The 72,089-nt window shown below is 37.6% G+C and overlaps 1 protein-coding gene across 1 annotated transcript; it reads right to left on the bottom strand.

Annotated features, from left to right (window-relative positions):
• Window positions 1-36,885: 36,885 nt before the first annotated feature.
• On the bottom strand, window positions 36,886-41,980 carry LOC129779222 (uncharacterized). The gene is made up of 6 exons (XM_055786574.1): window positions 41,701-41,980; window positions 41,440-41,640; window positions 41,041-41,369; window positions 37,658-37,807; window positions 37,329-37,592; window positions 36,886-37,272 (listed from the first exon to the last, which is right to left on the bottom strand). Exons 1-6 carry the CDS (start codon window positions 41,773-41,775, stop codon window positions 37,170-37,172), a joined length of 1,122 nt encoding a protein of 373 aa, XP_055642549.1. The 5' UTR covers window positions 41,776-41,980; the 3' UTR covers window positions 36,886-37,169.
• Window positions 41,981-72,089: the final 30,109 nt, after the last annotated feature.

Here is a 72,089-nt window from a genome sequence, read left to right as displayed (position 1 = left end):
ATAGGGGCTTCAGCTTCTGGATCGGTCAGCTAATTTACTAAATCAAAACCCTATCAGGAGTGATCGGATGAATAGTAGATGCAGCTTACAAACAGTATGAGTGATTTGAAGCGATTAAACGAGCAGTATCCTCTGCGTAGGACGAGACACACACTAGAACATGGTGCAGCTTGGTCGAAACCACCCCGAATGTGTTATTTGAACTGATTAGAAACTTTTCGTAATTCATGTTAAATTTACGTTAATTTTGTTAAGGAGTGAGAGTTTTTCCATCTGGTTCTATAGTTATGAAACACTGGGATTTTTAGTTTTTTGAGTGTTTCGCGCCTAAACAGAACAATAAAGTTCAAATGGCCAGCCTTATGAATGAATATAGTTATTGTATTCTACACTATATACTTCAATTCAACCGACTTATTACATATCTCCGGAAACTCAGAAAAAATGAGTGGTTCTATAGTTGTGAAACGCAGTGTATAACCATCGACGAATTGAATTTTGAAATTTAACCACTCAAAATGCTTAATTTCGAAGCCGCAAAAATTACATCCGCACGCGGAATCATGTGACATTTTCGGTTTTTGTGTCCTTTCTGCACCTTTGATCAGTATTCATTGTCGTAGGGTGGTTGAAATATCATAGAATAGCATGTAGAAGGGGTTCCCATCAACGGAAATTTGAAATTCATTATGTAACAATACAAATCAACCGCCTTTATATTTAAGAATTCGGCTCCTTTAAACTTAAGTAACTGAGCCTGTAAAAATAAACGAATTAATAAAAAAAAATCAACCGCCTGTCCATCTTATTCCCACTGTTCGTCTTACCCGCGCCTCCCCTACAGGTTATGCAGCACGCAAACAAAGCCATATATCAATGGTTTGAAGCAACTAAATATTTACACACTTATCTCCGCTTTGCGCTCTTCTCAACAGAAGTCCTTTCTATTAATATTTCCGGTCTCTATTAGCTTGGCTTTCATACTTAGTGGAGATAGTTTTGCTACTGTCATGCGAAATTGAAAGCCTTCAGCTTTCAAGCTTGAAGCTTCAAAATGAGGTACATCTCTTTTTCATGCGTTTATTTTTCACGAAGTTACAGCATTGCAAACATCACTCAAAAATTTCGACTCTGCAATTATTTTTGTCGAGTGTACTTTCTTTTCATATAATTAATATCTTTGGTAGCGAGAACCGACACTGATATTGTGAAAATGCTCTTAAAAGGTGTTCAATTCAAAATCTTTGCAATAGTATGCAAGAAATATTGAAATTCAAACATTAATGTTCATCTACTACGGACATTCAATTCTAATACATCATTATTCAGAGCCAATCTGAATCATTTATCAGTCGGTGCCTAACATAACTAGTTCTTTGAAGAAATAGTTGCTCCGTTCTTCCCTAGTCCATAGTTTCATGCATCCATACACGAGAGCTAATGTAATTAAATTGTAATACATCGACACGAGCGCACATCCTTCGTGCGAACCACATCTTCTGCCGGAATATATGCAAATCGTTTAATTCACATGCATCAGATAACAAGTCAAGTGCAGCCACAAGCTATTACTCACAGGCCCTTCTTGCTGTAATGGAGGAACCCATGTACATACACGAATGTCGGCATTGCTGTGTATCGTATGACTAATCGGCTCCGGAAACTGTTAATTAAACACCTACGCATCATTTGAAAGGTAGTTGCACGTAGATCGGCGCTCGAACACGCACATGACGCGTTTTGGATGGGAACGACGCGACCGTAATGAAGCGGGGCGAATAATTTCCTTCGAGCTGTTTGATTCTAATTTATGACCGTTTCCCGACGCTCTTAATTACAGTTAATATTCTCTCACACATACCCGGGAAAATGTGCCGCACGTACACGGGAAAATGTGCCGCACGTACACGGGAAAATGTGCCGCATGTGATCATCGGATAGCATTCCTCAAATGCTTCGCAACTCACATTTCTCGTGCGAAGCTCATACTACAACGCGCAACGGACATACTTTCCGCGTTCAGGCTCCCGCCAGTAGATCCTGCCAGGAAACAAGATTTATTTCCGCCGCGCCGCTTGGTTTCCTTGGTTTGTGCGTTGCTAAGCTGAAGGCCTTCAGACGACTCCGGACCGCTTCGGTCGGACAATAAGTTAATGAAAATATATTGTATTCAGTTCCGAAGGGCGAGTTATTGATTTCGGCTCCACCGCCACCATTTACGGAGTGGTTCGTTCTTGTTACACACATCCACCGGAAGGAAGGCACTCCATCTCGTGGTTGGGCCTAATAATAATGAACTAAGCGGATTTGGTTTCGCTACCGTTTCCAATCGATCTATGGACTCGTGGGTTTACAGCGCGCTTGAACCAGGGGGCTTACTGGAAAATTGGGCAATCGAGCGAATTTAATAGCATTATTATGATAATAATTTCCCGCGAGCTCAAGGATTGCACCAATAGTCGCGGTTGCTACTGTATAGGCGGCGTAGCTGATGTATGATAGGGAGCTTAGATTCTCCCTACTGCATACCAAACAGACCATACAGTTATGCCCGGAATATCAAACAAGTAGCATATTACTCTTACTGATTGACTGGTGTTATCATGCTTTTTCGCAGTAATTGCGTGTTCTCAATGGATTTTTATTTGGCTCCTCGGAAATTCAGGAGAACTTTCGAGGTGAATTTCTTGTTTTTGAACAGGTACTCAAGTAATCATGGGTATTAAATATATCCCTATCATGGCACTAATTCAACCTCGCTAATACCAAAATGCGCTAATACCAAGACTGATGATATGTCACTAAGGCATATTTCGAGAAAGAATTTATGCCTTAGGTATCAGTCCTCTAATTAAAACTTGTTATCAAGTCTTTGTTTTCATTCTCTAACGAAAAATCAAATTTACTGATACAAGAAACCTAAATTTGAAGTTGATTATAATTAATAAAACGGGTGATTTTTCAAGCGTTTGGTTTTTAATTAACACAAATTGAAAATCACCGCACAATACCGATCAACATTGTCAGCAACATTGTTCTCATCTTCATCTTTAAAGAAGTACGGGCCAACGATTCCTCCGGACCACACACCGCATCAAACAATACATTTTTCGGGATGCATTGGCAGTTAATAATTTGTTCAATTAAAAATGTGATTCATTGCTGAAGCACTTTTAACAGAGCATTGATTTGGATAACAAAATTCAATTATTTATAAGTTTAATAATGAAATGTCAATGAACACTTGCAACTTTAGTTTTGACACATGGCACGTATTAGGTGTGATCTGTCAAAACAGTTTGCTGGTAAACTAAAAAATCACGAACAACAAATCACTTTATCACTTCCAATGTACATCAATGATTCACATCGTCTAGGTTAATTAAATGTCTACGGAATCTTGAAATCTCTAGTAACTACTCGCTTTCCGAAACATCGTCTTAAAAATTTGCAGATACTGCTAGCATGTATCTTACTTGACATACGACTACTTATTTGGCGATTTTGATCGCTCTTGTGATTCTCAATGAAAACGAGCAAAATTACCAGCATGTTATCCTCATAAGTTCGAAAAGTGATTTACAAACTCTTGAATGCGGCATTTTTTTTTGCTTTCCCTACAAAACCTGAACTCCTCCTGACATGGTTGGAGCATTGTCGAAAATTGAGAACGACACTTCATGAAAACTGAACCGTCACTCCATTTAAGAGAGTATGTGTTTTTTTATCCCATTTATTTATTTATTAGGCCCATTAGCATTTTAGCTGTTACAGAGCCGGGTTTTAATCATGTACATGTACATATGTTTATGTTTCTATAAACTGTAAATTACACAGTAGTTAGTAGTAGCCATTTAGGCGTTAAGTTTTCTGTTCCATTACATTATGGTAAATTACACAGTAGTAGCCATTTCGGCGTAAGGGTATTCTTTCTGTTCTTCCATTGTTCAGCAGACCGGACAGCGGAGACAGTTGATATTGATCATTGTTGGGTTATTTATAGAACAGCAGCCCGATGTGTCTTGCAGAGCAGAGCAGTTGTATGGATGAATCGATCTAATTTCGACCGTGGATCGATCTCCATCGCTGATGATGTTTGCGTGGACGTAGTTATTCTATAACAACACAAAGATGGTCAATTGAGGGTCCTGAGTTTGAACTCACGACCGATCGCTTAGTAAGCGAACGCGTAACCAAGTGGCTACGAAGACCCCCTGAGAGAGTATGTGTTGTAGTATATAAATTTGAAAAAAAACACGATTTTTTTCCTTCATATTCCTGAAGTTCAAACATTCGAGAATACACCCAGAAAAGACTTTTTGTAAATTCCATCATTCACTAAGTTATAGTTTTTCACTTATCCGTGGCTTATACGATTGCGGCATTTGTACCGATCTGTTCGATTTTTTTCGTTTCAGATAATCAGAAGGGCTGGAATCATTTACGCCATGTCGCAACTTTTGTAAGCCCTCTCACTTCACCAGCTTGTAACTATTTTAATTTCGAATATTTTTACCGTTTATTTCTTGTTGTATTGTTAAAACATAAAGAAACTAGTCATGAAGTTATGGATAGCGAAAATATTCCTTGTTTCATTTGTTTAGAGCTCGAAAAAATGTCCGATATTCATGCCTCTACACTACAATACCTCTTTAATGAGGGGTGTCGTTACTCAAATCAGTAACCTTTTTCCATCCAAAACAAAAAACCTCAATAAAGATTCTTTACATGAACATTTCCATGGTGAAATTGTTCACTAAATAATGTCATCACAGAATTGACTCGAATGAATCACAAAGAAGACGGGTAATGAATCACAAAGAAGACGGGTAACGTTCATTCTAAAGTTTAAAAGATTTTTTGACGTAGGACTACGTCTTACATTAAGGGTGTCAAATCAGAAAGCAGGTCACGTTTTTATGAAATAAAGTTAATGTTAATAACTATTTTTGATGCGAACGGATTTTAACGATTTGCATACCAATCGAATCGGAAACTTTCTAAGATTTGTTTGATATGCTATATATTACAATTCCATAGTCTGTATATGATTTAAATTGATGAAAATTGGAAGTTTTCCCATTTCCCCATACATTTGTTCTGTCCATTTGTGTGCTTTCCCGAACAGAGCTGTCAATAACGAGCAACTTATGCAGCCGCTAGAATAGAAACAGTCGGAGACGAATGAATCGTTGGATTTAAAGTCTCCGTAAGGAAAAGAAGAAGAATAGAAATAACGGATGGGATTAGCGTAAAGAGAATATATGCGAAGTAAGTAAGCTGTCGCTAGCGTATAAGTATTGCATCTCCTCTGAGTGAAATTCTCAGTGCCCAAAACAACAAACGATGCTTATTCTGCCCGTTTTGTGTTTTATGTTTCTCCTCGAGCTGTGAACGCTAGCGAATATTCACTTGAAGTTTATCGCTGCAACTTTGTGCATCTGTTAGACGCGTGTTTGATGCTTGTTGTATATCGATGCACGGAAGATGCCTCTCGTTAAACACTCAGTGCAATGCGTGAATTGATATAAAAAAACAAATTGCGACATATGACTAATTAGTGTATTGTTCTCGCAAAGGTAAGAAAGAATCGTTGCTCTTCGAAATGATTCAACAAAACCACGCAAGCCTTTTCATTAAACCCTTTCAAAATCCCCGGAACTTATTACTAAAGAGTGATTTATGAAATTTCGACGTATTCACAAATGATATCCGAAATGATAAACCAACAAATTAAAAAAAAAAAAAGATTGCGTAGTCCTACGTCCCAAGCGGTCGTGTCTTGGATACAACCACTCGATTTTTTTTCGAAACAAATATAATTATAACGGTCGTGGGTGTCACCCCCACGCCCTCCCCTACACTACGCATCTGCATAGGAAATGTAATCACCAACACCATTGGTATTGGAAAAACGCATTTTTGTTGTTTTTTTGCCTACAAGCGTAACCATGCAATTTTCCAATGAAAAAATCTGTCCAGTTGAAGAATATTATCGGCAAAAAGAGGGCCTAGGCGATTTTACGGATTAAAACATAGTTTTTCCATTTGGAATACGCTTGGGTCTATTTATGTGGACAATCAATCATTTCAATGAACATTTGCTCGCATAGCTAGACGTAATCACCAGATTGCTCTGTCTGTAGCGTTAGTATTTACATGTCCGATAATAGTCAAAACGTCTTCGTCGATAGTTTCAGTTGTTATCGGATAAAATCAAAAAGGTTTAGAAGAAATTTAGTGAAATATCTGGAAAAGGTGCTCTGGATTTGTTGCGAGTTCGTGATAGTATTTGTTTTTCCTGAATACTCTGGGATATGATAAGAACAGCAAGTTCGTGTTTTCCAATTAATTGAATTTGTAAAGGAAATTTAAAATGTTGGTAATTTTAGCAATATCTAACTAACGTTCCCAGTGAAACTTTTCGAAAACATTTTTTTCAGAATTAATCAAATGTTTTCGAACTAAAAATTTTGGTTTGCATGTTGAGCAAACGTATTACATTGCGTAGAATGCATAACGGTGAAAAATTCGATTTTGTTCATTTTGGGCAGTTTAGGCCGCGCCATGGGGGAAATTGACCCGTAAATCCAACCTGTTTGGAAAACTCCACATCGGTCTTATTTGGGTCAGGGTTGAGCGGAAGAATCTTCACTGTCTTTTTTCTATTCCAATTCAGTCAGAACTGTCCGAACAATGTTGTTTTTTTCAGCATTCGGTCAGAGCTGATTGTGGAGAGAAACAGAGAAAAGGAAAAACAAACGAACTGGCCACTTATTCATGTGAGCTTAGTTCTGCTGAGCTCTGGTCATCTCCGACTTTGTGTATATTATGAATAAACATAATAATTTAGGATTATCTGTGGGGTTGCCGATATTCAATGCGAAGTACCCTTCTCGATTGACGGAGGCCTTTGGAAAATTTCCGGAAACTGAAAACTGACCAGAACAGCTTGGTTTTAATAGATTAAATTATTGGATAGTAATTGAAACAATGCCATAGCCACGATTGCTTTCCTCCTGTCCGAAGAAGGAAACAGTTGTGGCAGTTCGTAAACTTTATAACATAATTAAAACTCCCCTTGTTAAAGCTGCCATGCACAATTTATGATCCCAAGCTCAGTGTATTCAACTTCACATATCATAACTTTTAATCAACCGTATACACATTCTCGCAGCGAGACTCGTTAAAATGCCACAAAGCGTTCTTTTCACAGTTCCTTCGCGTCTCTGGGTGTTCATCACCAATATCCCTCTCGCATATGTTACGGTATTTAAGTTGAAAGCAACCGTTTTCCCCAGCCGTACGCATTCCAGGGGTGCTTCGGGGCCCTCTGTCATCGCAATCATCATCCATCATTTGAACGCGTTTACCCTATGTCTAGAACTGTCGTATGGCTGAGGCATTCCAGTTCACCGTCCTATTTTCCGCCTAACAAACAGCCGAGTATTGTTCACATTTAGATAAATCTAATATAATATAAATATAGGATTTCCCCTCCGTGTCAGTGCGGTGCCCAAGACTCTGTTTACCTGCTGGGAAATGGAAAATAAATCTCAGTCGGTGCAAATCATCACACGTCTTGGTTTTCCTCGAATCCCAAATGGGCGTGTATCCTCCATTCAAGCTACTCAGGTTTTCCGTTCTTCGAAATATGACACGGTGACGAAGATGAGTTGGGGATAAAACATTGACAGCCATATTCTGGCAGGCATTGCTGTAATTTTACGCCGTTTACTATTGATTTGAGGATTGGAATTCCACGAGAACTCCACATATAAGTGATTTGAGTTTAATTCAATTATGAACGTTCACTAATCTTGTTTATTCATTAATTATACCAGTTGAAAGTTGTGACAACCAACACCAAATCTCAGAAACTGATTAGGCATACGAAGAAAACCATTCAAGCGATTGACAAAACATAAAGCCATGGTAAGACACATTTTCTCTCGTTGAAAACTAAAATTACTACCCATACAATTGAAAAACAAATTTCTGCATAACTTATGAAATAATTAAGCAAAAGTACCAAATTTGGCATGTGTTAATAATAAAAAGAATACAGATAATGTACTAAAAGTGAACATATAATTGGGTAAGTAGCAGTAAACAGTTATCATTACCCTTCCTTCGTCAATCTAGGGCATTGATGAGACTAAAATAAAATCGCCACTTTGAACCCGAAAACAATGCACTTCGCGGAAATTGAGTGATCGATCGGAAAGTCACCAACCATCAATAAACCCAAAAACATTCCTTAATTCACACAACACTCCCCCGACAAACAATATTTTTTTAAATCAATTAGCTTTTCATAATTCGTATATTTCCATGCATCCCTGGTAGGCCGACGGTATTCTCTCTTTTATTTTTACGGAGCTCAAAAAACATCAGAAATTCGTGGCTCTACACTAGAATACCCCCTCAAGAAGAAGTCGAGTCATTATTTTAATCCCTTTTTTACAATTTATTTCTTGCTTGCTATTCTGAAGGATAGGGTGACACTGCACCTTTGAAGTCTCGAATTCCTCTCAAAATCCGGACGTTCCGAAGAGTGCATGAAGATATACACGCACGACAACACACGCTTCGAATCGATTTTTCCGCGTTTTCAAAAATGTATACACTTTCGAGCAGTGAATTATGTGTGATAATGCCTACCAAGGCTCCTTTAATTTTACTACCGTCACTCGAAGTTACCTTAAAATTAAAGGAGTGCAAAAACAGTACTAAAACAAACTGCAAACAATACAACCCATCTATATATATATATATATATATATATATATATATATATATATATATATATATATATATATATATATATATATATATATATATATATATATATATATATATATATATATATATATATATATATATATATATATATATATATATATATATATATATATATATATATATATATATATATATATATATATATATATATATATATATATATATATATATATATATATATATATATATATATATATATATATATATATATATATATATATATATATATATATATATATATATAACTTAACTTCCCATGTGAGGAAGTGGAGTTTTTAAAAAAAGACTAACTAAACTAAGCTAAAGCTAGAACGGAAAACGCGACTGTTCTCGTCGGCTTACTAATTTAATCTGAATCTTTATTCAATTTCTTTTTGGTACAATACGAGTTGGAAATCATTATTACTTGGAGAGATGTTGAATCGGCATAATTTGATGCCTCCGCGGTTGGTCTCTGCTGCGATCCGGTTCCGTTGTTTACAGTCACAGCACGTCTTATGCCGTGGGTATGGTTGCTGGTTTGATTATATGGGCCTGGCGATAACTTGTGGACCTGGCGATAACTTCTCCCTTTGGTAAGAATGAGACGTCCCGGCTCACTAAGGATGATTTAGCTTCTTCGGATGCTGTTATGGGATTTTCTGCTGGTTTTGGTAAACGATCTAAGAAAGATTCGTGTGGTTGAGGTTTTCCAAGAATTCTGATATTGATGCTTTTGGATTTTATTAAGTACAGCACGATCATTATTATAACTCCCAGGATACTGACAATAGATAAACTCATTGATGAGTAATGGTGAATTTTATAGCTTTCCACCAATGAATCCAGATGATTTCTGTTGATAATGTGTAGATCTTCAATAGCGGTCTGGTTTTGGGTAATTTGTACTTCGATTTTCAAACCATCGAAAGGGAGTATTATTGGAATTTCGTTTCTGATTATTTCTGTGTTTGTAAATGTTGTTTTGTTCACCTCGATGCTGCAGTTATGAAACTCAATCAAAAATAATCCAGATAAATTTCTATCAGTAATTCCGCAGTTTGTTTTGATTTCCAGAGGAATCATAGATTTTAAAACGACATGGTGATCAGTTAGAAGCTTGATTTCATTTTTCCGTTCATATTTTTCAAACGTACAATTTCCAGTAAATCCTCGTAATATTTTTGAGAAGCATTTATCATCGCTGTAGTTTAGGAGCATGTCTTCGTTACAAATGTTGTTCTGCTCGATCTGCTGACATTCTCTCGTGATGAAGTAAGTTCCTATCTCGCTCGTCATTGCTTTGTTTGCTGGTATGTTCATCAAATTACTATATGTTACATTTTGAAGAGAAGGTATCTTGACTACAAATATCAGTTCAGATGAATTAAAAAATGCAGATATTTCAAGGAAGTCGTAAGCTTGCTCTATATTTTTGATTTCTATGCCTTTTTCTTCTAATCTTTCTATTGAAAGCAAAAGTTCTTCTGGGTGGAGGATATGTTTCGAGATAATGTTAAGTTTTGCTAAATGAATCGACTCTGCTATGTCCTTGAAATGTGAGATTAAGTTATCTAGTAACATGTTGATTTTCATTACATCTTTGATTATTTGTATTTGTTTTGCTATGTTATCCATACGAGCCTGATTGAAATTTTTGACAATGATTTCTTGCTGTTTATTAATTTGTTTTATAATTGTATCTATTCTGTTATTCAATTGATAATTTATCTTAGCTTGTTTGTTATTTTCATTGATAAGTTGATTGCCTTTAATTCTTAACTCCTCCAAATCTTTAATAATTTCATTGTAATCTTCGTTATCCAAGTTTCCGGTGATAAATTTTATTCCGCTTCCCACAAAATTCAATAATCCTCTTTTGGGTCGTGGTTTATTCTGAAGGCTATGATAAAGATAGTTAAGATTATTAAATTTTGAAAGGATAATTTCGTTCAATTCCGATGTATTGCAAATATTCTTTATTCCGTCGATCATATTTTTTATCGTTATCAAAGTGGGGTGATAAATTTCGAAATCTATGATGTGGTAAATTTTGTGTTCCCCATCTTTGATGTAGTTTTTACCTGATGCTATTGCTAGCAGACCTGGATTGTGACTAAGTTCCATTATTTGTATGGTAGGTTGCCTGCCCATAGTTCCAGATACTAAAACGAGAAATAAGAGAGTTCGGACGGCGGTCCATATCCTAAAATAGAAAAATAGATTAGAGTTCATTTTATTACTTCCTTATTCTACGCATTTTTGCTTTATGTAGTTTCCTATTTTTATCGTCTTCATACGTTTGGTTCCTGTCTTCAACAACTTTAACAGGTTGAAACCATTCTTTAGTTTTTGCTTTAATACCCTGCCGTCTATTAAAAACTGTTTGATCGGCTTCAAGTAATGGTGGGTCTTCTCTAGATGCATTTTGTTGTTGATGTTGTTTCTGCTGTGTATCAGTAGCTCTAGCCTCTGCTTCTTTATAAATTTTGTCACGGTATTCCAAAAGCTGGGCTCTATCTAAAGGTCGTTCTTCTTCGCTTTTTATTCCGTAGAATATTTCGCGAGGTCTCATATTGGTAGAGCTGTGAATTGTATTATTGTACAAGCTACACGATATTTGAAACATTTCCTTATTGGTGATATTCTCATATTTGTCTTTATTGCATCTGAAAATTTCTTCTATTGTTGAATGGAATCGTTCTACCGTTCCATTTTGTTCACTGTAGTTGGTTGGTGTAAAATACTGTTGAATATGAAGTTTGTCTAGCATGTCCCGCATTTCAATGGATTTGAATGCTGGTTCATTATCAGATATTATCATTTTAGGTGTTCCGTATAATGAAATAAATTTGACAATAGCTTTTCTAATGTCGACTGTGGTTCTTGATTTAATAGGAAGTAGAAATCCAAATTTAGACAGTTTGTCTATAATTGATATAAATAAATTAGGTTGGGATATTAACACATCAATGTGGATAATATCCAATGGTTGCTTTGGGATAGGGGTTTCGCCTAGAAGAATCTTATACGGTTTTCTCTCATACTTCATTCGATTGCAGGTATTACATAATATGATAAACTTCCTTATCTTAATTTTCATTTTTGGAAAATAGAATCTTCTTCTCATTACTGCCAGATTTTCTTGAATTCCACGATGTGCAATTTCGTGAGTTTCTTCAATTAAAGTATCTTGCTCCTCATCGGATCTCACGTCTATTAGTAAGCGTTGTGATATTCTAACCTTGAAAGTACGACATCTACTGAAATAATTTTTATAAACTATTTGAATTTGGTTTATGAGATTTTCTGGACATATTATGCAATTTGTGCGTCGAGGGTCCATATATTCTTTAAACATTTTAATTAGAAACGGTACGCCAAATATTACTTTGGTAATAGTCCGCCTGTAAACTCTGGGAAACACTTCTTCGAAAGTAGTACTTTCTTCACCAATTTTGAGTATAATTTGATTATGGAAATAATTTATGGGAGCCTCTGTGCATTGTATGAATTCTGAATCATCAGTATTCGCTGAATGCACGGTGATATCGTCGGAAGATGAATCAGTTTCATTAATGTTAAGTTCGTGGAAAACTCTGGACAATCCATCGGCTACCACATTCTGTTTGCCAGGTTTGTATTGGATGTCAAAATCAAATTCTGATAAACTTAACCGCCAATGAATGAGCCTTTGATTTGGTTCTTTGAGGTTTAGGCTGTAGGTGAGCGGTTTGTGATCAGTATAAAGTGTAAATCTGTTGCCATAAAGGTATGGTCTGAAATGTTTGCAACCCCAAACTATTGCTAATAGCTCCTTTTCTATGGTGGAGTAGTTCTCCTCGGATTTATTAAGGGTACGAGAGGCATAGGCAATTGGCCTATCTTTACCTATTGGCCCTTGCGAAAGTACGGCACCTATTGCGTGATTAGACGCGTCAGTGGTCAAAATAAAAGGTTTTGTGAAGTCTGGGTACTGAAGGATGTCACTACTGGTCAAAATGTTTTTGCATTTGTCAAATGCCTTTACGAAGTCTTCATTGTAAACTATTTTTTCACCTTTTCTCAAAGAGTTAGTCAAAGGTTTTGCAATTTTTGCAAAGTCCTTTATAAATTTTCTATAATAACCGAGTATTCCTAGAAATCCTCGAAGTTCTTTATCACTCTTAGGTAAAGGCCAATTTTGAATTGACTCGATTTTATCCGGGTTGGGTCTCACACCTTCGGATGTGACGACATGTCCCAGAAAGGCGACTTCTTTACTTAGAAATTCGCACTTATCCAGCTGAATTTTCATATTATATTTAGACAATGAATCAAAAATTTTCTTTAGATTGTCTAAATGTTCTTGCAAACTTGTAGAAAAAACGATGATATCATCCATATAGATGAAACATCGCAAACCAATATGCTCTATAAGAATATTGTCCATCACTCTTTGAAATGTGGATGGCGCATTCTTGAGTCCAAATGGCATTCGTAAGAACTCATAGTGCCCATTTTCGACACTAAAAGCCGTCTTTGGAATGTCTGTTTTCTCGACTTCTATCTGGTGAAAACCAGACGCTAAATCAATAGTAGAAAAATAATTACATCTCCCAAGCTTATCGAGAATATCGGAAATGTTGGGGATTGGGTACCGATCGTTGATTGTTTTATCGTTCAGTTTACGATAGTCAATCACTAATCTCCATTTCTTTTTGCCAGAGGCGTCTAGCTTCTTGGAAACTATCCAAACTGGAAAGGTCCACGGGCTAACTGAGTGTCTTATAATACCCTGTTGTAACATCTGGGATATTTGTTTCTGCACTTCTTCTCGATGGCAAAAAGGGTACCGGGGGGGCGTTGTATATTCCAGAGTGAATAAATGTGGTATCGGAAATATTCATGTCAGTGTTCACGAAGAAATCTCCTTCACTGATTGTTACTGGAAGGCTCACTACTTTCGTTTCTTCAGAATTCAATTGTATTTCAGTAGCAAACGGATATTTTCTTTTCATTTTTATTTTCCCAGTAGGAAATTGTAACTCATTTGTATTTGTGAGAATGTCGATTCGAAGCATTTGTAAAGATTCGTAACCAATCAGTCCATCAAAAAATGGATGAAAGTCAAAAACGTAAAATTGCAATTTTTGTGTTTGAGGCACTTGAATGAATGGATTGAATTCTACAAAACGATTAATTGTATGAGAACCGTTAATATTAGTGACAATGGCTGGATCGGTGTGTCTGCAATTTTCAAAGTTAACATGTCGGGTGCTTATATAGTTTTTATTTGCCCCGGTATCTATTAAAAATTTTAAAACTCCTTTCGAAGTAGGAACTTCGATATAAGGTATGAAATTATTTACGTTGGATTGAATTCTGCATCCTGCTGTCGAAAATTTAGGTCATCGATTTCATTTGTGATTTTCTCTTCGTTATTGGTTTCAATTTGTTGGTCTGATGGCTGGGTTTCTGAGCAAATCTCATTGCTTTGGTTTTCGAAATTTTGATATGCGTAATAGTATTCGTCATTATTGGGGTAATAGTAATTTTCAGTATTTAATTCCTCAGGAATTTGGAAGTTGGGTCTATTCATATAATTGACTTGACGAGTTCTCATGGAGTTGTCAACCTTCATCGGTACCGGTCTCGGTTGTTGATCGTTGGGTCTTTGTACATACGCGTCCCTTTGGGGGTTCGGTAAGTTGAAGCGTGGTTGATTGAAAGATTGTGAGTGATGAGCTCTTGGAGGTGGATGGAAAGGTGGTTGCAATGCTCTAGGTTGTGGTTGAAATGCTCTATGTTGTGGTTGGAATTGTCTATGTGGTGGTTGGAATGGTCTATGTTGTAATTGGAATGGCCTAGAATGTTGCTGTGATGATCTAGGGTATTGTTGGAATAAATTTGGGATCGAATTGTTGGGTCTTGGTGGAATTGGGGGTGCAGCTTTAAAAGGGTTTCTAACATAATTATAATTTCCTTCCTCGAGGCAGAGTCGTAACGCTTCCTTTAGTGTTTTTGGACATTGCGCTCTTATGATTGGTCCAAGTGGATCCTTTAATCCTGCCAAAAATACTTTTAGACCTAATTCTTGATAAAATGAATTTTTCGCTGCTTTCACGTCAGCATTATTTTCGTTCAAATTGAGAAGATTCACTAGCAGTGAAATTGAATGAGAAATCCGACTATAAAATTCTTCTACGGTAGTGCTCTGGTTCGATTTAAATAAATCCCGCGTGAGGGAAATTTCGTCACGCTTATCGCTATAATGTGTAATCAATGTGTTTTTAATATCGTCCCAATCTGTCGAGGTGCCGTAAATTTCCAGAACGGTATCGGCATCTCCTATTATTTTGCTACGGATGGCTTGCATCCAGACTTGAAATATAGGGGAATTTCTAGCTTCGGCCAGAAGTGGAATTAAATTGTCGATGCATTTGATGAAACTGTGCAGTTTCACTGGGTTTCCATCGAAACAAGCGATGTCCCTTATGATTTGTGGTGTTTGCAAAGATTTTATGATTGTTTCTGTTCTGGCAAAATTGTTGGCAACATCGTTTTGAACGTTCACAGGTTCAGGTTGATGTTGAATAATTTGTGCTGCTTGCGGAGCAACAATTTGTGGGGCGGCATGTTGAGCAGCGCGTACTGCTTCAACGGCGCCTTGTATCTCAAGCTGAAGCTGTTGAATTTGATCATCTCGGTCCATGATGGCTTGTTGCAATTCTGCAATATGCGCATCCATTTTTACTTTAATTAATTCCGCACTTGATAAAAGTAAATAATCAAATCACTATTTTACGGTGTACTTATTGTTCTTTTGAAAGTATTTTATTTCACTTATATCTCTTATTTATTTAATAGAATAAACTCTTTTATTATTTTGGCACTTGATAGATAGTTAAATCGTAATTGAGTGATTGGTATGTATTGTTTTATTTCACTTTTATTTTTCTTATTTACTTAGTAAAATAAAATAAAATTCTTACCTTAGGAAAAGAAATCGTCCCATATCCTTTGGGTTCTTTTTATGTAGAAGCAGGTCGTTAGCTCCGTGATGTGTCAGCTGCTGCGTTTTGTATCTGATATGCACTCAGGGAACACTTTCACTAAACACTCAACACGGGGCGCTAAATAATCCTACCGACTGCGCCACTTAACTTCCCATGTGAGGAAGTGGAGTTTTTAAAAAAAGACTAACTAAACTAAGCGGCATAATTTGATGCCTCCGCGGTTGGTCTCTGCTGCGATCCGGTTCCGTTGTTTACAGTCACAGCACGTCTTATGCCGTGGGTATGGTTGCTGGTTTGATTATATGGGCCTGGCGATAACTTGTGGACCTGGCGATAACTTATATATATATATATATATATATATATATATATATATATATATATATATATATATATATATATATATATATATATATATATATATATATATATATCAAAATATCGTGTCACGGTGTTTGTTACCGAACTCCGGTTCGGTTCGACCGATTTTGATGAAATTATGCGTAAAAAAATATGGTAGGCATAAGAATAGGTTGTAAACTATATACGATACCGCTAGGATACCGATTACTATATATTCAAATCACCCTTTCTCGGTGTACAAAAAGACAATCACGCTATTGTCATCAATCCTGATAAAACACCTGCTGGAGAGGAAGTGTAAAGATTCAATGTGCAAGCGGTGCTAGAATCATAGAAGGCGACTGCACAGTGACGGGAGAAATTGTGATTAGAAGAAAAAACAATAATCTGGAAATCATTGTTGACGCACATCGTTCATACGACTCTGTCCATGTTCCTCTTCAATAGCACTAACGTTCCCAACGTTCGCCTTCTCATCGTTGTATTACTTGCATCATTTTTAGGAATACTTGGTTGAGATTTCTATGCCGATCAATACGCCTTGAGTGTATTCAACGAGGGTCGTTCAATAAATAAGTTTCAGTGCCTCAGAAATCGCGGAAAAATGAAGTTAGGACAAAAAACAAGGTGATTTTCATAATCTACGTTTCATTTTCTATTTTTCTACATAATCGCCATAACGTTTGAGGCATTTTTCATAGCGTGGCGAGTGTTTCTATTCCGAGCGCGAAGTGTGTAGCGTCCAACTTTTTGAAGTACGATGTAACTGCGTCACGAATTTCTTTTTGAACGACCCTCGTAAGTGAGTAGCTCAGGAACATTTGTAACTCTAATGCAAGTCAGAAGGGTCTCTTGGACGGAAAATCCCCCAGCCGTTCTGAAGGGACAAGACGGATATTGCATGAACATTATACAACAAGACCCCGCCAAAGGTAATTTATTCATTATGAACATAATTTCTCATTTTGGATTGTATCATATGATTATTCGATATGATCAAGACAACGCCATTCTACGATGTCGTCAGCTGTGTCAACCATTTATGATTGACATATGCGCGAAGGTAGAGAGCGTATATTCAAACAAAAAATGAAGTCCTGTCGGATTCGGTCCCACACATTGCTGGATGTGTTCGGTTGAATGGTAAACGCGAGGATTACCTCACACACACATTTTTAGTTTGGTTAGTCGACAAAATCAATAGGCCCTGAGAAAATCGATGGTGTAATTTGTAACGTTTTTCCGTTGTTATAAATAAAAATGAATGGAAAATATAAATGAATAAATTATAGCAACCAGTGCAGAATTAATAATACGCAATGCCATCTAGGCGTCGTAGTTCTCAACTACTTTTCGGGGTCCAGCTCCTCTCAAATGATTGCAAACGAGAAGGGAATATACGGCGAATTTCTTTGCAAGAAAGATACGGGCGGAAATTAATGGTCACTTGACATACTACGGCTATAACCTGTGATTTTCCGGAACTCTCGGCCATTTCGTTTGCGGAGCGGTCGGAGAGCGGAACGTTTTTAGTACGAGAAGTACAAAAGGTGCTTTGGTGAAATATTGTTTCAGTAGTGAGAACTCGTGTTTTAGTTCTATTTTTATTTTTTTATATATAGCAGTTAGTGAAGTATTCATACAATATTAGTTTCGCTATTTTTACGTTGATTTGGAAAAATAAGGTAAATTTGAACCCTTCCCAACTTAACCCAACACTATATTAAAACAAGCGTTTCCGTTGAACAGATTGCCTGTTCAACAGGCAGCATATCCGGGATTCTGGATATCCCATTTAACCGGAATAAACAGAGCTGAGAATTCTTTATTCGCAACGAACGGGCGTGAGTCATCGAGGAGCGTCCGTCCCCATACGCTGCGTTTTTGAGTTTCCTGACCGCGGAATCCTGGTCGGTAGCAAGGAGCAACAACGGTGGCTTGCCGTCAGCAAATTCAGCTACGACTGTATCCAGCTCATTTACATCGCACGCTATCAGTCCGGTAAAAACCCTGCGCGCAGGTAGGTGACGAAAGTGAACGCATGGCCATTGCGTAGATACGTAACGCTACTAAATTTAAAGTTTTGTTGAGAGTGTTGGGAAGAGAGAGCTTTTGTTGAGAGTTTAGGATTTTAGTAGGATGAAGATGAAGGGAGAAGGAAATAAATTGTAAATAGGGATGTAAATGAGTTTTTTTACTTCACGAAATAATATTTCGTTTCGGTTAATTTTTATTCGGAATCTTTTCTGGTTGATTGCATCTCCTAAAGCTACCTAATCGAATTGGGAAGGTTCCTGAAAATTCAGGTATTCGCGGAAATCGGAGTTTTGGGTTACAGCATTTTTTGTAGGGAAGTTTACGTAGGTTTCGTAAACTTTTCCCTATATCGTGCGTGGTCGTTCGAGGCTAGCTTGACCCTGAGAGAAATTATAAAAGTTAGTCGGGCAAATAACACGACAGGTCGCCTCACTTTGGGAGTGGCGCTAAAGCCACCTGATTTAGCTAAACTCGCGTGTCGGGACTTCGAACGGTTACAAATTTCCTTAGAAATTCTAGATATGTCCACTGATCCAGGCAGAATTGCCCAATTTTACATTCAGTAATCTGTTAAAATCAAGTCCAATCGAGTGTTGCAAATGTGGGAACCTTGCCACACAATACGACATAGCCGACATTGAGCCCCGTGTTCCATTCATGTGAGCTAAAAAATGGTTATGGGTTTTTGGGTGGAATAAACACGCTTTCAAAACAAAAATTTTAATTGAAAAATTAGCTCTACTCATCAAATGTGTTCTATGTAAAAAAGTAATACATTCTCTACAAGCGAGAGAATATTTTGAACGAAAGCTGTTTCTGGTGATGACTTTATATTATAGATAAAGTTTTGGTGGGAATACAAAGAAAATTTATAGAAAAAAACAGTTAAGTTAGGGTTAGGACTGTGTCTTCTATGTATTTAAAAGACATCGAGTAATCATTTTCATTCTAACTTCAACAATTTGAATTTGTTTCCGGATCTGCCAATCTGATAAAGAGTAAATTGCTCCACGAATATGGATGAGTTTTTTTGACGTTTGAAAGGTTGCCACATTTGTATAGAACGAATGATTTTGAGACGAACTGATTTAAGAACGCAAAAAATTATGTCGATCGAATCGTGAAGTCGAGTTTCAAACGTCTGGAATATGGGTGATTGTTACCACAAATATGGTTCATGCATGGATCTGAAACTTTTATCGCTTTGCATGACAGATGTAATATGTACAAGGTGTTTTCCTAAAGGTTACACCAACGAAACGATCACGAGCGTACGCGGATGTCCAATATATCAACGAAGAATTACTGATGATGGCAAATAATCATTCACAGAAATCAACAACGCAGACATTGACTCTGATAGTACCATATTCGCCTCAGCTGAGCAAAACATTCAATGTTCACAATAATGTTTTGCTCAGATATTGTAGTATTATGTATCATTATGGCACTCATGTTCAGGCATGTTGATAGTAATGAATAAATGAAATGAAATGAATAAATGTTGAGTCCTGCAATTCTATGTAAAACAAAAAATACAGTTGCAAGTCCGTGTATTAAGGAAGCAATATGGCTGTATATTAAGGTGACCAAATGGTCAGAGGTCTAACGCGGGACACAAAAAACAAAACGTTATGTATATACGTTGTGTCCTTGCAATTAAACATGATCTGTATTATTTCTTTATAAGTATCTGCACTCAGTTGTGATTTTGCGGTGGTTTAAATTTTGTTTACGCCTGAAAATCACTCACTCATTCAGAGCATTTAAATGTAGCAAGCACGATTCAAATTCTACAATTTTCTTCCCATTATCGAATGGAACGCTCGAAAATTCCAATCCATTTTTCATCGATCTTAGCGTTAACGTATGCATTAAAAAAAATGCACTAATTTCGGATGGCGATGAAAGAAATCTACAAAAGATATTTTAATGGAACAAATTTTCCATAAAGCTAACGTATATTAAGCCTACAACAGAAATGATTCAAGGATGTTAATTCGCATCAGCAGCAGCACTGTCAAGCAATTTGATGATTTGTTTTAATACTGCCAGCTCCACCTCACCGCGAAGGAGTTGGACATCTTGAGGCACTTTGTGTCCGCCAGATATAGCCAATCTATGGATACAACATCCTCTCCCTGCCGCTCCTTAAGCCGGGAGATCGAAGCAACCGGCCAAATGGTGAAAGAGAATCTGGTCAAAATGGACATATTTATGCGAAAGCGTCAGACGAGACGCGTAGCAGGCAATCACCCAGAAGGAGTAGCTTAAGGTACTGGTGAAGAACTTCTTTCCGGTGAAAGAAGCGAAAGTTTTTTTTTCATTGGTGAAAAACTTCTTTTCGTACTTATAATGAAAGACAAGGCGTACTTGATGCTTGAATTCAACGAATGGCAGGGAGCCAGATACTTTATGTTCCCCAGGTAAGCGATGGCGACGAAAATATCACCCACATCAAGTTCTCGAAGAAGGTTATTCTCTGACAAACGAGAAGGGAATGTCGCTCTTCTTTCGAGTCATATGGTGAACTGGGAGATATACAATATGAAGTGCGCACCGGAAGTTGCGAAGGTGATGTACTCTTCATACTGAACCTGGGATCTGCCCAGTATGCCAAAAGATCACTGGAGGATGGATCGGCTGGAGATAAACATTGTCGCGATCGACAATGTTTATCTAAGCGAGTTCCATAGTAATGGTATGGACTTTCCTGGAAATTATCAGTGAGATGTAGAATTTTGGATTTTTGTTTTGATCATGACTTTCACATTATTTGACTTCTGGTGTACACAACCTTATAGATGGATAGTTTAATGATTCCTTTATTGATAAAACATAGTTATCATGCTGAAATATTGTGTTTGCATCTCCTTTTTAGTAATTTATTGCATAATTCACGATTTTCGTGATCCGCGATGATCTAGCCAGACTATTCCGCGGATAATCGGGGTTCTACTCAAGCAAACCATTTGTCATGACAATTTTCATGCGTAAATGCGAAAACAGAATAGAAACATACGGTATGAGGCATGATGTCGACGCCAACCTCTCTCAGTCTCAGGACGTCTGGTCAGTTTACTGTATATTAAATTCAAAATACCGATGTGAATACTCTATTGAATGATGAAATAGTGCACTACCAAATAGGCCGTTACATCAGCTCCATTGAAGTTGTCTGACGTATCGTTGGACCAATTTCATGAACAGTTATAAATCTAGCTGTCCATCATTAAAACGGCAATCGCGTATTTTCCAACAACGAGACAACAATTGAACGAAATTGATTTTCTTCATTTAAGAAGAAAAAACATGTCAGTTACGTTAATGAAATACATTGAATCAAGAAACATTATACAGGTCCGACTCGATTATATACAGACTCGATAATATGTGATTCGATTATATACAGTTTGTAAAAAAATATTTTTTTTTTCTATATTTTAAATATGACTTATTCCAAGATGAAATGTAACCTTTCAACGTTAAGGTGATATTTAACTGGCTATTACATATACAGTGGTGGTAAAAATCGTCATTTTTGAGGATTTTGCTTGAATATTCTCCAGGAATTGTTTATATATTGCAGCCGAATTAAGAAAGATAGAAGTTGGGTGTCAAAGAACAAATTGTAGAGCGGTTAGAGAACTTTAATTTAATTGATAGAAACGATTCAGTTTAAAATAAGTTTTTAGGATTATATTAATAATAACACATTAAAAAAAATTAACTTTTAAGTTTTTCACTTCTAAAATGTTATCAAAATTCGTAGTTTTGAAAGTAGAGCCAGTTTGAGGCAACAGAGTCCGAACCAAAAAAAAAGTTCTATAACTCTTTCATTGTTGAAATTTGAATATATGCGTAGAAGGATTTTGTTCATCAAATATGATCGTCTATCACCTCCTGAGAGAATCTGGATATATTTTTTTTGCATGTGAGTAAGGCGTTTTCTGACTTTAAGGGGATGAATCTAAATCCAAATTCCCCTTTAATATTCAAAAAATTAAAAATACATGCAAAAAACAATTGAAAAAAATCAGAAACTGTATAGAATCGAGTCTGCGCTGTACACACTTTCGTTCAAATCTATTCATTTGTTCCGTTTTATTTATCACATTTGATTAATTTTATAGATAGTTAAAATATTCAAACACGCTTACAATATATTATATAAGTTTCATTTAACACCCAAAATATTCATTAGAAATAATTTATATGGCAGAACAACGTTTGCCGAGTCAGCTAGTCATATTATAAAAGTTCAATTCAGAATCCCACTGTGATTCAGGTACCAATATTATTGTTATATTTCTTATGAGTCTTCTTGTCTCGACGAACAAATTTCATGAATATTATCTTCAACAAGTCTATGTTGAATAATATACTCTATTTATTATTCACTGACACTCCCTGGAAGTGCAGGCGATGTGAGTAAAAATATCCTCAAATGAATATTTATCTGCAAACAGTTGTGAGAACAGTTTGCCTAAAGCTTTCGTTACGATTTATATGTTTCTATTCCGCACTAGCCTCCGGCGATTCGTTATCACCCGACCAACTTTTATTTTAATTTCACATTAAGTCCTTTCATCCGAAGTGTGCAAACCATTCCGACCAGAAGGATTTCCGTGCGACACGGAAATTATTCACCCTATTCAGGTACGGTCGAATAACGCTGTCAAACGTAATGAATTCACAACTGTGGCCAAAATTGAGCGGAAACCATTTGGTTCTTTCATTTCCGCGTGATGAAAAAGCACCGCGACTTGCATTCACCGCGGCCCGGCAAAAGCTCCTGCAGCGAAAACTTTCACAATTAACAAAAGTGCCAGCAGTCATCAGTCTCCGAATACCGAGTGCCGGCCCGCTACTAACGACCCAGAAACGTTGCATGGCTTGATCCAAACAATTGTACCCTGCTGTTTATGCTGTCTCCCATTCCAAAGATTCTCGCCAGCCAAGGGTGGGGGTAGCAGTGAAGCTTTTCAAAGGTAAACTTCCGTTTCTACAGCTGATACAACGGATGGCCCGAGAAGCTAAATAAATCAAGTAATTGCATAGATTGCGCTGCAGTGACGAGTTGTCGTTATTTATCCCTGTCACGGTAAAGCGAGATTGCAGTTGCCGTGCACCAGCTGAAGAGTTCTATGAAAACAGCGAGTAGTAATTACTCGCGGATGCGAAGATAGTCGACGTTAAGTTACAGACTGAAATTTACGCTACCTTGGAGAGAGTATTCTGATATCTATTTGGTCTTCGGGGTGCTATCAGTCATTGGATGCTGATCAGCACATCCTACTTGGACGGCAAGAGACTCTCGCCCACGGTTAATGCAAACTTTGTATCACAATTTCTTCGTGTGATGACTTTAGGTTGATGATTGGTTTCATCAGGGCTTGCCCTTTTCATTTATTTTTCGACTTGGCATTCCAGCACTCAACGATGAGAAGACGGCAGATAGACGTTCCATCGTCTGCCGGTCGATAAATGCCCGAAATTCAGTCAACGGCACGTACTATCTATGTTTGGCTACCGCAAATTGCTACTTTACTTTTGTTGGTGATGATGATCGACTGGAATGACGCGCTATATAGCGATTCTCGTGAGTGGTCGCGTATTGCCCGTTGGAACAGACGTGCAACCAAAGACTGCTCGAATTAGTTCGGACTGTGATGAGAATTCTGATGCTTTTACAGCAGGATACCGGCGGTTCAGATTGAGGTTTATTCGGACGTTTACCTCTCGTCGAACAGCCATTTCTTCTAATGGCACCCGTAAACGATTATTCGATCTCATCAGAGAGTGTTTCAGGCACGAAGTCCGTTTGAAATGATGCGAAGATTCGCGAAAAATTTTATCATCATAAAACCACAATGCAATCAATGGAAGAATAATCTACATGAATAAAATTTCATCAAACCAATAGTGCGACAAATCGTTTTGATCGTGATCTCGCAGCAAAATTCAAATTGCACTCTTCAACCTACAAACTCCCCGTCCCTGGAACGACAGAAAAGAACTGAGTGAAGGACGGATTTATGCTGCAGAAAGTGGGTTTGAACAGAAATGAATAAACTGTTGAAGAAAACAGAGCGTCAAGAACATGCAAATGGCACTTTGTATACCAAATGTGAGAAAAAAATACCTTTTGTGAAAAAAACTAGAATTTATTTCTTCGTAATTTGCTTTTATTTTTGGATGATGATTACTTAATATTGAGCCCTTGGACTGTCACCTTATGAACGTAATTTATTATTGGTCACATAACAAGTTCTGTTTCAATACTCATAAGTTCTCATTAAGAAATTCGTCTAATTATACCATAAATACCAAATCATTTGATGAAGAGTACCGCTCAATTCAACGGCCACATCGCTCAGATCCCTGCCATTAAAATCGTGCAAATCGCTGTTCATTAGTGCCATTAATACGATTGAAACCAAATATTTCCTCGCTTCTCGCCGCACAAAGCCCATTAAACTTTATAGATTTACTTCTGGGCCACCGAGAAAATACATGAATAAATAAATGTATTACAGAGATACCGAGCTTTTCCGCCATCCCACCCTCTTGTTTTCGTTGACCTAAAGATTCTGAAATAAAATATTGATTGCCTTTCATACTACCCAAGCTGAGCCCCCTTCCTCCATGAGCAATGCTATTGCCGAAAAGGAGCAGCCTACCACCCCAACTGATGCCTGCTTCAAGGCGGCTTGGTTCACCCAACTATCGTCATCTTTCAATAACAAGTCAAAATCTTCCTGACAGCATTTATCTTTTGGGTACTTTGTAAGGAATAATTACTAGAGCCGTCTTTCGAATTCTTACGCGTCATTAAATTGAAGCGACTCACGACGTGGCAGTGGAAGCCACGGAATGATTTTCTTGATTGAATGCGTTCCGTTGGAATTGAATCAGAACCAATAAATGTATTTTTACGTAAATTTAACCTCGACACTCCGCAGATTAATTTATATGTCACATAGCGCTGATTGTCTGATTGTCTGACTTATGAGATACAACTACGCTTGTCAGTTACAAGAGAGGATTCACATGGTTGATAAAAATAAAATCATCGCTTTTGTATCGTGTTATATGAATTTTCATACCCTCGCTTTTGCGAAGTTCAGTTCGGCGGACTCATGAACTATGCGAAAAAAATTTCGCCAGGAAAACAGTAAACATCCTCGGGTTGGTACCAGCAGTCGTAAGTAATGATTTGCTTATTATCCACTTTTGTTTTTTTCCACGATCGTTCAACAGTTAATAAAGAAATAAACACATCTCAATCTTAGAAATCCTTTATTGAAGTAGTTCAGAGAAACTCTTAGCTAAAAATTTCCGAATCTCTTATATTCTATGAAAACGAATTACTGAACGAAAATCTCTGAGATGTTTGAAAAATTATGAGAACCTATGACGAAATCTTCAACATGTACGCATTCATCATTGTTAGTCGCGTCGTCTCAAAGCAAACGATTACTGCGAAAATAATCGGCTTCCAAAACACTTCCTCCCGATAGGATATATTTTTCTTTGAGAATTTATAATGATGTTTTTCTTCGCTTATTCCCGACCCATGTATGGCATATAAACCACATTAATCAGGATTGTTTTTCACTCCGGTTGCTCCATTAATAAGTCGCATGTGAGGAGCGCGTAATGCCCAACATAAAATCAGGCTGTCAAAAAAGTCCTGCTGTATTTCCGCGAGGTGTCGTTGTAAGCGCGTAGTTCTAGTTGTATTCACTGTATCGAGTCATACTATAGCTTGTTGGAAAGGTATTATAATATAGTTCTTGACAGTGTTTTGTTTGGTTAAGTCGTACGTGAGTTATAGTGTCGCAAATATGGAGCAAAATAAAGAGAAAATCCAACATATTTTACAGTACTACTATGACAAAGGCAAAAATGCATCTCAAGCTGCCAATAAAATTTGTGCAGTTTATGGAACCGATACAGTTTCCATTTCCACCGCACAACGATGGTTTCAACGTTTTCGTTCTGGTGTAGAGGTCGTCGAAGATGCGCGACGCTCCGGAAGGCCTGTCGTCGAAAATTGCGACAAAATCGCTGAATTAACCGAGAAAGACCGGCATAGTAGCAGCCGTAGCATCGGCCAAGAGCTGGGGATAAGTCATCAAACCGTTATTAACCATTTGAAGAAGCTTGGATTCACAAAGAAGCTCGATGTATGGGTGCCACACACGTTGACGCAAAATAACATCTTTGACCGTATCGACGCATGTGAATCGCTGCTGAATCGCAACAAAATCGACCCGTTTCTGAAGTGGATGGTGACTGGCGATGAAAAGTGGGTCACTTACGACAACGTGAAGCGCAAACTGTCGTGGTCGAAGCCCGCTGAAGCGGCTCAGACGGTGGCCAAGCCCTCATTAACGGCCAGGAAGGTTCTGCTGTGTGTTTGGTGGGATTGTCAAGGAATAATCTATTATGAGCTGCTTCCCTATGGCCAAACGCCCAATTCGGACCTGTATTACCAACAACTGGACCGCTTGAAGGTAGCACTCATGAAGAAGAGGCCATTTTTGATAAACAGAGGCCGCATTGTCTTCCATCAGGACAACGCCAGGCCACACACTTCTTTGGTGACGCGCCAGAAGCTCCGGGAGCTCGGATGGGAGGTTCTTTTGCATCCGCCGTATAGTCCGGACCTTGCACCAAGTGACTACCACCTGTTTTTGTCCATGGCGAACGAGCTAGGTAGTCAGAAGTTAGCCACAAAAGAGGCCTGTGAAAATTGGCTATCCGAGTTTTTTGCCAATAAGGAAGCGAGCTTCTATAACAGGGGTATTATGAAGTTGGCATCTCGTTGGGAACAAGTCATCGAACAAAACGGCGCATATTTGACTTAAAACAGATGATTGTAACTTATTTTATGAACAAATGAAAATTCAAAAAAAAAATACCGCAGGACTTTTTTGACAGCCTAATATTTGCAAAAAAATAACATCCGCCTCATTTGCCAGAATAATTGCGGCAAAGGAATGACACGGTGGTATTTGGAAATTTTGAATGTTTGAATAGAAAATTTCCCCTTCGTCTTTGAAGATTAATTGTTCGATGAATAATGATCGCATCGCAAATCGAAAGGCAGTTTTAAAAACTTTTTTTTGCAATCGATTTTCGATTTTTTTTCGTCAATGTTACAAATTATCCTTGACCAGAATTTATTGGAGCTTTCAGAACTGCCTTTCGATTTGCGATGCAATTATTATTTATATGACATCAAATTGTGCGTAAAATATTCCAAAATTCGCAGAGTTTAAGCTTTAAAATTATGTACATTATTCGTTTATTCTATGTACAAAAAAAATTATTTTATTTGTAATGAAAAAAATCGCTAATTACTTTTCGGGCAACCCAATATAGTCCAAAGTAAGCTAAAACAATATATATAATCAAAGACTTGAGCGAATATATTATCAGGGTGTACTTCTGTACATCTGTTTCTTTATGTCGAAGTTTTTTGTTGGAAGTCATAAACGCTATTACTGTATTCAAGAACTAATCAAGGTAATATAATAGGTAATAGGGGCAATAAATGTTTATAGAGGCGATTGAACTGCAAAGTTTAAAGCCTCTTTAATCCAACATCATCATCATCAATAAATGTTTATGTGGTGGTTTGACAATCTTTCCCTCTCTCTAAAGGCAAGGGGGCTGCCAACAAACTCCTACATAACTCGAGAACTAATCAAGCAAATGGAGCCAAATTTGGGACGAGATAACGAAAAATAAATTTTGTGTGGGACGGGTCCGGGTCAGCTAGTATTCTATATAAACAAAAATGGAAGGCCAAATATGATGCTGAGCGCGAAACCCAAGGAAAGAATCGTTTGATTTAACCCATCTTTATTTTGTTGTATTCGTCTCTGCCCGTAGATCAATGTTATGGAGAGAAAAATCGGAAAGTTATCGGAAAATTCTGAAGGAAGGTCGGAAAATTCGGAAAATTGAATTTCCATATGTTTATCAATTACATCATGATAAGCGTTGTCAGTCCATTCGATGCTTGCGCTATCGACATTTATCTTTGTTCGAAAGTGGAAATGGATTTTCAGGTGGAATAACGCACTTTTATATCTACCATCTATATAAATAAAAATGGAATGCCAAATGTGTGCGAAGTCCGAGAAAAGGATCGTCCGTCATCTTTATTCATACTACATTTTATTCTTTGATCAAAGTTTAGTAGGTTTTGAGTTTTTGAGTTTAGGTTTTGATTTGGATTTTTTTGTAAAAATTAAAGAAATAAAACTTTCACCCTTTGCGAAAATTAATTCAATTTTGTTTTCGAGATTTCAACTACGAAAAATTGTTTAAATGATCAACGTTTATATGTTTATACAATGTTTATATCCCAAATGTTTCACTGCAATCTGAGATGGAGTTGCCAACTCCTAAGACGAGATGGCATGAAATTCGTTCATTCTATTCCATAAATATGAAAATAATCCATTTTTTCTTCATATTTCTGATATTCAATAATATACTCTAGAAAGGACATTCAGAAAATCCTATTATTCACGAAGTTAAAGCAAGTTATAGTGATGCGCTATCTAATCTAATACGGTCTTGATACAAAACTTCCAATGCGTTTTTCTCGAAACTAGTTTCTCCAGTACACGATATCACAAGTTGATACTTTCGTATTAGCGTCACAGGAGCCGAAATTGAAAAAACGCCCGAAACTCGTGCATCTACACTAGAATACCCCCTTAATCACTAATCAGGTTTTATCAAAATTTTATAGATACCTTATACTTCATTGCGACTTCCATCACATGCAGCAATCAACGATCGTCGCGATTAGTCATATCGCGCAACACAGAATTTACAAGGTTTTTGAGGCTAATTCTATTAGCCCTAAACGCGATAAGCACATTTTTTCTTATAAATATATTGGAATAAAAACTACTATATTTTTAGTGCCTACGATCGCGTCTTAGATAGTATAAACAGCAATGTAGAGGCCAATAATTAAGAACTATTTTCAGAAAAATATAATTTTGAAACTCAAGAACATCAGTAAATTGATACGCGAAATCTTTTACAATTTACATTTATTATACAATATAAAGTATGGTCGAATTCTGGTTACTCTTGCTCTTCCAATAGACTGTCTCCCAGCACATGGGTTTTCAGGGAAATGTTCTCATATTTTTCTATTCTTTAAATTCAACAAGTATGAATGAGACTCAATTAGAAAAAAAAACAAATTCACTTACCTTTGGTATTGTATTCCGTATTATTGTATCCCGTTGCCATTTGTTTCCGGCGTTACGTAGTATTGCTATTCCTAGATTGTACTCCTGGACACTCACGATCTAGTGGACAATTTCCGACACCATCACTATGCACGTTCAAATGCAGATTTTTTTCTTCCTGTGCACACCATTTTCTTTTTTTGCTCTACTACTACTTCCACTATATAGAGGAAGTGAAATTTTTCCTTCTTTTTATTTTCACTGCAAGCTAACTCACAATTAGCCCTCACACAATTTTGTCCACTATTATTGACATTTACACTATGCTTGACCTTCACATTGAAGAAATGACGGTATGCTGTACACATTAAAAAAATACGCGATTGCACTGAATGGGCGATTGGAGCCTCCATTTTGGAAGGCATCGGAAACACATGATACTGATCACGCGAAAAGAATCACCACACCATTGTTTTACCATTTGAAGGGTGAATAATGATCGAAAATCCACTTCACTATTAACAACAGTTCACTATGAATTTCCACACAATTTTTCATGAGCCAATATGCCAATTCGCTGCACGATCAAACACGCGGTTACCGCACTACATTTTTCACATGCGACCCGATGATAACGATCATTTGTGGTTTACGAAAACACGATAGAACCGCACACGACGGCGATCGAACACTCAATGAGTCTTATTTTTCGCAAACCACCAAATGTGCCGTCTGCTGCTCGGCGAGTAGTACCGTTATGTGATTGCTGTTCCATTGTTGGGAGATTCCGGTTAATGAAATACTCATTCATGAATGAACTTTGTATTGTTGAATGGAACTATAGCAGAAGCACTTTGCTGTGGTGTTTAGTATTGACTGCAATTCTCTTTCATCTCACACCTCTCTGCGGAAATCATTTAGGGTAAATGATGTTGGTTCGTCCGATTTAGGGTGCTTGAGTTTACTGTCATCATATTGATCCATTCATAATTTTGGATTTCTTCAGAATATTGCCTTTTATTGGACATTTTGAAGGTGAACTGCACTCAACAAACTTATTTCGTAGAAAGTCACTACAATTAGCACATTAAATTTTTACGCGTAAATTCCGAAATCCGCGTAAAAAATCTGCATTGTGTATACATGAAAGTAGGGGGAGCTTTTGTTCCTACCGGAATGTATTCCTTAACATAGACATCAAAACCATGCTGTCTGGGGGACATCGGTATTGCAAATATATGGAAGTCGGGGGCATTTTTATGTTGCAAGTAAGGTGAGTGATACGATTAATTCTAGCAAATAAAATCTAAATTTGAAACTTTAATGTTGGTTGCTTCGTGAAATTTCATATCATATCATATCATTGTAAAACATTTAGTACAGGTGTAAGTGTAAAATTGTATATCGTAGCAGTTGTGTTAAAAATGACTTGATACATGAAACGATTTATTTCAATTTCCATAAATAAAAACCGAGGAGAACCTCGCTTAAACTCAAGAACGGGTCGTTTGGTTTAAGCTGTCTGTTTTGTTGTGTTCATTTTCACCCAAGGAAAGTTTATACGGCGAGAAAAATTGGAAAAGTGAAGAAATATGAGAAAAAGCGATTGCTCTACATATAGTATTAGGTGTTGTTAGTCCAATTAAATTCGCATTGGGTTGAATAAACACTCAGAAAGTAAAAACTATAAAAGAAAATTACATTTTCCATTTCAAATATGCTCATCAGTTCTCATCAGTAAAAACATGTTACTTCAAATGTGAAGTAACATGTTTTTACTGATGAGAAAAAAATGATCATTGTGTTTGGTATTGGTAATTATCTTATATTACATTGGTAAGTTTTTCTTCTTTATTTTATTTATACATAACACAGAAGGCTACTCGTCTAGGATCACAGAGGGCGGTTATCATCATATCTCGTTCCACTTCGGTATCTTTTATCTGATACGCACCAATCAACGACTGTTTACCATCCTTCTGTCATCATCACTCGGTAAACACTGGTGGAGTGAACAAACAATACCCAACAACCAAACAAAACGGCCCTTTTCAGGAGGCCACCAAATCATTATCAAAGAGTTTAACGATGTAATTCTTCAAACATATCCAAAATCAACAGTTAGCCTGACGAAATCCTACTTCAACTATGCGGTCGTGTCTCGGACACAACCCTCCTGTGTTTTTGTTTTTAGTTACAATTTTAGCAGAAAGCCAGCTAGGTGTACACAGTAAGTATCAAAGGTATTGATACACTGTATTGCAAGTTTGTACATATATTTTTTTAAATAATTTAAAATAAAAATGTAATTTATCAATTATACAGAGACACGTCTTTCCTACCCTGTCCATCTTTCCCGACTTTCCCCTAAGAATAAATGATCGAAAGCGTTACATAGCGGTTTTTTATATCTCTTTTTTTTAGATTTTTTATGAGCTTCTAAATAGCGATTTTTCATGAAAAATAACTCATTTTCAACAAAAATGGCCGCCATTTTGCCAATGTTTGAATTTTCAAAAACCCCTATGTAACGCTTTAGGTATAGTCCTAAAGTTTCAAAATATTTATTGGAATTTGTTCTGCGACACCCCGTTGCTTCAGAACCGATACCTCCAGCAAGGTACCGATTTTCAGACAGCTTCTACGCATCTAGCTGTCAACAGCGTGATAATCATTATTCGTGCACTCGAAAAAAGGAAAATACATCTTCAAATATACCTTAAACAATAACCAAAATACCCGAGCACTTCACTTTATTCCAACCATCCGAAAAAAAATCACGAAAATTCATTATTTTTCGATCTTCCAGATAGGGGTCCCCCTTAATGGGTATCAAATGACGGTTCCTTATTTTCCTGTTTTTTCTACAGAAAAATGAAAACTTTTCATTAAGTTTCGAAATCGAAATTACATTACATGGTAAATATCTTCAAATACCTTGAAATTCATCTTTCCATACATTAAAAATTAAGAATGATTATTGAATCAGGCGAAAAAAATAGCACTGCAATGCTGCTGCCATATTCGAAAATAATGAAGATAATATACAGAGTGAAAGACGCCTTAACATGTTAGAGCCAACATATTTCGTTGTGAAAATTTTTAAACCGTTTGGTTTTAATTCCGTTGTATATTAAGTGTATGTCCAAAAATAGTGGTAGTGACAAACATTTTCATAAAGCAGCATAGTGCAGACTTATTTAATTCCAACTGTTAATGTTCTATACGTGCAGTACTAATAATAACAATCGAAACATCTATAAATTAGTAATCACTACAGGTAAACTTCGATATAACGTACATTTCACTTTCAAAATTGTACGTTGTATCGAATTGTACGTTATATCGAAGCATAATAAAGTACTCACAAACGTAGTGTATAATATATTATTGTGTTGCTGTTTTAGTCAAGTTAATGAATAACTTCAATCAGAAGACGAAGCAAGCCATTCTCATGATGTTTCCCTTCGTACTGTTGATTAAAGTTTGATTCATTTAGAATCTGGAATCACAAAACCAGCTGTATTTCGAGATTGATTGAAGGTGCAAAACTTGTTTTAGCATCACAATACAGATAATTTATTGTTCTATCAGAAAAAAAAATCCTTTACACTTTGAAAATGTGTACGTTATATCGAGGTAAAAGGTACGTTATATCGAGTGACGTTATATCGAGGGTACGTTATAACGAGGGTACGTTATATCGAAGTTTCCCTGTACTGCGGTGGGCAATTGGATATTGGTTCGTCTCGTGCGACTCGTGCGCGTGTTATGGTCTACTGAGGCTCCTAGCGTTCCCGCTTTCCACCGGGGTCTTGTCCGTTGAAAATATTCCGCCGCATCCCGAGGATTATGATGATCGAATTCTGCTTCTATATACGCCTGGATTATCAGGGAAGCCGGGCTAGCATGTGGTTCTGTGTGGATTGCATCGCGTTATTCAGTTGATTATTATTGCTGGTCATGCCATTGCTGTGGGAAACCATCGCCGAAGCTGGGAAAACAGTAAGACACGTATATGTTTGGAATGGTCTGAAAACAATCGATTTGATTGGACGGGACGGAATATTGTTTTTGCGCATTCGATCAAAGCATGCAGATGGTGGGAGAAATACAACCTGTTTAACGTATTCGTACACCGCATTATTTATTTCATTTCGAAAATAATCATCAGCTAGATTCTATTGATAAAAATTATTCCCAGTATCCCATTCATTGACATCTACCATCATAATTTGTATGTATTTGTATGCTCAAAAGCAGCATTCTAAACTGTGAACATGAAAGTAATAATGAAAGGTTTTGAATGCTCACAACTCTCCAATTTGTCAGTAAATCGCGAAGATGCTTGCATTAATTAATTGGAAATATTTCTACGCATCTATCACAATAAAGAAAATTATATATTTTTTGAGATAAACAATTGAATAATTGTAAAATTTCAAACATTATCTAAACTCCCTCGTTTTGATTAATCTAGCTTGACTTCCTCAAATAGTTCTGACCAAAACAGACAACTAGTGTAATTGCGGAATACAATTTGAATACATCACTGAAAACAATCGTAGCTAGCCACCGTGCATTTATCATTTTCCATCCTACTGTAGCTGGTACATACGACGAATTTGCCTAATACAATGCAAGCCACACCCCTTTGTGATTCTAGACACAATAAAATCGAATAAACGTCTCTCGCTCCCTCCCCGACCTGTAATTCATTTTCTAATCGGGAAGCAAGGCAGAACGAGCAAGAGCGTAGCCGCAGTGACAATATCATCATCAGAAGCATCAACAAACAATTTTGAATTTCCCGGAGTAGAACCGTAACCTGATCCAGCACAAAGTGATGTAATGATGGCGATGATACAGATGAAAATCCCCTGCGGCAGCGTTCAGTGTGTCTTGGACAGTGTTGGCAACAAAGACAGAAATTTCGACATATCGCAGGCTTGTTCTCGCGAGAACAAAAAATGGGTGGATTATATCTATGATATAACCGGAAGGTTGACGTGGGACTTCTGTTGTCTTAGTAAGCATTTGTATTGTATTGAATGAATTATCAATCGAACGAAACAATTTTCGAATTCATTTGAATTCAAAATATTTGCTTTATAAGTAAAAAGTTTGAACAATTGCCATGTGAGATCAATTCATGCATTGTAATAGATTATGTTCTACGTTACAAGTAAACGTAGAAGGACGGTTATCTTCTACGTTTGGTATGATGCCTAGGGCTACCGAAATATGTGAACGTAAGAATTGTCAATCGATCATTGTATTCTACCATTCCCTCTGAAATTATTGCACATCTCATGTTTACATTATTCTCGAACCGCGAAAGTTCAATTACCTCTAGTATCTGAAATAATGATTTTCCCAGGCTTCTCAGTTTAAAAAAACGTTTTAGGGAAACATATTCCTGTTGACGAAGACAAGCGAGTACAAAAATACTGCCGACTTGCATGTATTTGCAAAGCGGATTCCTTCAGGCATATTGATTTTGAAACACAGCTCGGTGGGAATAAATATACCCTTTACTTGCATGTATATTTGCAAAAAGGGTTCCCACAGGTACATCGATTTTGAAGTCTGTGTTGGGGAAACTGTAAATCGGGCCAATCAAAACTTAGCAGTTAACGCGTTTAGATAACGCTTAACATTTTTCACAGTTATTCAATGGTTTATGTCATGAAAAATAACATTTTAATAAATGGGATAGATGCGTAGATATATTTCCTATCAATTGATGCAGCCATCTTTTCGATCTATTGTTCGAGTTATAAGCATTCTAAATCTTTAATTTTTTCCTACATGTTCTGTGCTTAGGTTTCCATTTCACCCCTATATACTCCGGATAAACGTAGTCCCACGTCAAAAATGAATCCATTCCAATAAAAATAGCACTTTTCAAGGCCACCGAACCTTTCATTAAAGTGTTACTTCAATACAATTCAATGCAATGGTGCAAGGTGGGAGGATTCTACGGCTTTCGAAAAATTCTTTGACGTTTTTGCGTCACTAGTAAATGAAGTCCGATTGAGCTGAAATTTTGCATAGCATATTTTTTCGCGGGAATCAACTTCTTTCAGGAAATCCTTACAACTGCGGAAGCGAACGAATCTCGATTAGCGTCAAAAGTACGATGGTTAGTTAAAGCTATGCAAGGCATCCTTGAAGGAAAGTGCCTTCTTCTTCGTCAACAAGTTGACTACAAGTTGCTTCCTACCATCAAAACCTACATTCGTATTGCTTGATTTTACACAACAAATTATGTAAACGACTCGATGTCGCTCATTGCGACCTTGTATTGGAACGAATTTTTAATCAAAAGTACGTTGAAAATACATTACCTGCTGTTATTGAGACTAGGCGCAAATTGAGAAGCGTATAGCGCGAGTAACTTGGTGCGACATAGTGCTCGGTTTAGTGGCTGATGAAAACAAATAGAACGGCGCAAATTTACCAGGTGATACGAGATTGCGTAGAGCTCGTGAGACGCGACTCGCGTGACGTTGTGGCTTAACCACAGTTAGCAAATAAATATTTCGCGCAACTCTGTGTGAATCAGAAAGAAAGCGTTGGAATAGACGAACAAATCAGTGAAGCAAATATTTTGGATTTCCCAAAATAATTTCAAGTAAATTGCGTGAAAAAAGAATCCTGTGTATATAGCATATCGAACAAATTTTAGAGAATTTCTGATTCGATTGGAATGAAAATCTTCAAAATTCGTTTGTAGCTTCTTCTTCAAACATGTTCACGGACACTTCAAATCATACTGTTCGTAGCAAAAATAGTTATTAGCATCAACACTATTTCATTGGGGGGTCTCCGTAGCCACATTGGTTGCGCGTTCGCTTAGTAAGCGATCGATCGTGAGTTCAAAACTCAGGGCCCTCATTGACCATCTTTGTGTTGTTACAGAATAGCTACGTCCACGCAACAATCATCAGCGATGGAGATCGATCCACGGTCGAAACAAGATCGATTCATCCATACAACTGCTCTGCTCTGCAAGACACATCGGGCTGCTGTTCTATAAATAACTCAACAATGATCATATCAACTGTCTCCGCTGTCCGGTGGTTTAACTGGATAATGGAAGAACAGAAAGAATACTCTTACGCCTAAATGGCTACTGTGTAAATGTACCATATGCAATGGTATAGAAGGAATACTGGCGAATGGCAACTGTGTAATGAGCTATAATTATAGATATGATAACCATGTGACAAGTACACGATTAAAATTCGGCTCTGTTACAGCTAAAATACTAATGAGCCTAAAATTATTTATTTAATGGGATAAAAATAAAACACTATTTCATAAAATCGTGATCTGCTTCTGATTTGTCACCCATACTGAAAGACGTAGTCTCACTTTAAAATTTAAAAAAAAACGGTTGCAACAAATGTTCCAGTTCTAGTGTCTCATAATAATCATAAGAATTACTGTTCATATACCATCTCATTTAATCGCAACGAAAAATAATTTAGATTTAATTTAATCAAATTTGTATATCCTCCTCTATGGTCTACATATACACTAGCTGGGAGTTTACTTCCGAAGGTTCTGATGTCAGTGAAGACTTCGCATAACATCGGTCCAATAGACTAAATTTAGGCAAACCTAGTATAGTGCGTTCTCCCGTTTGTGTCTCTCACTTCTCACTAATTTAAAATTGATTAAGCTGAATAGTGATTAGTACTGAACGCTTTTTCCTGTATAATTATTAGGGAAACTTTCTATCCTCCATCTAGTATACCCGTAGTCGATTCCACTCATCAAATCCAGCCGAATGGCCCGCATTGCGAACGACGAAAGACGACCCATCAAAATGCATGCGACGTTCTTCGCGACTGAAATTAGTTGAAATGATTCGGTACAAAATACACAACACAAAAAAAAAACATACCGTACGAAGAGATGCGACGTCTGTCCCATTGAGGCGGTGCAGTGGATGTACGATGTTGTAATCGTAGCCGAACCATTAGTAGGGCTCGTCCGAATGTTGCACCGATTGTTCATTCTGGCAACCTTAACCAAACCATCCACAGTTTGCTGAATGCGAAATCCGTTGAGATGGAAGATCTCCGTACCGTCATCATTTAGCCAAAAGTTGCAGCACTGGGCAATCTGATTTGCCTCCTGATAGAACTGAGTACCAATCCGCGACCCGCTAGAGTAAGAGTTAGATGTTCATTGAAAGGAAACTCGATAAAAATGGATCTGAGCATAATTTACTTGTGGAACACCGGATTGATATAGTCGACCTTTGGATCGATGTTGATTGCATCCGACGTAGTGCGGGTTCCGGCTGCATCGACCAGATAAATAAGAGCACAACCTTCACTCGTTAGGCTGATTCCCTTGTGCCACATTTTGGCATAACGACTGAAATGTTTGAATCTCATTGATTATCTGTATCGTGTTGGTACCTTACATGAATAGCTTTGATAGTATTTCAGGTATAATAGTAAACTACACCCAAAAATAATTTTTAGCACATGTTTTGGCATCCTGATTTATTACATTAAATGAGCCTAAAAATAACATAAAATACGCTACTCCCTATTACTTGTATATCATTTGTATAATATATATGCTATTTTTCGAAAGCACGTAATAAAGCTTTTCGTATTGTTTGCCAAATACACAGCACAGACAGAAAAAGATATAGATTCTCGTTTATGCTATTATTTTACCTTTTAGAAAACACTCTACAACTTCATTTTGTAATGAGGTATAATATTATCACGCACATAAGCGAAAGTACTAGTAGCTATGTGGATAGCGTGCTCGTGTAAAACAACCTTGCATTCCAGCCAGCCGGTCTTGGTCCGATCCCCGTTGTCACCGTATGGACTTTTTTTTGTGTACAATCCCAAAAGAGATGAAAGAAGAAAAATGAAGGAGATGTCTGCTCCATACATACAATCAATTTTTAAGCCTTCAGAACAGCTCATTACTTGCGCATTTGACCCTTCAGCACACGAAAAAGCATTATGCCTGCCAAAGATTAAATGTTCTCTGCCAACGCTAGTTTGGGTGTAATCATCGAACAATGGAGAGGAAAATAAGTTGTGTATATTGTGTGAATTTGGATGTTTAGTAGAAAGAGACGACTGAAAAGGACCGATGGATTTGTAGTGTATTTGTTGTACAATGTTGCCTTATTGTAAACTATTTTTCTCAAGTCACACACACCGATACTGGGAGCCTTCAAAATATCATCATATTATCGCGAAAATAACGAATTTTTTTTTGTTTCTATGAAAGAGAGAAAGTGAAAATGACACAAAAATATCACTTTTATTCATCTTTCCCGACATCATTTCACAAATATCCACTGCACACTGTCACATTATACGCATATTCAGTGGGAACTCCACAAAAAGATCTGTTTTTAATTGATGATAGACTTGCCGAAAAGAAGCGTTTTCATATGGATGTGGAAGACAATTGAATGTAAACACAAATATTGACGTCACAATGTGAAAAGTAGCTATGGCAGTGCATGCTATCACGCACACTACGCTCGCAAATTCTGCCATATGCTCCACCTAATAATCCTGCTCATGGGGATATACCAATGATGTACATATCGAGGTGAAGCAGTAGGCGAAGTATACTTGTATTTGCATGCAAAAATTCGTGTCGTAATTATTTGCGTTCTCTATGATATGTATATGGCAAAAACAAAACAATGTTCAAAATACTCACGGTTTCATGATGATTTGAACTCAATTTCTCATGAAATCTTGTAACGGTTTGTTTTTTAACAAATGGCAATTGTACTGTTACTTATTGCCATTATTTGTATGATAAAATGGTCCAGAGAGCAGTCGTATTCTTAGTCCTCGGAAGCATTTACATTTTCGGTGAAATGGTGCTTAATTGAACACTATTTTCCCACATCATACACACCAACACTGAGAGCCATAGTAATATATATATGGTACGGTAAAACTAACGAAACTTCGGCAAAACTAACGTTCGTTTCTATGGCCTTGGGGGAGTGGAAATGTTGTACTGAAATATCGCTTTTATTCGTCTTTTTCAACGTAATTTCACAAAAATCCACAGCAGCGTGCACATTTTAGTCATAAGCAGCGGGAACTTAAATCAGATGTATGTTTTTCATTGATAAAACGGATACTGAAAATAATATTTTCATATGGATGTGCTAGGCAATCGAATATAAACACAACGACTGACGTCACTTTTTGAGAAATAGTTATGGCAGCGCATGCTCGAAAAATCACCATCTTCATTACCTTTTTTCCAGAACTTTGGGGATATACCCAGCTGTATGACACCCACCATGTTTTTGGTGCCAACATCTCAAACATCAAAAGTATTTGTTTTCTTCAAAACAGCGATCCGCGTTGGCGCATTGCGATTCGTTTACTAGTTTAGGGGAGCGTCAACGAATAGCTGATTTTCAGTCGGAATGAACGTTTTCGAAATTAAAATTATGAATGAAAATTAGCTTTTCTATATCAAATTAGCATTCTATTTGAATTAAAAACATTTTTGTTTGCAGGTGGTGAAAAAGTCTCTCACGAAAATTGTTTATGAAGACAATTTTATATTATAATAAAAAAATCAGCAACACTTTTGGAATTGTATAGCCATATGGTTTAATGAAAGTCAGAAATACGTGTTTCAAGTAATTTAATAACATGATGTGAAAATTTTCATTCAAATTTTTTTTTAAATTATTTAAATTTAAAAACCGGCTTCGTGTCTTCTAATCTGATAGAGATTACACCAACGAGTTTGGAACACAAATTATGGCCCTAATTTGAAGTCGCCACCAGACGTCGACACCATCACGAATTACTAATTTACCCAGGGGTATGACTAAAACGTCAAATCCCTTATATTGCCAGTGTACCCAATATTGCTGCGGTTCACTGACATTTTGGTTCCATCAATTACTGTTGTTTACAACTCGGTCCGGTTATATAGTCGAATAGTGGCTAACTTTAAACGCCATGTTAAATGTTAACAGCTCCATGTGAAACCGAAATATGAAAATCGCTCATGCAGTTAGGAATAAAGCATACTATCTCCGTGATTTCAACGATTTCAATCCTCCCAAATGATATGTTGGTAAACAAATGACGCCATATTGATTTTGATTTTGGGTAGCCTATATTCAATTGATGTCTAACCCCTGAATTTACCACCATCTGACATATCGTGATGTCGATGATGAACTTTTACATCAGAGATATGCGATGACAGTAGGTAGAGTGAGATAGCGATAATCGTGTCATACACCTGGATATACCCATTTCAGTTATGGGCCGTGGAATAATAATAAGTCAACATGAGTATTGCGCAACTCTGTGTGAGTGAAACATATGAAATGTCTGACTTCACTAATGAAAACTGTTCTTTCTCTTACGATTCTCTCTGCCAAAGTAGACATTGGGTTAATCAAGGCGAATGCTACAAACTGTTCTTCAAAAACATAATTCAAAGGGAGTGTGTGCAAAAATCTAGTTGTATGTCTAAGTCTTAGACATTCTACGAATTCAATAAAATAAACCATATTGTCTCGCACACACATAAAAATATAGCAACACTCGGATCGAACACAAACATAGAATACTCACACATAGGGGTTCTTCTTTCTACCATCGAACACCACAATATCAACGCGCGACCCGTTCTGGAAGACGATCCCGTTCGGATGTGTCAGTGCAGACGAGGTCCCCGTGCTGGACAGTGCGATGGTGACTCGTTCGTGATGATTCATCAGTTTTACCGAATGGTCTATTGTCATCTCGATGACCACGGAGTTGCGCAAACGCAGTTGAATGATGCCATTTGCGAGTACTGTTGGTCCGAACTGGTGCAATGGTTCATAGTTCGAAGAGGGCGTTGGAGAAACTCCTCGATGTTGCTGCTTTTGGTAATACTGGAACAATTTATTGGAAGTTGTCTAGAGGGATAGAATAATGCCAAGCAAATGATGAGCATTTACGAAAATAGTAAAACACCACATTACTTACACTTTCGTACGAAGCCAACTGATCCAAGGGATAGCTGGAAATGCTGCTCCAAACCCGGCTGTTGACCGGAAGTTGGGTTGGGCCGATATAACCGATTTCGGGCATGCTTTCCCCGCCGCGTAACGCACGAGCAAACGTTGAGGCTCTAACAGGGCAAACGAATGGTGGAGCAGCAACGTTCAGCTCGAAATCCTGCTTAATCTGAACAGCATAGAGCGTTATAATTTTCACATTTTTCATTGGTCTAGGAATCTCACTTACCTTCGTAAAAGGACTACGGTGCTGTGAATGGTGCTGATTCGACTGAATCAAATTATTCGAACTGGATGACGCCATGTTTTAAAGTCGTGAATAAATATCAAATAGAAAACGATTCTGACATGCACTGAAAATGGCGCGAGGTATTACTTTCTCCACACGTTAAGCGCACTTTAGTTTTAAAGTATTTAGCCAAAAAGAAATCACACTTATCACTGAGAACTTTAGATGCGTGCAGAATTTTTTCCCCGTTCTTTACTGACAGCGCTGACGAAGTGAATGCGCTGCCTTTTCGAGTATTGATTTTCTATAGCAACCATTAGCGTGTTGCTACGCGTCCGTATCACGCAAAAAGCGCGCCTACTTCGATGCACAACGCAATTCGTTTTGCTCCCTCATTTCCCCCCTCGTGAATTGATGAGATTGTTGGACATTCCTCAAGGTGACCGTGCACTGTTTGCCCGGAGGTCAAATATTTGATATTTTTTGACAGATAAGGTTTGATTTGATATTTGTACAAACACTATTTTGTTTGCCACTCTTAAATTTTCAACAGTGGTAAACAATGTCAAACACCGAACATGGAAAAAATCCGCTGAAATATTCAAGGTAACCTAACCATGTATCGACAGCTTCGAAGAACAGACTGAAAAATATTTTAGACATCCAATAATTGAATATTTGCTTGTCGTGTTTTGTGTAGAATATATTTGATCAGTACACGTTGACAAAATTTTATCTGTCAAAAAGAGTCAAATATTTGTCACATATTTGACTCTTTCTGACAGCTAAAATTTGATCAACGTGTACTGAGTAAATATATTGCACACAAAATTATTGGCTGCCTAAAATATTTTCTTCGGTCTGTTTGTCAAACCTGTCGGTACATGGTTAGGTTACCTTAGATATTGCACTCAAATTTTTCCCATGTTCGATGTTTGACATTGTTTGCCAATGATGATATTTAAAGAATGGCAAACAAAAAAGTGTTTGTACAAACTTCAAATCAAACTTTATCTGTCAAAAACTGTCAAATATTTGAACCCCGGACAAACAGTGTACGGCCACCACCAGATTCGAACGACGCGACGAGCGAATGAATCACGTTTTCATCTTGAAATTAACCCTCCTGTACTCGCGTGCAAAATCATAACTCGTATACTCGCGCACGGTGTCACAGACCGAAAGTTGAATTTTTTTTGTCGTTATTGTTCAGCCCATATATTATAAAAAAACAATATCTCCGAAACTGTAACTGTAAAAAATAATCATAAGCCACCGATTAGTTTATAGTTTACAGTTTAGAATTCTTCCACAATGCAATTCTTTCACAAGTGTGTATATGTGTGATCCGGTGTCAAAAAGGACTAAAATCAAATAAAAATAGTGCGGTGTTTATCGTATGCATTATATTCAATAGACATTCTACGCCAACATTAATTTATAGGGGTAGTAGGGGCAAATTGATCATGGGGGGCAAAGTGGTCACCTGCTTGTTTGGTAGTATAACTATTGACTATTGAAACCGTATTGACAGTCACCATATGTTTGAAGAATTTAATGACTTTTGAGTCACCCTGTATTTCAGTAGAGCTGTCAAAATGTCAAAATATGAATAAAAACAAAAATTGCTCTCTCGATAGCCATTGGGCCGTAGTTCTGTGCGCATGGTATCTAAGGAATTTCACGTGAAATTTAGTACATTCAATCTGATATGTTGGATCATCATCAGTTGGACCACTGTTCACCTATTCTAGGAGGTGAACAGATATTTTGTTCAATATCAGCGATTAATTAGCATAGAGATTTCTTTCATGTTTGGGGGTAAAGTGGTCATAGGTGTTACAGGGAAACTTCGATATAACGTACCCTCGTTATAACGTACCCTCGATATAACGTACACGTTTCCAAAGTGTAAAGGAATTTTTTTTTCAATATTTTTTTTCTGATAAAACAATGAATTATCTGTATTGTGATGCTAAAATAAGTTTTGTACCTTCAATCAATTCCGAAATACAGCTGGTTTTGTGATTCCGGATTCTAAATGAATCAATCTTTAATCAACAGTACGAAGGTAAACATCATGAGAAAGGCTGGCTTCGTCTTCTGATTGAAGTTATTCTTTAATTTTACTAAAACAGCAACACACTAATTTATTATAGACTACGTTTGTGAGCACTTTATTATGCTTCGATATAACGTACAATTCGATACAACGTACAATTTTGAAAGTGGAATGTACGTTATATCGAAGTTTACCTGTATTCACATACAATGTTCTGTTTACTAAAGCTGATATACCTCGTCACATTTTGCTCTTGAAGAGGTTTCTTTTGTGGAATTGATCCTGGAAAAATATGCCACACCAACTAAACGAAGCCTTATAATGCGGAAAGTTATGTGTTTTGTACTACATTTTTGTATGCATGAGAAAAATTAAATTGAGACTCTAGGTGAATAGGCCAAGCTTATTTCATACATGTACCTACTATATCAAGTATGATTTGAACAAATTTAGACGAAAAAAACGCATAAATCTATCCCATTCAGCTTGATATTTGCGAGTGACCATTTTGCCCCCACTAGCTGATTTTACCTCCAAGCAAAAAAAAAATCGATTTTTCACCTTTTTTTCTAATGATGAAAAATGTGCTATTTTGAATTTTGACGTGGGACTACGTCTAACCGAAGTATATGGGGAGTAAAATGAAAACCTAAACACAGAACATGCAGGAAAAAATTAAAGATTCCGAATGCTTCTAACTCGAATATTTCTTGCTGGATCGGAAAGATATTTGTATCAATTGATAGGGAATATATCTACGCGTTATTTTTCATTAGATAAACAATTGTGGAGGCGATCTGGCGTAGTGGTAACATCCATACCTCTCACGCAGAGATCACGAGTTCAATTCTCACTACCGATATTCTTCCGAAAATGGAAGTAAAAGTGACGAACCAGCCAAAATGTGTTGAAAGTCACTATAGTAATAGAGAAAAAAAAATTAGATAAACAATTGAATAACTGTGAAATGTGAGGCGTTATCTAAACGCCTTAACTGCCTCGTTTTGGTTGGCCTGATTTACGGTTTCCCTAACACAGCCATCAAAACCAAGCAGCCTTGGGGAAATCGGCATTGCAAATACATGAAAGTATGAGGACTTTTGTTCTCATCGAAATGTGTTCCCTACAATCAAATTTTCGTGCATAGGGTAACACGGAGTGAGTTGGGCATACGGGGTGATTTGGACCACCCCTTTATCTCAAAAAGTATGGCTCAACTTGGATTTTATTATAATGTCATCCTTTTCTATTGTTGAACCGTATGTATCTACCGCAAAAAAAAACTTTGGTAAGATTCGACAGGTGGAAGGAAACGGTGGCATGAACACAACAAGCACTTTTTGTCATTTGTCAAAAAATGTCAGTTTTCCGATCGTGGTTTTAAGGTTTTCCCCGCTGATTAAACAAACTTTTCGTGTATTGTGCAGTAAAGTTCTGTTCGTCTAAAGAAGAAGAACAATTTGATGCAGCGAATCTGACAGTTTGATAACAATGAATGGAATCAATTGCATTTTGATTTTTGCATGTTGTGTGGGGTGACATGGACACATTTCTGTGGGGTGAATTGGTTCTACAGGTTTGAGGCTTTTCTTTGGTCTAATTGATTCCAGATGCCGCTGAATTACAAAAAAGGATGGGCAGACAACGTTGGAAGAAGGACACCTGGTATCAATTCCAGAACACTGTTACTGATTGTAATATCATCCCAAAATACTTTACATTAACATAAGTATGTTTTTTTTGGTGAAACATACACTGGTCCAAATCACCCCGCATCAACTTCTAATGTTCAAAAATCATCTCTTTCATTTTATGATATATTTGGTAATATGAAGCTTGATATAATGATTAAACATTATTGATTGAGAGAAAACAAGTGCAGCTATTGGTTTGGAAATTTCAGGCGATTTACTTAGGTGGCCCAAATTCCCCCCTTTTCCCCTACTCCGATGCAATGTCACCGTGGCCTTACTCTCCGGATATCAACCAGACAGTGCTTATTTGATTGCAACCTTCTTGACGGGGAATGATATAATGAACCTCGTTCCCACGCTCAATCTAGCCGCAATCTGTGTCAATTCTTCCTCGAGACCCATGTCAGTAGTGCAGCAAACAGGTTGCACTGGAATCCGCACCCGACTCATCTCAATATTAAATGAGCTGGAATGAATAATTGGTTTACGCTGAATTCGCTTACCAAAAATCTGATTATCCTTTTTTTTTGCTTTTGGTGCTGCTGATGTAGGTGTTGGCGTTAATTCGGTTAACAGTAAAGTGCAGTTCATATACGCGGAAGCGTAACGTCTGCCTGAGGTAAATGTCATTTTTAACAAATCTTGCCGACGCCGACGTTTATGGTATATGTGAACGCGTCACGTTACAATTTGCTGACTTAACGTCGACATTACGTTGTATGTGAATCGTACTCAAGGTTTTCGGGTTGGGTGAATAATCTGGCTGACATCCCGATTTAATTATTATTCGTCTCACTGCTAACGGAATCAAATTGGGTGGTAAATTACCGGGAAACATCCATAAGGGTGCATTATTTATACCAATTTGTTGATCGTTTTGGATTTAATTGCTCGCAAACAGTTCACTGGGCACCACAGTGAACCGCAGTCAATCATCACCGAATATATTTAAATGAACAATTGCTGTTTTTGTTCACTTTTTTGCATTGTTCTGAAAACGAAATGAAATGAGATTTAAAAAATTAAACATATAACAAAACAATAATGAAAGATTTTATATTCCCATAAAGGCGCGTTCCGTTTTCAATTTACAGAAAGAAGCATTGTAAAAATACAAAATGTATTATTGAAGGTTAAAATTATATCCATTTATTTTTTTTTAAGATTAATTGATTTAACTGATTAGGATTTATAGGTTGGTATCTCACCGAAAACGTATGTTGTCTTCTGGTGCTTGCATCGATACTGGTTTATTGGAACAAACAAGAGATTTCACATTGTTTTATGAATACTTATCTGAAGTTTACAAACGAATTAATAAATTTTGTTCAACTTTCATAATCTCTCAAGTCATACATTTACTGCATATAATCTCTCAAAGTATGCTTTAATAAAACCAGTACGACACCGTTGTTCAAATTGAATACGACCGCAAAGGGTTAAAGTGGTCAAAACGGACTGTTTTTCGTCTAATCAGGCGTGGAAATGCTATAAAATATTTACTCGAAAGATATTCGTCCAAATTCATTAACTCAAATATAAGATGAACTCTACTATCTCTTATTAAAACATGAATTGTGGACTGGAATTATGCTACTGAAACGTGAAACGATCAAAAATGTTTACGGGTCTGGACCTAGGGGCACGTACGGGATCTTGACATAGAATTGTGATTGTGTGTTGTAATTGTATTTGAATTGAGTTTTTTTCATTGCTCAAAATCTGTAACTTTTTCTCTTTTGATACATCAAATGGAAGCCTTGAAAAAAAAACCGTTTCCTGTATGAACTTGAGTCTATTAACACGTTGAGCCCAGCGTGAAGGAAGTGAAGCGGGCTCCTGAGGAAGACATATCAAGCTATCATAATCTGATAGATGCGTGAGTATGTCCTTTCGAACCTTTAAATCAGCAGCCAGTTAAATTCATTAATTGCATTTTTACATAATTAATTTACATAAATTGTTAGTAGCAGGACCTACACGATGAAGACGTGAATTGAGCCCGAATTGATTGAACTGTGGGGATAATAGAGTAAAACCATCTTTCAAGATCATCCCTCCATTGATTCTGCCAACTTATAAATGTTTGTCCGAAAAATGAAGAATAACGCATCTTCTCATACTGTGAGCTAACGCCGGATTCCAGGCAAAAAGATTATACGTTGCGTCGAGGAGGAAAACGAGTGGTTAGTGCAATCGAAAAACCGTACCCATTGTAATCGTCTAATTGTTTATATTTTTACTATATTTTCTGTTCGTGTTTCAAGCAAAAAATTGCTAGATAAATTTCCTGTCTAATGGTATATAACTCAACATATATCGCAATAACGATTTTGAATAATATGAGTTTGAAATCTCTCAATGAATCGATACATTTTTCGTAGAGTGATCCCCCTATATAAAAATCAAAGACATAGTCCTATGTAAAAACGAGAATCAAATTTGACGTATTTCTTCTGAGTGTGCATTTATAAAACCTTAACAACCCACATTTTGTAGGTGTGCGTGATTGCGTGAATGCGTGAAACGCGTGCGTGAATGGTTTATTTTAATTTTGCTCTTCAGTTCCCAAAATGGCGTCCAAGTAACACTTGAAGATTTCTCTCGCACAACGCGAAATATATGTTTTCGCACGTGAAGTTCAAAATTCGCTCGTGATTTTCGCTCGTGAATTCGTTCAATTTACGCACGTAAAAACAAAATTGGACTCCGAAGAGCATATGCGGCTGAAAGACTATATTCCACCGGGACCAATGTGTCAAGAAAATCCAGGAGAAACTTCTGCTGTCTTTCCTCAACAAACATGACAAACCCGTTCTGTGGAAATTGAAGATAACGACGGGAGGTGAAAGACAGTTCAAAGCAAGGTGGAACTCGATAAAATGATACAGAGTGTCGATTTTCCTACCGCTTCATACTGGTGGAGAGCGCTCGAGTGTTCTTGCGTTGTCAAATGTAGATTGATGGTTAATTAAATAGGCCATTAGGCGGTTTTGAGGTTTTATTGATGGAATAGTGGTGGCGATGGCACAAACATAATATCCCCCGTGGACATGTGTATGTGAACTGGAACCGTTACCGTTATAGCTCTTTCACCAAGAAGAAAAATAACGCCGACGAAGCTTGCTCATTCATTCCACGCCGACAGCTTCGAGAAGTCGCACGCGCTTTGTGTACGTCCCGTTAGTGTGATCGGATACCGTTAGTGAAGCTATTTTTTCCCGCATTGGTGCTTATTAGTGTCGCGCGTGAACTGGATACAGTGTTCGCGATAGCAGAGAGGAAAGGTTCACTTCAGCCAAAGTTGGCAAAGCGTCTGGCTTTTGGTTTTCACCATATCATCGCCATTACTATCGGCATCAGACATCGGTGGTCAATCCCACACAGTGTGAAAGCGTGAAGAAGCACGCGGAGCGCCCAGCACGCAATCAACCGAGCGTCAAGTTCAGCTGCACCGGTGGGTGCGTTTAGGTATTTAAGAGTAAATAATTTTTAAGATTTGATAGTTTTAAGATTTAAGAAAAATATTGTATTTTTTAACTACCGCATAATCATGGCAGAAGGGGAAAGAGAGTTTCCTAATATGGAAACCTCTGACTCCGAAAGTAATACCGCTTTAGTTGTGCAAACGGCGGCAGGAAAATCGCTAAAGCGAAATACCACTTCGGAAGAAGAGTCATCCCACCTCAAAAAACCCCCCTCGAAAAAACTCGCAACCCTCTCCTCTCAATCCCCTGAACCATCCACTTTAACTCAACCCCCGATCTCGCATCCCTCATCCGTGGCTTCCGATCCCCCTCAACCATCCACCTCCTCACCCCCCTCTATCGTCACCGTTTCCGCTCAACCATCGACCTCGTCTTCCTCCTCCGCTGTCTCCGCTCCCCGTGTCAAGATCAAGTTGTTTTCTTCCGGCCCAAACCAAACGGGAAACCGCTCAATGTAATTCAGATCATGAAAGATCTGTCAAAAAATTATTCCTCCGTGGTTGAAATTTGTAAAGTTAGACCGAACAAACTACGTGTTGTCGTGGCTGATCGGAAGCAAGCTAACGAGATTGTTGTCGACAACCGGTTCATACTAGAATATCGCGCATATGTGCCCTGCCATATCGTAGAAATTTCGGGGGTGATAACAGAAACGGGTATGACGAGTGAATTAATAAAACAGGGAGATGGCAGATTTAAAAAGCTTCCTTTGACAAAAGTTAAAATTTTGGACTGTCATCAATTAGGAAAAGTGTCCCAGGAAGAGGGAAAAACAAAATTCACGCCGTCCGACTCGTTTCGAGTAACTTTTGCTGGTTCCGCCCTCCCTGACTACGTTATGGTGGACAAATTGAGGCTTCCAGTACGACTCTTCGTGCCAAAGCCCATGACTTGCAACAAATGCAAATCAGTTGGTCATACAGCAGATTATTGCGCCAACAAGGAGCGCTGTACCACTTGCGGAGAGCAACATGTTGGGAAATCCTGCAGTGCGACTGAGCATAAGTGTCCATATTGCGGGGGATCCCCACATGAGCTCTCAGCTTATGAAACTTATAAGAGTCGCTGGGATAAACAGAAGCGCTCTTTGAAGCGCACAACAAGCGGACACAGCTAACGGGAGCACACCATTTATTATCCAAGGGAATCCCCGGCGTAAAAATGTAACCACTCCCAAAATTCAAGCACAAGTCCCTCCGGTGATAGCCCCTGTTAGCTTGCCCAAAAAATCGAGTGCAACGGATAAGCAAAATCAGGTTCCTCCTGGCTTCCGTGGGAATAGTTCACCTTCGAATGACCCAGCACTTGAGGGGCCATCAAAAACCCCAAATGTCCCTGTTTTTCCGTCCAGTTCAACTTCCCAATCGGGATTTATAAAGTTGACTGACATTTTGGACCAAATCTTCATGTGTTTTAATGTTTCCGACTCCATCAGAACCATTGTCACCGCAATGCTCCCAGTATTAAAGACAATTTTGCAGCAATTGATGCAAACATGGCCCCTCCTTGCAATGATTATCTCTCTTGATGTCTAATTTAAATAGAGAGGTCGGAGATATCACTGTTCTACAGTGGAATTGTCGTAGTCTTATCCCTAAACTGGATACATTCAAATTTTTAATTCATAAGTTCAATTGTGATGTTTTTGCTCTGTCCGAAACATGGCTTTCTTCGCGAGATGATCTCTCTTTCCACGATTTTAATATTATACGCTTGGACCGTGATGACAGATACGGAGGGGTGCTATTGGGGATCAATAAGTGCCACTCATTTTTTCGAATTGACCTTCCACCTATTGGAGGGATCGAAGCTGTTGCTTGTCATGCAAACATCAGAGGCAAAGACCTCTGTATTGTCAGCTTGTATTGGCCTCCGAGAGCTGCGGTTAGCCGCAAACAACTTGATGACATGTGCTCTCTCCTTCCAGAGCCACGATTGATCTTGGGAGACTTCAACTCTCACGGAACTGCCTGGGGGGAACAGTACGACGACAATCGTTCATTGTTGATATATGACCTTTGTAACAGCTTCAATATGACCGTTCTGAACACTGGGGAAACAACACGTGTACCTAAACCTCCTGCTAAACCAAGTGTTCTTGACCTCTCGCTTTGCTCGAATTCACTATCGTTAGATTGCAAGTGGAATGTAATTCAGGATCCCAACGGTAGTGATCACATGCCAATCAAAATTTCCTTCACCAATGGGTCAAATTCTTCTGAATCTATAAACATGGCATATGACCTCACAAGACACATTGACTGGAATAAATATTCGGACGCGGTTGCTCTAGCCATCAATGCCATAGATGGTTTACCTCCATTAGAGGAGTATAACTTCCTTTCTCGTTTGATTCATGATAGCGCAGTTCGCGCTCAAACGAAACCCATCTCAGGTTCCACCATTCGCCGGAGGCCTCCCAATCCATGGTGGGATAGCCAGTGTTCCAAGCTTTATCAGGATAAATCGAATGCATTTAATGCTTCTCGGAAACGTGGAACCCCTGAAAATTTTCAAACGTATTTAGACCTTGAGAATCAGTTCAAAAATTTGATCAAAGGGAAAAAACGTGCTTATTGGCGAAATTTCGTGGGAGGTTTGTCACGAGAAACGTCAATGAAAAAATTATGGAAAGTGACTCGAAACATGAGAAATCGTTCTTCAACGAATGAAAGCGAAGAATATTCACATCGGTGGATTTTTAATTTTGCACGGAAGGTTTGTCCTGATTCCACTCCTGTGCAAAAAATAATTCGAGATATACCACAAGATAGGTGCGATCTTGATTCCGAGTTTTCGATGGTAGAATTCTCTCTTGCTCTCCTTTCTTGTAACAATTCTGCCCCAGGATCGGATCGAATTAAGTTCAACTTGCTGAAAAACCTCCCTGATGTTGCGAAAAATCGCTTGTTGAATTTATTCTATCGGTTTCTGGAGCATAATATTGTTCCAGATGACTGGAGACAAGTACGAGTTATAGCTATTCAAAAACCCGGAAAACCCGCGTCCGACTTCAATTCGTACCGCCCAATAGCAATGCTGTCTTGTATACGGAAATTGTTGGAGAAAATGATCTTGTTTCGCCTTGATCGATGGGTTGAAACGAATGGCCTACTCTCAGATACACAATATGGGTTCCGCAGGGGCAAGGGGACGAAAGATTGTCTTGCGTTGCTTTCTTCAGAAATTCAAATGGCTTACGCCGAAAAAAAACAAATGGCTTCAGTATTCTTGGACATAAAGGGGGCCTTTGATTCTGTTTCAATAGAGGTTTTGTCAGACAAATTACACTCTCGGGGTCTGCCGCCTCTATTGAATAATATGTTATATAACTTGCTTTGTGAGAAACATTTGAACTTTTCTCACGGAGATTCGGCAGTAAGTCGGGTGTCTTACATGGGCCTCCCCAGGGCTCATGTTTAAGCCCCCTTTTGTACAACTTCTATGTAAGCGACATCGACAATTGCCTTACACAAAATTGCAGCCTAAGACAACTTGCAGATGATGGAGTGGTGTCTGTCGTAGGATCAAACGAATCCGACCTGCAAGGACCCTTACAAGATACTTTGAACAATTTTTCAACCTGGGCCATTGGGCTAGGGATCGAATTCTCCACGGAGAAAACAGAGATGGTGGTTTTTTCTAGGAAGCATAGACCAGCAAAACCAAAGCTTCAACTTTTGGGTAAACCGATCACTCATGCTATGTCATTGAAGTATCTTGGGGTCTGGTTCGACTCCAAATGTACTTGGGGGGCCCATATTAGGTATCTGAGTAAAAAATGTCAACAAAGAATAAACTTTCTCCGTACAATTACCGGCACCTGGTGGGGAGCCCATCCCGAAGATCTTATAATGTTGTATCGAACAACTATTCTCTCAGTGATGGAGTATGGCAGTTTCTGTTTTCAATCAGCTACCAAAACACACCTCATTAAACTCGAGCGAATTCAGTATCTTTGTCTCCGTATCGCGTTGGGATGTATGCCCTCAACGCATACCATGAGTCTCGAGGTTTTGGCAGGCGTACTCCCACTAAAAGATCGCTTCAAATTATTATCTCTTCGGTTCTTCATCCGGTGTAAGGTTATGAACCCATTGGTGATCGGAAATTTTGAGCAGCTGATCGGGCTAAATTTTCATTCTGGATTCATGACTTCATATCATGAATTCATCTCCATGCAGGTTGATCCTTCTTCGTATAATTCCCAACCGTGTTTGTTTTCCTGACTACATCAATTCCTCTGTACATTTTGATCTGTTCATGAAGGAGAAAATCCATGGAATTCCAGATTATCATCGATCGGGGATCGTTCCTACGATCTTCAATGCAAAGTATGGGCGTATCAATTGTGATAATATGTACTTTACTGATGGGTCCTCTATGAATGAGTCCACAGGATTTGGAGTGTTCAACGAATCTTTTAGCACCTCTCACAGTCTTCAGAATCCTTGCTCAGTGTATATTGCTGAATTGGCAGCAATACACTGGGCGCTGGACAGCGTCGCCTCACGACCTGTTGAACACTATTACATTGTAACGGATAGTCTTAGCTCTGTCGAAGCTATCCGTTCAGTGAGGCCGGAAAAGCACTCGCCATACTTCCTTGAGAGAATACGAGAAATTTTGAGTGCTTTATCCAGACGCTGTTATGTCATCACCTTTGTCTGGGTCCCTTCACATTGCTCAATTCCGGGTAATGAGAGGGCTGACTCATTAGCAAAGGTGGGTGCGATTGAAGGCGATATTTATCAGCGTCAAATCGCTTTCAATGAATTTTACTCTTTAGTCCGTAAAAATACAATCGCTAACTGGCAACGCAAATGGAACGAAGATGAATTGGGCCGGTGGCTCCACTCAATTATCCCTAAGGTTAGCCTCAAACCATGGTTCAAAAGTCTGGACTTGAGTCGGGACTTTATTCGAACCTTCTCCCGACTCATGTCCAATCATTGTTCGTTAGACGCGCTACTTTTTCATTTTAATCTTGCCGACAGCAATCTCTGCGTTTGTGGCCATGGTTACCACGACATCGAACACGTTGTTTGGTCGTGCGAGTTGTATCTTGTCGCCAGATCGAATTTAGAAAACTCCCTTCGGGCTCGAGGAAAGCAACCCAATGTGCCGGTGAGAGATGTGTTGGCTCGGCTAGATCTTGATTATATGTCCCAAATATATGTTTTCCTTAAAGCCATCGATCTTCGAGTGTGATGTTCTTACATCCTTTACCCCTCCTTTTCGTCCTTCGCGAACTATCGGTTCCCTTCCTACTAACATTAGAATAAGTTAAATTGTGAATACATATAGATGTAAGGATAGTTTTAAGAATTGAGTGTGAAGTGTGAGTGTGAATGAAAATGTGAATATAAATGCGAGTGTGAGTGTGAACATTGCTACAATATCCTTACATCCCATCCTTTTCCCAATCAAAGTGTGTCACCCTTCTAAACTCGAGTCGACCGCGAGTAATCGGTTTCCTATTTTATTAACCATAGAATTAAGGAAACATGTTAATATTTTATAGTAAAAATATATTTAAGAGCGTGGCTCCTTTAAACCTATGTAACTGAGCCTGTAAAAATAAACGGATTAATAAAAAAAAAGCTTGCTCATTGATCCCGTGCTCGTCGTATTATTCTAGTGAGAGAAATAATGAACATTTTCAGTTGATTTTAAAAAACCGCGGGTCCATCCACACCACTAAAACATTCTACTGTAGAGTTCGATTCGTTTTCGATTCGATTCATTCTAAAATAATACCCGATGTGATCTTCCTACAATTTTTCTCTGTATAATCTTGAATGGACCACTATAAGAAAAATAAGATAAAAATGAATATTAAATTTAACCAATATATACGCATTATTCTTCGACCCAATTTTGACCGTTTCTCCCTTTATAACATAAGGGTACTTTTTGAAAAGTAGCAAAGTTTGAAAAAATTAATTTCAAATTCTTAATCAATTTTTTGAAAATAAAAAATATTGTTTCAGAGTGAGTGAACCATTACTTGTTAAAGAGAGAATAGTTTCCTAGAAGTCAGTAGAACCTCGATTATCCGCGGAATAGTCTGGCTATGCCACCGCGGATCTCGAAAATTGCGGATAACGCAACAGATGACTAAAAAAGAGATGCAAGCACAAAAAAAAAGATACTTCAGCGTGATAACTATGTTTTATTAATACAGGAGTCATTAAACTATCCATCTATAAGGTCGTGTACACCAGAAGTCAAATAATGTGAAAGCTATGATCAAAACAAAAAAGCTAAATTCTACTACTCACTGATAAAACCCGGGAAAGTCCATAGCATTAGTATGGAACTCGCTTTCGCGGATAATCGAGGTATACAGTAGAACCTTGATCATTACAGAGAATTCGATCATTACAGATTATTTTTAATTTATCTACAAAATATTTAATTTTTTGATGATGCACCCAGAGTGTTAACTTCTTCCAATCAATTTTAGAGAAACATGTGTTCCTGTTATGCTCAAATATGTGACAAAATGAAACCCCAGAAATTCTGTCCGTTCATTTGATACCCAATATCGTAAAATGCAAACTGAGTGCTATGAATTCTCTAGCAATGAAAAGAAATTTCAACGCTTTTTATTATGATGTCAGAGGAAACAAAAGTGGGAAGAAACTCTTTCCAAATGACAACATGCGATAACAAGGCTTCCGATTTTTATGGCAAGAATTCGTACTCTGTTGACTCGTGCAGCGTAATTTCATACGGGAAGGGATTGTTCCCCCTCCGCAGAGAACTCAAAAAGCAATACATTTTCTAAAACCAATGGGTCGAATCGAGTACGGACGGCGGGTAACGATTGGAACGTCTTTGCGCCGAGGAACTTATTGTCGACTACATATTTATTTCTTGTGAAGGAAGTGGAGAAAACTTTCGCATTGGATACAGTATCTCCAGTACCGGCAGCACCTCAACGAATCCGTTCCGTGGTGGGATATGCTCGTTATCTCTATAATTTCACTTTTTCCCGCTCAACAGGGGACGAAAGCGAGCGAGTGATGATGATATTGCACTCGATGAGTTACGAAATCGATCGCTTCGAAAGTGGGGGTGGAAAGTTTGCCGTTCTATTATTGTCATATATCATGTTTCACGAGAGCGGGAAAAACAATTTAATAAAGGTTATGATTTTCCATTAGCGAAGATTTATTCCTGATTTGTACTGATTGTTTGGCAAACGAAGCATTGTTTTCTTGCGAGGAGAAATGTTGGAAAAATGTCAAGATTTACGGAGATCATCCCTATGATTGAAGTAGTGATCCGCGAGTTCTTCCGAATGTTTTTGTTTTTTGCAATGCTACGAATCGTTTACCTCTTGAGCTCAAATCTTCTGAAGTGCCACCGGATCAAATTGCTGCGCCTTCGGTCATGACAATGTTACCATGAAACCATCGTGAGGGGCTGGACTGAAAATATCATTTGCTTTTTGAACGTTACGGGTTGCCTGTGAACCTGTGAAAATAATCAGCATTTTCACTTCCCGTTTCTGTGAACTGAATATCGTGGCAAATACCCTAATCTGGTATGCTACCGTGAATAAAATTATCATCACTTTTGGCTCAGTCCTTGACAATCTGCAAGTTTTTTTTTAATAGAGCATGATCGGACGTCAATTGGTGATTGAAATTGAATAGGAAATGTAATATTTTGGTGGCATTCGAGGAGCAATGCTGTTTGTCGTTTGTGTTTTTTTGACGTAGAACTACGTCTTTCATTAAGGGTGCCAAATCAGAAAACAGGTCACGTTTTTATGAAATAAAGTTAACGTTAATAACTATTTTTGCCGCGAACGTATTTTGGCGATTCACATACTAAACGAATCGGAATTTTCCTAAGATTTGTTTGATATACTATACATTACAATCCCATAGTATGTATATGGTTTAAATTTATGAAAATTGAAGGCATTCCCATTTCCTCATACATTTGTTCTGTCCATTTGTGTGCTTTCCGAACAGAGCTGTCTATAGCGAGCAACTTATCGACGAGTAACGAAGGAGAAATCGTAAGATATAAAGTCTCCGTGAACAAAGGAAAAGAAGAAGAACGAAGGGGAATATTTGCCTAGAGTATAAATAGTGGTTCTCACTAAGGGTAAACTTTCATTCTTCGTGAGGAAATCGACTGAACAACATCGTTGCTGGGCGATCTCGACGGCGAGGGATCGAATGTCTTTCTCAAGGCAATGGGGGTGGAGGAGTAATATTATGGATAAAGTAAAGTTTTCCAAGGGCCTTTTTGAAGGTTAGAGACGAATGAACTGTAGAAGTTTAAAGTCTCGAGCAAAGAAGGAAAGCAAACTTTCGGTATCGTTCTGTTTTCAAAGCAATGAATATCGCTTGTTCTTCCTTGTTTTGCATCATCACATGTCTTCGTTTCGCATTGAGCTGTGGACGCGACCAAATTATCACGACTCACTCGCTGATGTCTCTGGCATTGCAATCATTGCATCAAACTGACGCCATTGCATTAAGGTTCTGAGCTACACAATTGTGTGGGGAATCATCAAGCTAGGATATCGTCAGCTCACCAAGAAAATAAATGTTCTGGAATTTTGTCAGTGATTTGGCTTCGCATGACGGTAGGAAAACTCTCTCTACAAAAGATAAGCTAATCTAAACTGGCAATATTAACAGAAATGGCTTCTGTTGAGAAGAGCGTAAAACGGAGATAAGTGTTTGTATATTTAGTTGCTTTAAGCCATCGATATATGGATATATGTATGCGTACCTGCGTGCTTTATAACCCGTACGTAAAAATAGTGCATCTTCGCTTCTCTGAAACTCCATTTGTATCTGCTCCCGTGTGCATTGGCCCTGTAACGATGCAACATTCGCCTAACTTTTTTGTGCTATGATTGACGATTGTTTGGTGTTGCAAATTATGCAGTCGTAATGATAAATATAAACAAGGAGGGGAGATAGCGGAAGGGAAATATTGACGCTTGGGCATTGGTAATGAATCTCTGCTGAGGCAAATATTCAGCCTTTTTCCAAGCAGTTAACATTGTTTGTTTTTTGTCATCAATGCATTGAACTGACGCTATGGTGAAGCAGGTGTTAAGGTTGTGCACCAAAAAAATATTTGGGGAATAACAAATTATTCAATAAGTAGTATTAAGTTATTAATTTATTCGGGTGGCAAAACTGCTTTCAACTAGGATTGCATTAGCGCTAATCTTGATCATAATGAAGCATTGCTACTCTTTTCGAGGTTGTTGAGATTAACAAATAGAGTTTATTCCGTTTATTTAGTCACCAAGAGAATAAATGTCGTTCTGAAATTTTGTATGTGATTTGGTTTCGCTTGCCAGTAGCAAAACTTTCTCCACTGAGGATGACAGCTGCGCTTATCTCGAGCATGTATTGTTCTGCGAGCACAAGGATGAATCATCAATTAATTATCGTCAAATGATTCTACAATAAAAAAAAACATTTCAGGGCGACAAACTGGTAGAATGGTTATTTCAAAAATTTTGTAGCATTATAAATAATATTCGCAGTTATAAACAAGCGCTTCGAATTAAACTACATCGTAGTTCTACGTCAATACTGCGGTCTTGTCTTGAACACAACCTCCTATAATTTTTTTTGTTAAGTTTGATTTATCATTTCATTATAATAAACTGATACCTGAACAACGCCTGCATTTTACGAAAACCATGGTTCAGTACGAGAACCTAATCCATTTTGCGGTCCACTTGATCGTCCATCAGAAATACGTCGTTAAGCAAATCTGCGGCATTTGGAGTGCAGTGAAGCCTCGTGCCATCGTTTCATATTGGGCAAGAAAACCCACCCACTTGTTAGAATTCCCTGACAATCATCACATTCTTCGCACCCCTTCACAAACCTTTTTTTTTCGTACCACAAATCTCAACCCGCTCTACATTCCTCGTTTAGCTTGTTGCCATCTTTCTTCACAGTATCATTCGATATTTTTGCTCTGAACAACGAACGCCAAAGAATGGTGAGGCGTTTCGTAGCGATTCGTGGTACTCCCACGTATCGGCCAATATGTTGAAACATACCCACGCACCCACACACGCACTTCCCTGAATTTTGATCCAACATTCCAAGCCGATGTTCGACGAGGGTTTCGATTGAATCTAGGACTTGAGTCCGCAAGTTTGCGGTTCTTCTACTCCAGTGTTAACATATTGAGCCCGATACTCCCAAAAACTCACGATGATTAAAGCGCCTCTGTTCGGAGTGGAGATAGGGGATACATCGTTCGGAATGTTGCCAATAAACTTGCAATTGCCACCGGAATGTTGATGATGCCTTGTGGAAACCACTTGTGCGCATTGCCATTTTTATGGTTCAATGCTCTTCGGTGCCAGGGTCGGAGAAGAGCTTATCGCTTGAAGACGGCTCACTCCGCACGGTGCTCGACCTTGTTTCGAAGGAACAAGCGCGTCAGAAATTAGACCGGACAGTATTTCCCGCAGGAATGCTGCCCTGGTGGATTACGAGCGGGATGTTTTATTGGTGTGTCAATCCACTCCCTCACCTGCATATTAACCTAGATAGATTAGTATTGTTTCGTTCTATGATTGTGCACGTCCGAATGCATTGGATTGTGCTGCTGGGGAGGCATAAGCCGTTGGGAAATTAAGTAGCTTCGAATGCTGAACCAACATCATCAAAACATCGACAGGGCGTTTCTTTTCATTTCTCCCCGCTAATGAAATGGCGTGAAAAAAGATCCTATTGAAGAATTGTTAATTTATTTTAACTGTCATTTTGTTGTTTCCAGCGATATAGCCAGGAAGATCAATTAAGCCATCTTGTTCATTCGAGAAGCCGCCAATGTACCATACATCATCTGACTACCGCCGTGTGGTTACTGTGGGAACCAAATGCTGAACCTGGAGTACGGATCCTGGTTTCCTCCACAACATCTGTCTTCCATCCGATTCAAAGAGATTGGTTTCCGGCTCATCCGCATAAGAGGCCTTGTTCCAGAACTCCTTAGGTCTGTTTACACATGCATTAGCGAACCGTAGTTGTTTTTTTCACATTCATCTTTGAGATGAAATACTTTTCACGGCCAATACAACCTCTCAGATTGTTTCTGTATGATGCTCTCAGGACAGTATCTGCGCTGCAAGGTATTCCAATGATGCCGACCACTTCGGTAGTCAATTTAGGAATGTTTGTTATAGGGTTCTTTCGCAATGTTCCCACAATTACTCGTTCATCATCAGAAAGTAGGATCCGTTTGCGTCCTCCACCCGGGAGATTTTCTATGGTTCCTTCGTATTTCAACTTATTTGTGATTTTCTTTACTGTAGAGTGGGTTCTTCCGACAGCAGATGATATTTCCCGCAATGTCTTTCCTCGAAAAGTCTCACTTGATATCATTGTACGTGTAACAATATCTATTTATTTCCTCTTAGTTTCCATTTTAATTAGAACTTTTTCAAACACAAAAAAAAACAAAAACCAACAGTGCCCAAGTAAGGGTTTGGTGATGACATCACCCACAGACGAAAAAAAGTACGCTTATTCACAAAGATCTTAATTAAAAGGTTAATTTGTTCGGATAAATTTAAGGTGTACACTCGATTTTGCGATGCTTAGAATAGAGATTGTTTAAATTTTTTTGGAATAAATAATTAGCAAAAAAACTTTTTGCGAAGTTTTCTTGCATAGTTAGTCAAATGTGTGTGTTATTAATATGCATCAAAAGAAGAAATGTATTCAAAATATTTTGTACCAAATAAATGGAGAGTATCGTCAAGTAGCATTTATATACTCAATTTTGCGATTGACTGTACATCAATAAAATAACCCGCGTGTCTTTTTTGCATTCGAGAATACGCGAGCTCCAAATCTTGATGCCTACATTTTCGCCCGAAAGAGAATAATCCAAATGTATATAGCCATAGGGAATTGGTGCCCGGTAAGGGTCGTTCCACGATATTATCGAGTTCTCTTCCATCGTAATCGTGCCTCATCAGAAAACACTACATATGTTTCAATGAAAATCAGGTTAGCTTTCCATCTCTTCCAATGTTCGATCGGCGAGTTCTCGATGATCTCAGATTAAATTTCAGGTCTGGCAGAGGAAAAATGATCATTGGTCACCATGAACTATCAAAATTCTTTCATCCCTATCCCTAACATTGTATAACTACCCATGATGCCGCTATTTTTTGCTACAGATTTTGACTGAATCAATGGTTAGTATCACAGCGCTGCAAATCTCAGAGAAAACTCATAGCGCGAGCATGTTTACAATTTGATATACACGTATTTTAATTGGTCCATGTAATGGTAAAGCTGACGAATGTCATGCCAACTAGACTGACCAATGGCAGCATCATCTTAGACTACAGTGAAACGTTGTGGGTGTAAAGACGTTGATCATTTGAGCAACTTTGCCTACTTGAAATTTCCACAAAAAAAAATTAGAAGAAAATTTGTAACTCAGAAACTATAAAACATTTTGGTCAAAGAATGAAATGCAGCAAATTGCTTCAATTTGAAAAATAAGAAAAAATACCAAAAAATTTTTTTGAAACTTGAAATTCATTCTTCTCGAAAACGTTTTTTTTTTAAATTCTCGAAAAAATACATAATTAGCTCATACAATTACCAACAAGTTATTCATACATCGGAAGATAGGCACTCTCACAGGGGATTTTTTTCTAACAACAGCTTTCTCATGTTTTCTTTGAAAAAATGACAACTAATCCTTCACTTGTATTCAATAATGTTAATGATCTTATTGAAATATGGACTTTAGTCGAAGACTTTCTATCTTTTATAGTTTCTGGAATATATGGCATACTTGTATGGAGAGTTCTGAAAAAATAGTGATTTACTTGTAACATTTTTGTTTGTAAATTCTCGCATTTGACATGTTCTGGACATGTTTGTACATAGGAAATAGTTTGCAGAACATATCAACCACGATAAATCACACACAAAATTCTTACGGATGCCGATGTCTGACTGACTTGTTGGTAATAGTATGGGCTATTCATATTTTTATTCCGAATTTAGAAAAAAAATTAGTGAAGTTCTTGAAAATATTTGTTTGATATTTTTGTAATGAAAATTTGAATAATTTTCTTCAATTACACTTCATTTTCTGACCAAAATTTTGTAGATCTTATAGTTGTTGAGTGAGAACTTTTTAGTTATTTAGAGTTTTTTTTTCTTATTTACATCGATCAATTTGGAAAATCATTTTAAAATAAATATTTAGAAACTTGAAATTCATTTTTCTTAAAAACGTATTTTTTTTTTAATTGAGAAAATAAATTTATATGAACAGCCTATACAATTACCAACAAGTCACTCATACATCGAGAAAAGGGCACCAGGAAAAAAGTTTGTCTCACAACAACTTTTTCATATTCTCTTTGAAAAATTATTATTAATGTTTTACTCGTGAATGATGTAAGTGTAAATAATAACGATTGACATGTGTTCTGCAATTTTTTAAAAATTTATAAACATGTCGAGAACATGCCAAACGCGAGAATTTGCACACAAAAATGTTACGAGTAAAACATTATTTTTTCAGGAGTCTCAAATATGCCATATATTTCAGAAACTAAAAAGGCGATAAAGTTGACATCTTCGACCAATATTCATATTTCAATAAGATCTAAATAAACAGTTTGTTAATAGAAAACCTTTTCCCCTGTAAAATTATCCATCTTCCGATGTTTGGTTATTGCATGGGCTATTCATACATATTTTTTTGAGAATTTAAAAAAATACGTTCTTGAGAAAAAAAAGAAATATTTTTTTTCGGTGCATTTCTATTCATTTTTTGGTATTTTTTCGTGAAAATTTAAACTGTTTCCTACATTTAATTCTTGGACCAAAAGTTTTTGAGTTAAACATTGTTTTTAAAAAAAATTATAAAAAATATTTGGTGCTTTTAAAAAAAAGTCTATTTTTTAGATTTAGAGCAAGCAAAGTAGCTTAAATGACCAATGTCTTTACAACCACAACGTTTCACTGCAATCTGAGATGGTGCTGCTAACTCCTAAGACAAATTAGCCTGAAATTCGTCAGCTGCAAAGTTGCTCCTACGTCGACAGAAAATTTTCCTTTTATTGCTTGAATCGTGAATCTGATTTGAACTGTTGTTGCATGTTGGTATGAGCGAATCAAGTTGAAAGGCGCGTAAATTAACTCACTCTCCATCATCTACCAAAAAGTTTTTTTTATTCATCAAGCAGTGCACGAGTTTGATGTCGATAAAAGTATTCATCATAATATAGTTTAACTGAGCATTTTGCATTTTGTAATTAGCATCCAAAATTTCCGTCCTCTAGCCGAAATTCGGAAAGTTAAGGTAATTTTCTATAGATTTTCCTCCTTCATCTGTTAGTTTACCGCATCATCCGTTGGAAATTTCATTATAAATATTGGTACCGCAGCATCCTTCGATCTTGTTCAGCTGCACCCAAATAAACAGCAATCTTTTCCGCCTGGTCGAATATCTCTGGCCACGACCAGCCGGCACTGAAACATCCCGAAGTTGAATTATTTCGCATTTCATTTTATTTATTTAGCTTCTCTTCCCTGGCCTGCTCAAAGTGCCCACCGATCCGCTCGGAATTTTCTTTCTGTCTCGGTAATGGAAACCGGAGGAAATTGGAGGCGGGATGAAAAATATTTCTTTAAAAATGAATAAATCACACGCTCCGGCGAACTGCATCCGTTTGCTGCTACTTTGGTCCGCAGAGTTTCGATGGGGCAAACCAGATAGTAAGGGCACTGGTTACTTTTTATTATCCAAAGTAAAACAAACTAATTTATGAACCGTTTGCCAAGCATAAATTAAATGCGGTTGTTCATAAGTCAAGGGGCATTGATCGAACATCGTTTATTGTAGGAAATGCAGGTTAATTTTTTTATTGTGGGAAATGCGGGTAAAATGAACAGGGTTGGTAAAATGAACCAATACTCAAGCTTCGATAACCTAACTAAAAACTAATTGATATTTATTGATTATCCTATTTCTAGAACATTTGAACCTATTTAAGACACCCTGTTATGCATGAAACCGTCAAATGTAAAAAAAATATTAAACAGAAATTTCTCTCACCGTAGCTATTCGGATGTAATTTCGCGTGCATCGTATTTAAGGAATGTCCCGTAAAATTTAAACTATTCGACCTGATATCTTCGACTAATCATCAGTTCAGCATCAGAGTTTTTTACTTGCCACTCAATTATGCGGGAAATGAAAGTAATTTCAATTCATATAAAACCATGAAGTGGCAACTTCAACTTGGGGAACACAAAAAAGTCGCACGGGGCCATATTAGGCCATATGTATAGTATAGGTATTTACTTGATGTTTGGTCATAATTCAGTATATTCCTAGCTCGGTGCGATGGCGCGTTATCATCATCCAAAATCCAAGAATTGTCGACCCACATTTCTGCCCGTTTGCGGCGTACAGGCAGACACTAATGATCGGATGCCACTAAAACCTGACAGATGTACGTTTCAATAAAAATATTCCTAGTATTTTCTGATCATAGTGTGTCTCTTGAATTGCGCGCGAAAGCCGTAAAAAAGGAAACCGGTGTTTTCATTCAAATCTGCACGAAAACGAAGCGAAAGCTTCGTAATACACTGAAGTCGCTTTTTACGCGGTTTTATTTTACACGGATTTTTTTACGCGGTTTTTGGAATTCACGCGGATTTCGGAATTTACGCGATTTTTTTACGCAGATTTCGGAATTTACGTGGTTTTTTTATGCGGATTTCGAAATTTACGCGGCTCGCATTAACCGCGTAAAAATTCAATATGCTAATTGATGTGACATTTCACGAAATAAGTTTATATTGTATCATTGATTAGTAGCTGAGAATTAAAAGAAGATACAGATAGCATGATTGTAGCATGCAAAAAAATTGAGGTAATCAGTTGTTAGAGTATGGGTTGCATTTTAAACTACTAATTCACTGTTTGTTTGCGACTCCAGTGTATACAGTTTAAATAAGCTTCAGATTATATAGAAACTAAACAATATACTCCCAATACTTTCTCAGGTGAAATGGAGACATAGCAGTAACAACACGGTACAACATCTAGGGTTAGATGAACAAAACGATTAAAAATCAATCACAGTTCTGTTTTTTGCGAATCACCGGGGATTACCAATGAGACATATTTAATTGCAACCTTGCAACCTTTTCTCGTACTTTTTGCACGATGCGACACCAATTGAAAAGATGAAAGAGACGGAGCACACCTTTCATGGTACGAAATCGCTCTTCGAAGAGGACCGACTGAAAGCACCGACTAGCATCGTTAAAAGGAATTTCAATTAAATATCCATTGATTAGCATAGTGGAGGACACATCGAAGGGGCGGGTAGAATTTTGATATTGCAGCTGCTTGGATGTGATCAATTATAGATGCTTGGATTTTCTTCGCCTTTCACCAGCTGTGAGCTATTGGACGTAATGGTTACAAAGAGTAGTAGGTCCGATGTCACGAAGTCGGATTGAAAATTGATCATTGCTCTACGTATCTGGAACTTTATTCACTGTTTCAGATGATGTTCGAAAAAGATTCTTCAATTAGTTTTTATTTTTGATGTTTATGTTGGATGCATTAAAAATTTGTGTCAGAGTCAACATAAACTTCCACACGCATTCGATGCGCTTCACCTGCACTTTTTTCCAGAAAATTCGAACTCGACATTTTTAACGCAATAAAAATTGAACTTGTTGTGCGAAAGTCAAAGACTTGTAAACGATATTTGATTGACAGATATCGACACCTCACGATTCAGTACAAATCAGCTGCCGACGACGTTCATATCACTTTGAACTGTCTTGTTGAAACGGAATAAATTATGTTGCACGCCCAATAATTCAGCGAGCGTCTTTTCGCATGTGAAATGAAACTGGCATACAGCCCTTCGAATGATGATAAATACAGCCCGTTCAAGCAGTTTCAATCGTCAATTGAAAGCGTGTGTTCTCCAAATTCAAAGTAAACGACAGCAGGAAAGAACGAATCGATGTTTCAGTATGATATTCATCCGGCAATTGTAAAATCCATCATCCACATATCCGGGAAACACAATTCATTCGATGATTTTCCACGAAGAGGAAGGAAACCTCAAAAAACGGAATAAATCGATGTCAATTCGTGACTTGGCGAAAAAGGTACGGAGGTACGGAAACGTACAATGGATTAAAAGACGAAACAACCTAATTAAAGGCTCACAAAAAATCATCGAAACAAAGTGCTAAAAAAATTAATGCTGAGCGAAACCAGGGCTCGAACACTGGATATTCTAGGAGCCAAATGTGTGCATTTTGATCGATGATGAAACATATTTGAAAAGGATTCACGAACTTTTCCCGGACCGCAATTTGATAGATGATAGCAATCTACGCAAAATGATGCCGATATCTACCGAAAACAAGGTTTATAAAACACTAGCTGACCCGGCAAACATTGTCCCGCCTAAAATTTATTTTTCGTTATCACATACATGTTTTTCCTACTAAACGCACGTTCATGGGTCCAATCGCAGAACTGTTCATTGATTGATCTTCCAATCTACCCTTGAAAATTATTTTTTACTATAAAATTTCAGTACTTCTACCAAAACTTGACATTATATCAGATTATTTTCAGCCACAATTCTCGTGCAAAATTTTTAATCCACTTGCAAATAACATGTTTCTCCGTTACATGGAACAAATGTTTGATACAGAAAATATAATAGAATGAAGACAGTCCTAAATCGGACAATTCCTTTCCCGAGTTTTGCTCTTATCAACACATTCGGCGATCCATTTTTATGTGTATAGAAGACGATATAGGAGTGCGTTTTATCACATTAAAATCCATTTCCACTTTCGAACGAAGATCAATTTCATTGCCGCAATCATCAAATGGACTAACAACGCTTGTCAATATGCAATTGTAGAACACATACGAATTGATTTTTTCGAATTTTCCAGTTTTCCTTCAGAGTTTTCCGAAAATTTTCAATTGTCATGTTACATGTTATTTCTATGGGACCCCCTCTCCTTTCCAGAGAAGGAAGAGGTGTCATACCATCATAGAAACATTTCTCGCACCCAAAAACCCTCACATCTTAAATTTGGCTCCATTTGCTTGATTAGTTCTCAAGTTGGGCAGGAGTTTGTGTTTCATTTGTATGGCAGCCTCCATGCGCTTAGAGAGGGGGTAGGTGTATCTAACCACCATAGAATCGTTTCGTGCCCCCTAAAACCTCCACATGTCAAATATGGCTCAATTTGCTTGATTAGTTATCGAGTTATGCAGAAATTTGTTGTTCATTTGTATGGGAGCCCCCCTTTAGAGGGGGGGGAGGAGTGTCGAACTACCATAGGAACGCTTATCATCCCTAAAACCTCAAAATGCCAAGTTTGATTCCATTTGTTTGATTAGTTATCGAGTTGTAGAGAGGGAGTGGAGTGTCTAACCACCGTAAAAACACTTATTGCACCCTAAAACCTCCACATGCCAAATTTGTTTTCATTCGCTTGATTAATTCTCGAGTAATGCAGAAATTTGTGTTTCATTTGTATGGCAGATCCCCCTTAGAGAGTGGGGTGGAGTGTAGAACCACCATAGATACATGTATTGCACTTAAATCTCCATATGCCTAACTTGGTTTCCTTTGCTTGATTAATTCTCGAATAATACAGAAATTCGTATTTCATTTGTATGGCGGCAGCAGTACACAAAACACCCCCTCCCTCCCCACATTTGAGAGGGGGGGGGTGGAGTGTCTAACCACCATACAAACATTTATTGCATCCTAAAATCGTCATATATCTAATTTGGTATCTTTGCTTGATCAATTCTCGAGTAATGCAGAAATCCCTTAGAGAGGGAGGAGGGGTTTCGAACTATCATAAGAACCTTCCCCGACCCCAAAAAACCCTACATACCAATTTTCATGTCGATCGGTTCAGTAGTTTCCGAGTCCATAAGAATCCATTTTTATATATATAGATTTCCGAACAGTTTTCGAATTCAAATTCGCAATAAAAATTGCTTGTATGAATATTGATTTATTAAGACTTATTTTCGATACACTCCTTATGATACCATAAGTATACGAACTAGGCACCACGAGGTTCGGGTACAAACGGTTTCAATCAAATCTCAAACATGGGCAAGCGCTCCGATTCGGTTCCCATTTGGTTGTGCCCAAACTGTCAAATCATATCAGGAAACCATTATTTCATTCCCGGTGCATGCTCTATATCTCACTCTCTTATTATTTATCACATAAACACCAACCAGAAGTCCTTCTGGAAGCTGATGCGGTAGTGTCCTCGTGGAACAAAATAATGATTGGGAGAGGAAGGAAGGGGAAAAGCTGATGTGCTACTGTCACAATAAATAATGATTTACGGATGCGTTGTGAGATTAGAATTATCCCCAAACATCGTGCGTCATTTATGCTTCTGCCATCGTAGCAAAGTTGTAGAGGGAGGATATGATATCTTAATTTCTCGGTCTGTCTGTTACACACAAACACACATACGATGATGAGTGGAAGACCATGTAATGGTTCACCTCCTTTCTACGAACATAGAAAATGGAATTCTGAATCTGTTCGAGCGTATTTTCCGGAGAAAACAAAAGGACCCGTCCCGTAATCCGATTGTTTTCTTTCAATTATGTCTCGTTTCGACTCTTCACAACGAGTTGTTTGACAATTCGGAGTGTTCGGATAAAATTTGAGACAGGTCTACGGAGGACGAAAGGCATTGAATTTGAGCATCCTTGCCGAAGTGCATATCAACAAGAGTATCTACACGTCATGACGAATAAATAAGCCGGTACATTTTGCTAAGCCTCGTCGACAGATGGAATGTTGAAATCAAAATGCACTCGAACGGTGCTAACCAGGAAGTATGTATTTAGAAAGGGATCTAAATTAATCTGCTTTCGGTTTCATCGATTGCGATGTACATTTGTTTCAACAGAAACGACATCTTTTCATTTTTCTGAATGACCAATCAACCACAAAGAACAACAAAGATCTCCTCTTCGGTTTATCACGCTTTGTATTCTACTTGTAAGTTTTACAAACATGTGCTTGAAAACAGCATCGTTTATTACATAAAATATTCAAGCTGAATCAAGATTGATACTGTATTTCCTTGGTTTCAGAGTACAAGATGAATGCACCCGCTGTAAATTGTCTCTGATAAAACATGTTGTAGAATACAAAAACGGTTGTACATTGAATCAACAACAATTCCAATGAAGTAGGATGAGTCGCCAACCATGCCCTTTGTACTAAAATCACGTCAAGCAAATTAATGTTGCAGTTTGTACATAACCGCATAGGTAGAAGCGTATCAGGCAACAGGGCACCTTGACTAAACGTTGTCTGAATACCGGTGGTCGAATAGTTAATGGTGTAAATAATCTTAATCACTTCTAGATAAGCAAAATGGCATTTCCAATTATGCTTTGATGATTGCTGATTGCTTTGCAGTCAACGAGGCAGACTTCCTTCTTCGTTGGGAAACAATCCAGAAGTGGTAATCTTCAAAGCCTATAACCAGTCCAGGCCTTCTCGAGATGCACAAACACCATTAATTTTCAATACAAAAATCCTTATTCCAACTACCATCTACCACAGACCACAGAGCAGAAAACACCAGCGGAACAAATTTATTCCTGGTTGGGATCTCACCTGCCAGAGTGCTAATTTAATTATTTCCGTGTTGCATCCAACCATCATCCCTAACGTTCACAGCATCCATCTGCTGGGGCAAGGTGAATCTCAGTTCCCGTTCTGGACTGGGCTGGAGCTAGACTTGCTGGAGAGACGACCACCAATGGCTGAAAGGATCAATCGGGTCATTGGCAATTACATTTCGCTTCATTTTCATTTTACACCTCTATTCGGAGCTTCGTTGAACTTTTCTAGACTGTTGGTGTTCTCTTGTACACCCACTCTCGGCACACACCCAAAGTGCATGTTGAAAATTAAAAACTCCAACATGTTCGACTCCGCATGTAAAATATAACCGCAACGGTGGGACTATGAAACTTTGCACACCGTATCCGTGTCAGAACATGTGTGTATTCGTCTGGTTCGGAACTCAACATACTGGCATAGCGAAATGGAATTTAAATTCTTCTCCTAGCATCTTCCGATAACTGATGCGCGCAAACGGTTTGTGTTGGCTCACCGGGGTAATGCTTTTTACTCATTTAACAAAATTATTATGACCAGTTGAATGGGGAACGTAACGAGTGAAACACAATGCAACGAGGCAGTATAGTAATAGAACTTTAGATACATCTTATTACTGAGCAATTCCAAATGAAATCGACAAATGACAGAACATATTTTTGTATTTTTGATTCAAATAAAAGTTTGAATTCCGTTTGGGTTGGAGGAAATATGTGTTTCCCACAGCAATTGGGAATTGTTTGACTCAAGTGTAACTTTTTTAAAGGACGTATCGATTTTAGTAAGAGAAATTTTCGATAATTTATATCTCAAAACCAATGAGTCGTACCGAAATAGTGTCTTAGAAAGAGTTATAGAGTATTGATGTTTAAATGTGAAAAAATAACAATTAGAAAAAAAAAGTTGTATTCTTTTTTTTTATTTACAAAAAAACTCTTTAAATTGCAATATCTAAAATACGTATTTTTTATTTTTGTTTATTTTTTCCTTTTCCTTTTCTCCTTCCATTATTTTTTCGCATAATATTAGACGCGTATTTTTTTTTATCGGGCTGCCTATTTTTATTTTGGAGTGGTCCGAAAAACATTTTTTACCTTTTTTCCAAAAATGACTTCTTAAAAAAATCATTTAACCCACTGAACCTATTCGAACGTTCAACATATCAAATTGAACAATGGCTTATGACAATGACTTGTTATACTAGAAATTTTTAAAGATGTATCTAAAAGTACATTTCATCCCATTGACTTAAGTTTCTCTATCCAGCGAGGCAACTTCTGCCGATGGAAACCGTACAATAGTTTTCGGAAAGCCCACGTCCCCGCTATGGGAATTAAAGCGGATGCTTTTTTTTCTTTCGAAAAAAAGAGAATTCTAAAATTGTTTTGTTCATATTAACAGAATAACTTATAAGTGTAATATTTTTTATAAACGTTATTGATTCGACTTTCCGTAAAACTTGTGGTTAAGTGTCTGTATAGATGAAAACAAGAAAATGAAACATAAGAATAAAAATGGGCATATTTTTACTCCCAGGAGCTCCCGGGTCGGGTCCTGGTTAGTTTTAGTACTAACAGACTAACAAATTCTGAAGAGTATTGCTGCGGCGGCCGGCGACGACGTGTTTTATAGGGGTTTGGTAACTTTAGATCCCTATAGGAAATATACAAAATCAAAATTATTTTCAACACTTATACATTACAATAAAGATTTATTTACTCTTTTTTTATTTTTTTTCTTTTTGATATGGTTGAAACATATCATTTTCTGTATATTTCACGACCTACTTATTAAGAGGGCTTATCCTTTTTGGTTTGAATGAAACGACAATTTTATAAAAATACCAGCTGAATTTATCATTGCGAATCAAGTCTCTTTTCCTCCATAGGCTGCACCCCTTCCCCTTACTCAATACTCTAATGACATACACATAGTTGTTCAAATTTTTAATTGCTGCTCAAAATGTTTGAATATAAAAAAGCTATGGATATACCTATGATATAACCGCAAGATTGATGTAGGACTGCCGTTGGCTTAGTAATAATTTGTGTTTCTTCGAATTAATGCCTTTTTTTAGGTGGATATAAAAAATGATATAAAAGGATTTCTAGGAACTTCCTTTTTTTTCTTGTTTTCTTGTCGATATTGTCCATTATAGAAAAAATATCCCCGGAACTGTAACTGTTAAAAATTACCATAAGCTTTATTATTAGTTTATAGTTTACTGTTTACAATTCTTCCACAAGTGAAATTCTTCCACAAGTGTTTGTATATGTATGACCGTTATATTCAGCGAATAACTATACGAAAGTCAAACATTTATATTTTGCTTTTGAATGTATGAATCTAACGACGAATATATCGACGAATAGTTAATATGTGGATCCGTTCAATCCAGTTACAAAAGGGAC

The sequence above is a fragment of the Toxorhynchites rutilus genome, chromosome 3 (assembly GCF_029784135.1).
Source record: "Toxorhynchites rutilus septentrionalis strain SRP chromosome 3, ASM2978413v1, whole genome shotgun sequence".
Lineage (NCBI taxonomy): Eukaryota > Metazoa > Arthropoda > Insecta > Diptera > Culicidae > Toxorhynchites > Toxorhynchites rutilus.
The sequence above is the reverse complement of the archived record's forward strand: the minus strand, read 5'-3'. Positions and strand labels throughout refer to the sequence as shown.

Excerpts from the sequence above, each read along its gene's own strand:
- LOC129779222 (XM_055786574.1), bottom strand. The coding sequence starts at position 41,775 with ATGGCGTCATCCAGTTCGAATAATTTGATTCAGTCGAATCAGCACCAT. Across the intron at positions 41,370-41,439 it reads AGTTGGCTTCGTACGAAAGT|ACAACTTCCAATAAATTGTT; the intron begins GTAAGTAATGTG and ends CTATCCCTCTAG. Across the intron at positions 37,808-41,040 it reads AGAAAGAAGAACCCCTATGT|TCGTTATGCCAAAATGTGGC; the intron begins GTGAGTATTCTA and ends CAAACATTTCAG.